This window comes from Dermacentor variabilis, chromosome 3 (assembly GCF_050947875.1).
Source record: "Dermacentor variabilis isolate Ectoservices chromosome 3, ASM5094787v1, whole genome shotgun sequence".
In the NCBI taxonomy this organism is placed as follows: domain Eukaryota; kingdom Metazoa; phylum Arthropoda; class Arachnida; order Ixodida; family Ixodidae; genus Dermacentor; species Dermacentor variabilis.
The window spans coordinates 161,088,894-161,160,982 of NC_134570.1; the positions used below are offsets into that span (position 1 = coordinate 161,088,894).

At 45.1% G+C, this 72,089-nt stretch overlaps 2 protein-coding genes and 1 pseudogene across 3 annotated transcripts; 2 read left to right on the top strand and 1 right to left on the bottom strand.

Moving 5' to 3' along the window:
* Positions 1-3,501: 3,501 nt before the first annotated feature.
* Positions 3,502-10,421, bottom strand: LOC142574292 (uncharacterized). Of its 2 annotated transcripts, none has more exons than XM_075683411.1 (5): positions 10,212-10,421; positions 8,281-8,423; positions 7,257-7,325; positions 6,125-6,205; positions 3,502-4,246 (listed from the first exon to the last, which is right to left on the bottom strand). In XM_075683411.1, the coding sequence occupies exons 2-5, from the start codon at positions 8,327-8,329 to the stop codon at positions 4,134-4,136; spliced, it is 312 nt and encodes a 103-aa protein (XP_075539526.1). In that variant the 5' UTR covers positions 8,330-8,423; positions 10,212-10,421; the 3' UTR covers positions 3,502-4,133. The 2 variants fall into 2 exon arrangements, with proteins under 2 accessions (XP_075539526.1, XP_075539527.1); XM_075683412.1 differs by having other exon boundaries at positions 4,203-4,246; positions 8,277-8,423.
* An 11,562-nt stretch (positions 10,422-21,983) lies between these two features.
* Positions 21,984-22,538, top strand: LOC142574293 (uncharacterized; annotated as a pseudogene).
* Positions 22,539-23,986: 1,448 nt separating this feature from the next.
* Positions 23,987-25,312, top strand: LOC142574861 (uncharacterized). The gene is made up of 2 exons (XM_075683862.1): positions 23,987-24,273; positions 24,910-25,312. The coding sequence occupies exons 1-2, from the start codon at positions 23,987-23,989 to the stop codon at positions 25,310-25,312; spliced, it is 690 nt and encodes a 229-aa protein (XP_075539977.1).
* The last annotated feature ends 46,777 nt before the right edge of the window (positions 25,313-72,089 follow it).

Sequence of the window (72,089 nt, forward strand, 5' to 3'; positions counted from 1 at the left end):
GGGAGTAGCTGCTTGTCCCATATTTCACTCTCTTTTCGAGAGTAGATCGACCCTCTTTGAGAGAGAGTAGGTCAACTCCTCCTGACAGAGTTTTGTTACTCCACCGCAAGGGATTGCTAGTACTCTTCCGCAGTGCGATAATACTCTTCCCACAGGGAGTGCTAGTACTCTTCCGCAGAGTGCTAATACTCTCCCCGCAGGGTTAATAGTACACCGCCAGACCGAGTACTTCTACTCCCCGAAACAGAGTGCTTGTACTCCTTCAGAACAGAGTGCTAGTACTCTTCCCAATACCCTCTTAGCCAAGTCCTGGTCACGCAAGCAGGCAGGAAATCGGATCAAATTAGGGCCGCTGATATACTGTTCCCTAGGCGGCTCCTCAGAGACACTGGCCCGATTCCAAGCGGCCTTCAGAATAGGCGTGAGCAAAGTTATGCAGGATTTTAAAGTCATTTTTTCCTGGCTATTTGCTGCCTACCGTGAGGCGTGACTGCTCTGAAGCGGCCTATGCGTATGCGTCACGAACGCCACTGACGAGAGAAAAAAGGGAATTAACACTTAATCTGCAAATATCTTCGCAAATTTCACAATCAGGGGTCACACAATCTAATTAGAATACAATTGTCAAGGGAATCACACATATTTATCGAGAATCACAATGCTCTATACATCATGTGAATTCGAGCCCGCGTACACTCGCATTTATACAATTCAAAACACACATCATAACCATTACACCACAACGCCGCCACGCCCAATCGTGTTCTTTTAGAGGTTATATATATACCAAACGTATTTGATGAATCGGCTGTGGTGGGTGGGGTTTCTCTGCAGTGTGCTGTGCTGTTGTGTACTGGAATACGTGTGCGTTTGCATCATTTCCATTCCTTGCTACGACTAACGAAGGAAGACAACGTAGACGACAACGTGAGAACTATTCACGGCTTGTCGTCACCGCAGGAAAATAACAAATGTGCCGTTCAGCTCATGATCGAGTGCTTCTCCAGTCCATGTTCTCCAAAATACGCGGATACAAAGTATTGCGCCAACCATTCACGTATGTGAATTTAATTCGCGCGTATACTGGTGAGCAACTGCGACGCCAGTACCAGGCATTTCGACGTGCCTCACGCTGCCGTGTAGGCGTTCTTTTCAAGTGCATTAGTTTAGAGTTTGGTTCAGTCCGCTGTGAGCTGTTGTCCTGCATTAGCAGCGGATCGTTAGCGTTTTGAAGCGCATGCATTCCAACATTTGGAGACTGCTTATGCCGATAGCCGCGTCAAATGCATTGGCACGCATGTTTAAATGACTAATGTGTCCACTTGTTACGCGTGCACTGCTCGTATCCTGTGGCAGTGCTCGTTCTAAAAGCTTCGAAGACCATCTACACTCATGCGTGTGTTCAATTTATATATGCACAGGATGGACTTGCCGGCTAGTTGGTTGAGCATTTTAGAAGAAACAGCGCAACACAAGGACGACGCAAAAACATGCCACACCACGAAGCGCTGGTGTGGTTGATGCTTTTTTTCGTCCTTGTGTTTGCGCTGTTTCTTCTTCCACGATACACGCACACCACAGGTACGCGAAAGTTTAGGAGCCTAAGTGGTTAACTCTGTGTTCCCCGTTTTCTCTCGGTGTCAATGGCACAGTGCGTTGCCCGGAATTGTGCACGCTTACCCCCATATGCAGAAATGCATCATAACTTGAAGCCCATGCTTGACTTGATCTAAACGACGCAAGTCGTGAACGCACCAAAAGAAAGGCAGTGAGCGTCTTGGGGGACGTTCGCACCAGGCGTCGTTTATATCAAGTCAAGCATGAGCTTTGTATTAAGATACATTTCTGAATACGGGGGCAAGACATCTGCTTCTTCCAGAAAATGTCGAAGAAACGCCCGCCAAAACCAGGCACATTCGTAAACTTAACTAGGCAGTACGAAGCTCCATAGAAAAAAAGAAGAGTGGTATTAAAAGCTTTCAGTATTTTTCTTTACTCCAAAATAGTTGCGCTCTCGTGGCTTCACTGTACAGAGATAGTGCAGCGTTAGCTAGAAAGCATGAGTTTCCTAACTCCATGCCAAAATAAGCTTGTAAAATTATTTAGGTGCTAGAATCCAGGGTTTGTAGCGATCCTTGAAAATCCTTTATTTCTAAAATGCCATTTTCAAGGCATTGAAAACCCTTGAATTTTTAGAAGTACTGGAAAGTCCTTAAACTTGTTCACTTGGCTAGACTTAGCAGACATTGCCAAGCACTTTCTTTCCCTTCTGTGAAACTCTTTCGCATGTCACAGAAAATTGTCTCTGGAGGTAATAGAAAGAAAGCGACATCCTTAAAGTTGAAATTACAAAGGAGCTGCAGATACCAGTTTTATGCACATGGAACCGGCGACAAATGTGCTTGGAGGAGCAGAAGCAGGAAGCTCAACAGTTGAGGCATTCGAAGGGAAGCCGTGAAGAGTAAATTGAGAGCGACAGACACAATAAAAAGAAATTAGAAATGACTGTTGCTTATTTGATGGTGAAAAAAGCTGAGGCAACAGATGACATCACATACACTGTCAAACCAAACAGTATTCAAAAACTGCAAATGTTGCAGGTCCAAGTAGTTAATTGTGCTATTGCAGAAAAACTGAGCGCTTTCTTGAAATGCTTCCTCGTGTGCGTTTAGTGGTGGGCGGTGAAAGGCAAATTAGCAGTCTTTCAAATGTTTGAAATCACTGAAATGCGATTTGTTTTGTTTTCTTTTGTTTGCTTTAAAGTTAACGGTGTTCTTGAACAAGTTATTGCCTGTCCAAACTACTACACACATTGCACGAGGTCCTTGAAGTTACTGTGTCGGGGCCTCGAAAGTCCTTGAAAACCATTGAATTTTTTTCTTCGATATTACTACGAACCCAGTAGAACAACTGTCATGGAGTAAAAACCTTGGCTGAACAGGGGCTTATACGCAGAGCACAGGAAGACTAGAAATGCAGTAGTAGGCATGGAGGGCCCTGAAAAAAATGTGCCACATCCGCTCGTCTGCCTTATATTTCTGCACCGACTGTCGCATTTTTAATAGAAGTGCACTTTCTGCTCTACTCCAATAGACGCAACATTACGAACTCCAGTGTGGGGCAGTCCTTCAGCCAGTGCAGAACTTTTTCTGTACATCCGAGTCAACTCTGTCATTTTTCCAGCATTGTAGTACAAGATTTGTTAAACTGGTTTAGCAGAATATGAGCAGTATACTCTTAAATTAGCTGTTTATTTGTATGCACAAGTTCAGGTCCTCAGTTTGGTTGCATGACAAATTGCCATACCTCAATAGATACAAGAAACGATTTTATTACAGTTTAATAAAATCCAAACAGTAATAATCACAACAATATAATGACATACATTTCTTTTGGTACGTATACAGCCCATGTCTTGGCAGTGTATAAATTCAACTATACACCGCAAGTACTGTGTCCTGACCATTATTATTCATTATTCATATTAGCAGTGTCTGTGTGATTTTCATCACACTTCTGTCCTATGCCATCCTTACCAGAGTTGGCGGCACATAGATACCCAAATTTCGATAGTGTTGCTTTCTCAGGTGGTTGCTTTTGATTTGCTCAATATCAGTTGGCACTTCAGCTGCATCAAACTTCTTTTTTACCTCTTCAACAACAACATCAACAACAATCTTATGACACCTGTGTTGTCCTTCTAGTTGCCTACAAAGACCAGTCAATCTAGCAACAACACTGACAGTCTCTACTATCTTGTAATGGGGGAGAGGTGTGTCCCACCATGTGTTCCACATTGTTGTCACTATGTGGGCTGGCTGGGGAGGCAACAACTGTAATATGTTTGCATTTGCATATATTAAAGTGATGCTTGTACTGTGTTATAACACCTAACTTAGTCTTGCACTTGCTGCACAATAACACTGGCTCACAGTCGTGGTGAAAAGCTTTTGTATGTTGAGCAAATGAGTTGTATCCACTACAAAAAAAGTCAGTGATAGCACACATGTTGCTCTACCAGGCCTGGTGTGGTTCCTTCTGACACTGCTGCTGATGCTGACGCGCTGCTGCTTGCCTCGTACACTGTTGCAGCTGCATTAGACGTGGCAGTCTCTGTATCTATTGCTGCCGTGTCATCTGTCATGGTAACTTCCAAGTGGTACCGGGCTCACTTCTGCAACAGAGATGTTGTTTGCCCCTTGCGGGCTCTCATGATCAGGGCCAATAATTTCGTAGGCATTGTCTCCTGCATCGAAGAACCAATAAGAACAGCATGAATTAAGAAACATAGCTCTAAAAAGTACGGACATCGACTTAACCGCAAGCTTTGCACATAAGTGACCGGGCTTAATGAATAATACTTGCAGGAGGAGTTACAATTGTTTGTGTATATTACAGAAAAGCCTCATCAGAAGATATTCAAGAGGCACGGGAAACATGTCTCTCGAAACCAAAAATTTTGAGACACTGAGGAGCCAGACTAGATCACTTTATTATGCATCATCACTAAAGTATGTTTTGATATATCTGAAGGAATAAATGCTCAGGGTGGCTTAAAAGGCCCCTAAACCACTTCTCGACATTTTTTGAACATTTCAAGTAAACACGCGTATCGAAATCAGAATGCCGCCACGATCGAAAAAGCCAAATGCCAGAGTGCGTAGCACTGCCGGAGCACCACAATATGAAGAAAATGACCCCGTGCGCCTCTCTGGACCTATCCTGCACCCCCAGTTTGTCCTGACGTCACCAGGCTGTCTCTGATGATGTCACCAGTTTCCGGTGCTGTCGATTGGTCGAACGAAAGTGTACGACTGCCGGCAAGGCCTGCAAGCAAATACACACACTCCTTCTTCCTCGTCGCGTTGCGCGCGGTGCCATTGTGGGCAGCCAATGGGGGCAAAGAACAGAAACGCCAACAGAAGGGTCTCCCTATGAGGCTCTTCAACACGAGTCACCATACAGTTCCGTTGTATTAGCGCCACTCCTCGCAGGACGACGGGCCAGCGCGGCAGCAACAGAGCTCGTTGGTGTTGGCCTGTCCCGTACCATTTGCAGGTGTACTAGGCAAGGAAAAGACGACACTGTCCATATGGCGTGTACCATGTGAATGTGTCTGGGTTGTGTCCCTTCGAAGTAGTGAATACTTAAAAAGTCATCCTTAATAACAAAGGTGTCTCTTGTATACAGTATTGTTAACGTGGCAAACATCGGAAAACCAACCAAACCATTTTCAGATGTCTCTTACGACCAAGTGCATCTTGTAATGAGATTCTACTGTACTGAATATTTTTCAACTATGGATCATCTGCATGTACATATAGTCACAAAGACATGTTGTGTGGAATGGCGAATCGGGAAACAGTTCGTACTCTTACTTTTTGTCCCTAACATAAGCAGCTGATAACAATATGATAAAAAAGCAGGCAATGAGGCTAGAATGGAACATAATCCTTCAGCTCTAAACAGTTTTTTGGGCCCACATCATTCCCTCATATGACATAAGGAAACAACTTGATTGCAGTAATGGCTGCATGTGATCTGAGTTGATTGAAACGAACTATACGTAAGGTTGTCCTGTATGTAATTTTATCAGAGTGCTTTTTAGATGTCCTGCTGGTGATCCTGGCTGCGCGATGCTTCTCATGGTTTTTGGCACGATTGCTTTTTTTCCACTCCACTTTTTTTTCAGATTTTCTCCCCTTTCCCTTCCCCCTTGTGTAAAATAGCACACTTGAAGTATCAAATCTGTTGAACTAACGTGTGTATCAAACCTGTTAACAAGTGTGCTTCTCTGTGGTCTGTGTTGTATTTTTGCGCTGCACAATTCAATTCAAGATGAAAGATGGAACATCCCCGCCTATAGTTTGTGTGTGTGTGTGTGTGTGTGTGTGTGTATATGTCTCTCCCATGTTTCGAAATATATGTACATTCAGGAGTGCCTGCATGCCCTTCTCTCCTGCTCGAGTGACGAAAAGGAGAGCCTGTTTATGTACCATAGTAAAAAATTCAAAGGTTCTCGCTGTGCCCATTACATCCCTTATCATATGGATCTGTCACAATACAGAGTAGCAGTGGTCCATAATACTAGCCCATCCCAACATAATTATAAATTAACACGTACCGACATGCTGCGAAACAGCTGTTGCAAAGCCGCTGGTGAAGGCAATTTCCGCAGCACTGCAGTGGTACAGCCGAGTTCCACCTGTATAGTGACAAATCCATATGCGTGTTAGCAACTCAGTAGTTGCTGATGGTTTCATAAGCTTTACACTACACAATAAAGTAATCTAGACAACTTTGTTGGAACAAATGCACATAATTAGGACACCACTTAAACACTAACACGATTAATTGCCCCAGTCTCTCACTCACTAAGGGATAATACTACTGAAACATCGGTGGAGAGCTCAGATTAACACAGCCCATAAAGGACAAGCGTTCTTTGAGGAAAACAGCTATAACCGCGGTTAGTTTTCTTGATCATTTTATGTGGTAGCTTTGATTTAAATGTCATGCAGTACTATAAAATACGAAGTGCCGCATTTCTAGCAGCAGAAGGCTTCGTCAGGCTCATGGTACAACAGATTTTTGCACAGTTTGTCAGTGAGCCGACACATACGAAGAAAACCGAATTCACACATACATATACAGTGTCAAGTGCACTTCTCCTTCTGAAAACGCAGCCACCAGTTCCAATGTTGCTGAAAGGAAAGGTTATATAAAGTGCGAGACTGCATGGAACTGCCACTTATGACTGTAAATGTATGGTCTGCTGATTGCAGAGGTAGTCACATGCTATTTCTAGTCTCTTTTAGAAGCATTACTAAAGAATAAATTAAAATCTATTCATAAGTCACGAATTTCATGCATCCACAGTTTGGCTGAATAACCTGTGAGAAAAAGACATGTTTACCTGGAATAGCAACCTTTTTTCCTGCTGCGAAACTTTCCTTCGAATTAATGAAATAACTTTACAGCGTCATAATGCGTTTCTCGCAACTACTTGCCGGCAGTGGCGAGTTAGTGTTTATATCCGACTCATTGGGCGACAATACTGCCAAACACAAATGCTTCACGAACACGAGAACAGTCCCTCGCAGAGAATAGCAACCATATATGCCTCTGTGAGACATGATCGCACCTTTGTGGTCAAAATGTACATTAGAACGACATCACCATCTCATTAAAAAAAAGCCTCCGTACAAGGCAGCCGCCAACTGCATAATGTGAAATTGCAACTGATGTCCACTTACTGGTGGCCTGTGTTTGAGTCACTTTTGGCAGTTGACTGGGTGCTGAGAAATGCACGTCCTGGGTTGTCCCTGCAAAACATACAGGGTTATGTCAAATGTTGAAAATATATGTGCCGGCATTTCATCAGTCGCAAAACAAACGAGTAAACTAATAAGCAACTGTAATGTAAACAGAGTACACATCATAAGATAGGCTGTCAACTGTTAATGCATTACGCAAAAAACCTGATGCATAGGAAAGACTATATGTATACACACGAAACTGACACACAATTCGCTCTAGGTTTTTCCGTGCAGTATATTCGAATTATTATGTCTCTTGGTTAGAGCAAAATTAGTGTAAATTACGAACTAAATTATCTACCCTGGAAACTTTTCTTCAATATGCACCTGCGCGCTTCGAACGAGTAGTGTTGTAAAATTTACGTACATGGCATTTAACATAGTTGCTGAACACGGATTCCCTTTGCCCTGTGTCGTGTACAGTGAGCTACATATATCTGCCCTCCCCCTTTTTTTGTACTAGCCATACTGCGTGCCACTGCACCTATACGCACGTCAATAAACCTCACGACACAGAAATAAAAAAAGCGCCAATCACCCATGCCTGCATGTTGTAGTGGGCCTAACCTAACCAAGCATGGGCTGTTGCTTTTTATAGTAAACACAGGCACCGTGCTCATTGCAAGTATGTATCATGTCGCTAAGCAAATATGCAATTTCATTGTACCACTATTTTTTTATCACATGGATATATCTGTTGAGAGTCAAGACAAAAAGCACTCACTTCTCAGAACTAATCAGCTTTCTTAAAACACATTTTTAACTTTTCAATGACACTTGCTGCTATGTGTTTGTCTCCAGAGAACATACTTGATTTGACTTTCCAATCAGAGACATTACATAAATATACCATGTTAAGATGACTGCCTGGAGCACGTGAGAATTTTCATCTTCGTGTAACATACTGTATCTTGATTTTGTTGACATTTGGTCAAATGGTACACCCAATATACCCACATACTAGTTTTCTTGTCCAAATAACATGCCAATGTATTTTGATTTTTTGGCATTGGCTCCTCTGCACTACGTGAAGTCGCGCTGCACTGGCTCTTTCACATCCTCGTGTCCCTGCAGCTGCCTTCTTGCGTTATATAAAGCGGGTGCCTGAAAAATATCGTATGGAAAAGTCAACACAAGGGCATGGTGCAAAACAAGATCAAGACAGTCAAGGCCATGGCAATAAAAAAGTCTTAGCTCTTAGTCTTCCTAGTGAAATGCATGCAAAACATCCATATGACTGCAACAGTCAACTGCTAAACTAACTTCAATTTTTAGATTTAAGCAAAAAAACAAATAAATCACAGTTCATCCTTGTTTTTCATGAATGTTAGAATACTCCTGCTAATGAATAGAATATTGGTCATTTTCAGACGTCATAGGTCTGTCATGAGTCTGGTGTATCGCAAACACCACTTGTGACACATCCTAAGCACGTGCCCAGTGTGCCATGCTATAGCAAAATGCACACATTACGCTTGTAACCCACAGAGGAAGGCTGATTTAGCTGTTCATATGACATAACTCTGACACGCCAACTCATATTAGCAAATGCACAGGCATGTTCAAAACAATAAGCGTATGCAAAGCGCCCCTGCAATTGTTTTTCCACACAGCAGCCGTTATATTCGATGCCGATGCGTAACTAGCTGCTCGACAATTCACCGAGTTCGTAGACATAAGCATCCTTTCAGTTTCGCACCGTGCACGAAAACCGCAACAGGAGACAAAACCAGACCTATAATCACACCATTTCAACATGAGCAAAAACAGTTCAGTCTTTGGGATAAACACAGTGAGATAGATTTAGTGCACGACGGCGACGAGCGACGGCTTCGAGCGACAAAACGGGCCGTCGCTTGAACAGGTGGCTCGGTTCTGGAAATCTAGAAACCGTCGCTCGTCACCCAGAAGTGCTATGAGCGACTAGCCAATAGCGCGAAGCCGGAACTGGATGTACATACATCGCTCAAATACTACCGATTGTCGCGCGGAACGAACAAATGATTCAATTTTTATACGTGCAAGGATAAGGACGTACTGCAAGACCTCCGGAAATATTTTATGCTACTTTTTATAGTAAAATCCATCAACGTAAATTACTAAAGCACGCGTCACACGTGACTGCAGCCCTCATGCCGGCAACACCGGGGAGGCGTCGCTCAAAATCGTCGCTCGCACGGAGTACGATTTGTAGGCGACGAGCGAACGCGACAGCCATCTCCGTCGCGTCGCTTGTAGCTGCCGCGCGCAAGATCGCTTATATGGGGTTTATACTTTTTTCAGCATAAAACATGGATTCCTCATGCGTTTTAAGTAACTTCAAGATAACGCGCCCAACTGACCTCTTGCAGCATGCAGCTGAATGCCTGCGGCAAAGTTTCTAACTAGCACTGGTGCTGCACGTAACTTCAGTGGTCGCAGATTCCCCCTGCGCGAGACACCGTCAAGCGCGCGGTTTATTTATAAAAAAAAGCATGCTGCCAGCAAAATGACGTTTTCTGTTATGTGATTCCTTAGTTCAACAGCGTTCCGTACACAGTAGACTGTCAAACTGAATAAATTCAAACACACAAAACGCACGCTAATCACGCTCCGCATAGGCTCGGGATCACGGGCTGGTGAACTAACCATTTTAAGCGTCCTCTCGCCTGGCGTCTTATTGAACATACCATAGTTCTGGCAGCGTTTGCGGTTTTTAAAGCTCTTACGGACAACGGCAAAGGGATAAAATCACATGCAGTTATCGCGACGACTGGCTTTTTCGATCGACATCGAGAGACACAGCGCGTATGCCTAGTCCTTTGTCAATCGCGTCGGCTAAGCGCAGCGACGACTTCCTGGCGATAGCATGACATATACGGAGAATGTGCACCTAAGTTAGAATTCACTTACCGTGGAGGATTTGTTGTTATATCCAAGGCATGACGAACGACTGTCGTGTTTTCGTGGCGACGCGAGATGGCTGAAACACGATCTCCCTCGGCTGGCCTTTGCTCGCTGGACGGTTCACCTTTCTCCGGTGCTGTGTTGTTCCGCGATCTTGAGCGCGCGCGCGCGCGGTGGAGCCACTCCGAGTGAAAAAGTAGAGCGCTCGCTACGCGTTCCTTTGAACTGCGGCGGCCTGTTCGCTTAGAAGCAAAACGATGTGTTTTTTGCTCAGCGTGCATGAATGATACATTGCCAGGTTCGGGGCCAGCCACCTGCAGTTGAAGCAGAAGATTGCGCTACATTTTGTTTTCTATCGCCGCAAGAGTCTCTCTTTTCTATTGTCGCAAGAGTCTTTTCACTCTTTCTCTCTGAAGGGGAGAGTGAAAAGCACATTTCACTCTCTCCTTGCTGACAGAGTGAACAATGCACTTCACTCCCCTCGACATTTTGCGAGAGTAAAACGACGCTTTGAAGAGTGAACCGGCAGCCTCACTCCTGCGATACCCTTCCTAGTTTTTAGAGTGTAGCTATGAGCTCGTGGTTTTCATGCCACCGCGGTGCTCGTGCTGTGATCAGCCCAGGTGGGTCATCCAACTTTCGTGATGCCGTCTTAATCGTTGCATCGTCATTTAAGGATCATCTCCTGACCATGGCCATGCAGTTGTAAACAAACCTTCAACGCCGCCCCAATTACCATGTTGTTTGGTAGCTTGGCCATTGATATGTAATGGCGATTTTGAAGACATCATTCTGATTGCATTATCTTCATTCCAGGCTCAGCATCCAGCTCTCGCAATGCCGTCCTTGCCATTCCGTCTATCTCAAGCAGCCGTCACCTATTTGTTGTCATGCCTTCACAGTGAGGCCGTCATGACGTCGTCATCGTCGGCATTCTAGCTTCGTTCTTCGACTCTTCTCATGCCATCTTTGTGACGCCATCGTTGTCGTACAGTCTTCGTAGTTAAGTCGTCATCACACCATTGTCGACATCCCCCTCTCCTCGTACCATTGTCATGCCATTAGCCTCATTGCGCGGCCGCCCTGCAGTCATCACGCCTTCGTTTCTATACTAGCGTCATGCTGACATCGTGATCGTTCTTTCCTCGTCAATATAACTTCGTCCTTCCAGCTTGGTCATTACATTGTCATCAAAAACCGTTGCCATGCATTGTCCTCATGAAACTGTCGTCGTGCTGTAAATTTACCGTAGTTCTCATTTCAGAAACCTAATCCCACTGTAACTATCCCGCCTTTGCTCTCTCGCTCTCTCCCTAATCCGACTGTCAGATAGCAGTCGTTATCGTAACACCTTTGATGTGGGAATTGGAAAAATAGTCAATCTAAAACATGTCAAGCGATATCGCTGACAATGCACACATACATTCCAACTAAACTAAATACGAACAAATATAGCACCAAATGCAAGAATCATTGGCATGATGCCATTCTTTCAGTGGAATAAAATCTGTCCTGCGTTGTAAATCTGGAATACTTTATAATCCAGACTACTAAATACCTCATGAGGGTTGTGACGTTAAATATACACGTTGTATTTATTCCTCATTTTTTTTACTTTAACACACAATAATGCTTAAACAGCAGTGAAAGTACTGAGATCACAGTACTTAATACGTTATATTGCTCCAGAGATCCGTTTCTCTGCCGATCGCAGCATCCGACATAACAATTTTTGACAGAAAATGTGAGACAGAAGGCACATAACACTCAGGGGGTGCTATTCACTTTGATTGTTTGGGAAGGAAACCCATAATGTACATATGGCCCTGTGTGTCGTTACCTTTGAACAACAAAAAGGAAGGGAGTTTGCGTTTTGCAAAATTGCATGGAGGTTTTTACTTTGCTATTAAAATTAGAAACCTTCACACCTGATACTAAATGCATTCTCCACAGCTTTAGGTTATACAGGTGCACTACTTTACACAGAACACACTCTTTACCTCATCACTGCCCAGGTGGTGATTCAGATTCTTCAATGGTGTTTCATTGTATGGCATGGCACATCGCGCTTCACTTATTTGCAGAATATTGCAATCCAATTGCGTCATATGAGATAAATCCATTACAGAGCTTTAACTTGCCCTAAATGTATTACAGCTGTGTACTGGTATACTGGCAGCAGCTTGCAGTGCTTGTGCAAAAAGAATTGTAACTGCCATATTATATGTAACTGCTACTGCACAGGCATCGGCAACAGCAATGGTTAGGGTACACTTGTTTCTTCTGCTTTGGGGTATGCATCGTCCACCAGAAAATAGTTTTTTCGTCTTCACCTTCTACCACATTCGAATGTGAAACGCGGTGTAATTTGTAGGCTATACTCTTGCATAAACTTCATGAGCATTTCTTCTTGTCTGTGCCACAGATCATTGTTGCTACGACTAAAAGCAGGGTGCCTGTTTTCAGCACCCGTAGGGAAGGGTCTGTGAATCTTTAAAGAACAGTAAGGATAATGAATAATCGAATATTTTTTTAGTAATTTTCAACAAATTTAGCACTCTGCTTTCCACTGTGGTGTTTTTCAAACTCAAATGTTGGCACAAGGTTTGACTGCAGGATGTCATTTTGTGTGAAAGAGTGCACCTGTACGCATAACACCTCATCGTCAACATTCTGCTGCATGTCATTAGTTTTCGTATGCATTGGTCACTATCTCACAAACCAGCTGCTCCTCTGTTAGTTGGAATGTAGCATTGATGTAAAGCACATTTGATGTTCTAACAAAAAGAATTGTGCCCTCTTATCCCCTTATTCTCCTCACTTGATGCCTTGTGTTAAAATAGCATGATTGACACCATGAGAGTCAGTGGGGTGTATAATTGGGTCTATGTGGTGTGGGGGGTGTACATGAGCAACTTTGCCATATGACTTGAATCAGTATTGTGGAATGCTGTTTTTTTTTCACTCACTGTTACCAAGTTTCACTTTAGTTGTGGCAACAAGTATAATGTAGTTCGCTAGCGCTCCTGCCAACACATAGAATGTGCAGGCATCTGCGTTGAAAAAAGACCAGCTAATGGTATGCCAGGAGCTAAGGTTCATTTAGACCATTAAATTTTGAGCTTACACCTGTGGAAATAACTGGTGAATGAAGGCACACCCAGGAGAACTGCCCATAACATTTTCTTTCTTCGTAATAATGTTGAAGCTTTGAACAGCATTTGAACTTACTTGTTTAAAAATGACCCATTTCCTTGTTCAAGTAAGACAAAGGTTCCACTGGAAGACAGGATCTTGAAGCCATCAACAGCAGCAGGAATATAAACAGAGCTGGAGGTTTTGCAATCTTGTACCTGATAATCATATTGTCCATCCCATTTTTTTCACAGGCTGTTCTTTACTACTTTATGGTCATACGCAGTTTAATTTTAATGACCATATTTTTTAATATTTGGTTAATATATCTTTTCTTCATCGGTTTTCAACAAAATATGTATTCATAATTTGCCTTCATTTACCATTTACAGTGATAACCCGATGCATCTTGATAGAAAATTTATTTTTCTTAATTCTTCGTTTCCTTTTTTTCAAATGTGCAAACTGTTTATCTTAATACATATTTTGTCTTCTGGGAAGATTAGGTCTACTGGATTAATGACTGCTTACATTTGTACATCATTTCCTGTTTTGGTCACGCCTACTCTTAGCAAGAACTGACAGCAGTGCTCATTCCTGCTTCATCACATTCACCACTGCTAAGCACACCCTTCCTTCCTTTATTTTAACACTTTGACTTCTGTTGACCTATTGTATGCACCAGCTTCTCCCCCAATGAGGCTAGGGGCTAGTGAGCTATGCCTCATCCAAAAGAAGCCAAGGAAAACATTTGCTACCCTGATGACAAGCACCCATGTCGAAATGTTGGCTACAGCGAAATCCCTTGTTCCAACAATGGTGGTCTACTTACAGGTTTTTCTAACACAAAAATTACTGCTTTGTCGTGTTGTGTGATTATACTCTTTCGCCGCTTTCTTTGGGATGGATATTCATGAATACTATTTGTGTCTCCTAACAGCAGCAAGTTAATCCTTGCAAGCATTTGGGGTCAAGGTCAACTTCCACCAGGAAAGTGCAAGACGAGTGATTGAAGAAAATAAAGTTGCTTCTGTGATCTAAGAACTTGAGGACTGAAATGTTGCACCTTTTTGTATATATACTATGCAATGCATTCATATCACAAAGTGCAAAGTGTTTTATCTCTGCAGCCTTGTCAGTATGTTGGCAAGACAATTTTCTCAATAGTTACCTGTTGCTGCGGCCATGAGATGCCTTCATGACATTTGCATTAAAGGAGATGTACTATCGTGGACAAAAGTACCCTGGAAGTGCAAACATCGACCAAATTGCATTTCTGTTCAAGACTGCTGAAAACAGTGGGTCACATCTGCACATTCCGAACGCAGGTGTTAGCACGGCTGATCCCAGCAAATAGTGCACCATAAAATTCGGTCGACTCTCGCACGTCCTGGGTAATTTTGTCCCCGATGGCACATTCTCCGACCAATGGATATGCTCTGCAAGACGAAATACGGGAAGCACCTCTACTTTAAGTGATATAGCACAGATTCAGCATACGGAGTCTTTCGTTTTCTGAAGACGGTAAGCACCTGTATTTGAACGGTTATAGTACAGATTCAGCATACAGTGTGTTACGTTTTCTGAATACGAGAAGCACCGTACTTTAATGGTTATAGTACAGATTCAGAATACAGTCTTGCGTTTTCTAGGTACAGAAGCACTCGTATCTTATATTACGGTCTCTCTTTTACAGTTGTCCGTTCTACGGAAATGACCGCTCTTAATTAACGGAAAAGTGTTCGGTCACAAATTACCAGCAGATTTACTGTAAAGTAAGTCAAATTTTTTTTACCATGTATGTGCCGCCAGAATTGCTCGGGGGACGCGCGTATAACATTAGGTGCGGACTCTCCGAAATACCGTTGTTTGTCAGTTCGTACTTGTGTTTTTAGCTGTAATGTAATATCCGCTATTTTCTGCGCACTATAGGAATAGTTTGTAGATTTTTGTTTTTTTCTTTAGCCTCTTGAGTTGTCTTTGTAACCGCACTGAGTCCTGAGAGATCCAGGCGTTTTTGCGCTTCGACTTCTTTACAATACGGGGAAAATATTTATCGATGCATTCTTTTACGTTTATGTTGAATTGATGCCAAAGACTGTTTATATCTCCAGAATAGGATGAGAAAATATCTAAATTAAAGGAAAGCATGTCAATGATAGAGACATCATCTGCTCGTGAAAAGTTAGGAAAACTAGACGTTGGTATATTACGTTTAATTGCTGCGCCAGTCAATTCTAGCAATACTGCAGAATGGTCCGAGATACCAGGCATTACCTCACAGGAAGTTTCGGCTGTAATTGAACCACTTACCAAAAACAAGTCGAGTATGGACTTTAAGTTACCCTGAATCCTGGTGTAATTTTGAACTATATACTTGCAGTAAGTCGAACGCGAAGGCCATATCTATCAGTATTTCACAGTGATTATCATTTCGGTTTCGGGCTGTGAATGTTGACCAATCCACCTCGGGCACGTTGAAATCGCCTGATAGGATTATTTTGTCCCCAAGACTGACTTCTGTGTCTAGATACTTCCTTAAGTTTTTGAGGATGCCAACATCAGAACCAGGAGGCCTGTAAATAGCGCCTATAACATGCCTCGTGTTACCACAATACACTTTGCAGAAGACAGCCCCGACACCAGGCATATCAGGCATTCTTTTCATGCCTAAGGATTTGTTAAAAAGAATAGCCACCCCACTACCCTTACTCTCGCGGTCTTTTCTATGTACGCTCTATCCAGTGGGCACAAATTCACTGTCATAAATACACTCGTTTAACCAAGTTTCAGTGAGGATGGCTATATCCATGCTATGGGTCAACAACAATGCATCCAGCTCAGCAACTTTGTCAACGACACTTCTTCAGTTTACATTAAGTACTTTCAGCGACTGTGCGTCATGCTTCTGCCGTCAATTAGCCTTTTTGCTTAACTTACAGCGTGAACCAGTAGTTTCGTTCCACCCGACATGACGACATTCACGCTGAGTTTATCAAAAATTAGTTTAACTTTGGATCTGTTTTTTCTTTCATCAGCTGATGTGCCCCACAATTTTTTCCTTATTTCTCTTATCCTGCAGCGAAAGCCTTCCGAAATTGACACCATACTTCCCTTACGTTTGTTACAGCTCTTTAATACAGCTATCTTCTCTCGGTAGTCCAGAAACATTAGAATAACTGGACTGCATTTATTTTTGGCCTTCTGCCCGATTCGATGACATTTTTCGGTTCCCGCGACTTTAACCTGTAGTGTGTCTTTGAAAATTTCATCTTTCAATTTTTTTTAATAGGCCATCTGCAGTTTCGCCACGTGGCTTTTCTATGCCATATATAACCAGGTTGTTTCGGCGGCTTCTATCTTCTAGCTTATCTACCTTGCTCATCAGGGATACAATCTCTTTGTTTAATCCTGTAACTGTTGCTTCTACTTCGTGCACTTTGGCGGTTAGCGCCGTGAGGTTTTATAATTGTTTATCAACTTTGTCTATGTGCTCCGTTAGAGTAGAGATCTTCTCTTCTATTGCATTTTGAGTTGTCTGTATTTCTTCAAAGCAGGAATGTGTTTTGCCTTGGCCCTCTAAGATTTTAGCCAACATTTCGCTATCCCCGGGACCAGGGTACGCCTCAACATATCCGCAAACAAGCAAATCAACCAGCAGTGAATAAATACATGTTAGCAAAGATTTTACACCCAGTGGGCAGTGCAGCAGCAGCAAGTAACGATTATCGCTTCTGTAACAATATCCAGGTAGGTAACTACTAACCTGTATCAAGAAGCAGAAATAATTTCTAGGCATGTTTCCCTTGTTGCTGCCGCAGTGCCCACTGAAGATCCAGGTTTCCGGCGATGCTTTTGTAGCCTTCGGAAGGGTCACGTGATGAGTCGTTGCTCCAGTCAATCGCCACGCTGTCTCAGTGTGTGACTGGATGAACGGTGCACTTTCGGAGACCCGGCAGCTGTCGATGATCGTTGATGCAGGGTGCCTCACGATAACCCTATCGACACGTGCGGCGTCTTGTGTTCCGTTGTGGACAGTCGGATGATTCCCGAAGAACAGCCGTGACCTGTATCATGAAGCAGAAAGAATTTCTAGGCATATTGCCTTTGCTGCTGCCGCAATGCCCACAACCGTATTGATGCCGAATGGACTCGAAGACAGTGTTTCGACTGACCGCATCAAGCTGGCCATACATCAAGCTGGCCATGTCGTACCTGCTGACGACGACAAACCACATCCACAGACTAGACGCGTTCACTTGGCCGAAACAAACACTACATTCTCGCCTAGAGATTGCTCTTTCCCATTCCGGCTCTCTCGCTAGAGAGGGGGGGCTATGGCGAGCCATCGGCGTTTAATCGACGATAAGGAAGTGTCGCCTGAGGATGCAGGTCCATGCACCACGCGCTCGAACAAGAAACGATCGGACCAGTTGCGCTCAGTAATTTTCGTTTATGTTCGACCGACGAGTCATAAAGAATATTGTAGATCATAAACCAAACGTCTTCCCCCAGATCGAATCTTCGGGATGAAGTCTTGAAACTGTGGGCTGCTGAACGGTGGTCCATTGTCGGTGCTCAGTCACTTTGGGAAACTGTGCGTAGCAAAAAATATCCGCCAAGGCAGAGATAATTTTGGTCGCCTATGTAGACTGTATAGCCCTGATTCCAATGAAAAGGAGACGAAATCAACGACAACTAAGTTTTCGCCACCGTTGTGGTAGCAAAGATCTGCGCCACTGTCTTCTCATGGTAAAATTAGCGTTTAATGACTCTGAAACGGCATTCGTGTATTTTTAGGTTTCTACCGCTAGTATATAATTGGCAGCGTCCTCCCAGCGGTGTCTCTGTGCATGAGTGCCATTGGCTGCTTTTGAGCAGACGCTCTTACGACGCTAGCTCGAAGGTCCCCTCCAGTTACGGCCCTACCATGAGGGTGACACTTAGGCACAATGGCGACTGACATGATTGGTTACGTTGTCATGGCAACAGACACAGCAGGTGCGCGGCCCCTCCTTACCCTAGCGCTCCTTGGTTTTACTATGACGACCTGCACCGCTCCCTCTCCACCCTTCCCCATGCCCCGCACGCCTTTACTTCTGCTTTATTTTTGCCTGACCGCGGTGCGTATTTTGGGGGGTGGCGTGGGCTATCCCAGGCATTGTTTGTGAACTGTCGCGTTGTGCGCCGTGGGTTCTTTATGCGTTAACATGCACGTAGTCTTTACCATACTTTAAGTATGCCAGCATATGCCAGAACATATATCAATTCCACTTCCAACACAACAGATCTTTAGCCTCGTGTTATTGGCTTCCGTATCAGCAAATATTTTCGCATAACTTCGTATGATAAATGCTCAGAAAATAAACAAAAGTGAAAAATGCATGACACGTACAGGATTGCTAAATAATACAAAAGTTAGAGTGAAATAACAAAAAAAATACGAAACTTAAGAAAACGCGAAGGCCGTTTTATATACACACATATAAAATATTTTGATATAACGCCCTAAAGGCCAAAGTGCAGAAGAGCTTATATGCGCACTGAGAGCTTCTGATATACTCACTAAGAATGGCAAAAAACTGGACGATGTGGATGACGTGGTCATGACAACTTAAGAAAGGGAAAATTCACTGCTAATGGCCAAAACAGTGATACACAAAATACCTAAAAATATTATAAAATGCTAAGATTGTCTTATTGACAGCCGTACAAACTAAAAAAGAAACAAGAACTTACTCACAAACCTGCACAAAAGTGTATGAAAGGCGTGACATGTTCATTACTACTGAAAAAAATTAAGTTGTAATGGCAGAACGAAAATAACATTCTACTAGAAACGGAAATACACATTATCACATTATTTTGCTCTTGGTGAAAACATGAGTAAAGCCGGAACCGCATGGCGCGTTTTTCGCGAGCGAAAAACGTGACGCGCGGCAAACGACTGCGTTGCCGCCGACGCGCGAGCACGCGTACGAAAAGACGGAGCGGCGCTTTCGCGCCGCGTTTTCCGGGTTGCCAGATAACCTAGCTCCCAACAACATGAATTGTCTTTTTTACTGCATATACTATATGCCCATAAACTTACAGAATATTACGATAAAAACAGTCCTCGGGTAATTAGACAGCGACATCTTTTTCCGAAGTGTATTTACGAAGCTTAATTTCAAGCTGCAAGGTTGTGTGCGAAACTGCGACTATGTACCTTCCGCATGCTGAGAGGGCACTGCTTGTTTACAACTTCGCCTGGAAAAAGGAGTGTTGGCCGCTTACTACCGAGCAGAAGAGACGATTGCTGCTAATAAAGGGGATGCTGATACTGGAGCAAGAACAAATGCGGGTCAGGAGGTCTATGTGGGTGCGGCCTGCATGGTTGAGAAGAAAGCAAGAGAGCAAGAGAGCGAGTACCATACACTGATATTATTTCAAATTGTCTTGCGATCATTAGCGATAAGAAATGAGGCCCTGAAGCCTATGTCTTTGTTAAATGCAGTTTCAGGTTATGAGGGAACAGGATCCGGAGCTCTTCTTCAAATATTATCGAGTGACCCCCGAAATCTTTGATCTAATTCATGGCCGTGTGCGGGAAAGGCTCACAAAGACGCACGTCGTTCAGGAGCCAATCTCATCTGGCGAGCGTCTGGCTATGATATTAACCCTTTACTGCACCTTGTTGCATATATGCAACAAACCGATAAACGGCTATAAAAACAAAAGCTAAGTGTAGTTGGTTCTTCCTATACACGCTGTTGCATTTCTGCAACAATAGCTTGAAAAACACGCCTTGTTTTGCTGCCCTATGTGCTCATTCTGCTCATCTTCTGACAAAAAAATATGGTGGACGCTGTTTGCACCAGCACGCAGTTATGCAGGCAAGTTTTGTCAGTTATAAATGCCTTCATCAACGGAATAAATTGTGGAAAAAGATGTTAAGCTGTGTAACACATCCTTCTAATAGTGTGGATGCCAAAAAAAAAACATTATTTTCTCGCAATAGTTTGTTTCTCCTGACGGAAAGTTTCTACGTTGCCAATTTGCAACAACGTGCTCACTGCGTTTGTTTCTTGTTCTCAAAGTAGAAATGAATCCTAAACGCTTTCATGGCCGAGGATTTCCGGCAGATAGCGAAGACAGCGAAATTTTCGGGAGTGACGACGACCCCGAGTGTGTGTCTGTTTTGATTCATCTTGTGTGCAGTGTGTTGCATGGTGGAATGCCCGAATTTTTTCATCAGGGTGTGGGCGCACGCACGCTGCCGTTTCGCATCGTTATTGCTTCACCGTTATGTCTGCGCTCCGTTGTTCTAATTTTAGGTTACAACGCGAAGACATCGTGCATAGTGTTTCCGTCTTGTTTCAATATGCAGAGGCACCCTGTTTTCTATATCTGCATTTCGCTTTCTTTTACCAGTAATTTTATTCCCTGTATATTGCTGTCTGTTTGGGCTGCACATGTTCAACCTGATCTCAAAAAGCTAAATGACGGCACAAGCGAGTCGAGTGCATGCTCCGACGAGGATGAAGGTACAGCAAATGACACAACACCTGACCAGCGCCCTACACAAGCTAAGAAAAGCATAATTTGGAAGAAGGCGAATTTAATGAGAGATCCTCAGACAGCTCAGTTCTCCGGGAAAAGTGAACTCCCAGAGTACATTTCACAACTAGACACCATTCCAATACTTCAAGTTTCTCTTCCCGAGCTCGCTGATTTCGCTAAGTGCAGATCAGAGCAATTTGTATGCGCTCCAGAAACACGCGAGTCAGTCCATTTGTACCACCGTAGAAGAGATGGAAGTGTTTATTGGCACGTGCATGTGGATGTTGGCGACTCAAATGAGGAACTCAAGGTGGTACTGGAGTGCAGATACCAGGGTTAGCCAAGTGGCTGACAACGTGCCTGTGGGTCGGTTTGAAAAACTAAAGCATAACATACGCTTCATTGACAATAGTACCCTCGGTCCAAAGGACGCTCCAGGAAGGGATCGGCTTGCGAAAGTGCGTCCTCTAGTTAATAACATCAATGTACAGTTGTCGCTTGCGCCTCTTGAAGAGCAGCTATCTATTGAAGAACAGTTCATGCCCTTCAAAGGCAGAAGCTCCCTTAAGCAGTACTGTCCCAAGATGCCCAAAAAATTGGGTTACAATGTTTTCAAACTCTCCGGTGTGAGCGGCTTATCCTACAAATTGGGGGTGTATACCGGACAGGAGAACTCGGCGCAAAGACTTTCAGGAGTGCCTGACTGTGGAGCGAGTGGAAATGTTCGCTTGAGTAGAACGATTCCAGGAGGCGTACATCACAAAGTGTACTTCGACAACTATCTCAACTGCCCAGGTTTGCAGCGGTACCTAGAAAAAGACTCTGTACACTGCATTGGTACCTTGCGGACAAACCGGGTGCCTGGTGTGAGCCTGCCTAGCGAGCAGGAAACGAAAAAAAGTTAGAGGATATTTTGAAGAGAGGGTTGCACTTGTGGATGGAATTGAGCTGCCATGTACAAGGTGGCAAGATACCCGAGCAGTGAATTTGCTCGCCCCTTCGTTGGAAAACAGCCTGCTACAAGTGCATCAAGGTATAATCGTAAAGAAAGAGCGGACTGAGCTACCATGCCCTGCAGTTATCACCATCTACAACAAGCACATGGGAGGCGTAGACCTTTTGGACTCCCTCATCTCCATTTACCGTCCCTACCTGAGGTCGAAGAGGTATTTTCTTGCTTTTCTGCACATCCTTGACTTGACGGCTGTAAATGCTTGGTTGCTTTACAAGAGCAATGTCATGAACAAACGGGATCAGTACGCAGAAAGGCTACTTCCGTTGGCTGAGTTCAATATGGACCTGGCTGCATCACTCTGGAGGGCTGGGAAGACGGCGCTGACAAAGAGAGGAAGGCCTACCAATGAGTCAGTCGAATAAGCCTCTGAGGAGAAGAAAAAAAAAGGGGATCGTCAGCTCCAACTCAGGCTGTCAGGCAAGATTAGGAATTATTTCTCAACTATGGAGCTTTGTCTCAGTGCTCATTATTTTCATTTCTTTCCTCAGCTTGGTCACTGGGTTCTTTGGAGCAAGAAGCGGCAGCGCTGCAAGGTTGCTGGCTACACAGGAATCTGCATGAGCTACTGCTTTAAGTGAGGAGTGCATATCGGTTCCACAAACAAGAGCAATTGCTTTTTTGTATAGCACACTACAAAATGAGTGCACCGTTTCACACTACTTACTGATTACTCAAGGTATAGAACAAAACGTTTTTAGCAAGAAAGTGAAATAGCTTTTTATTGTACCATGTGCTCCCCCTTGCTGATTGTCATGTATATAAATGTTAGTTTGAGTCGCAATAAGCCAGGCTTCCCTCAACGTTTTCTTTATGTGCTCGTTGTTGCAAATATGCAATTTACCCTTTTTATGCCAGTAGAAACTGTGAAAGTCCGCTAAAGATATTTTTTGTTGGTACACCTATTTTTATGGTTCCTTGCAACAACATGAATAATTTTATGGCAAACGAAAAAATTGTGCAGGAAAGGGTTAAGGTAACTAACTGTACTGTTCACTTTGTATGTGTGCTTGATTATTTGACACACACATTTCTCACAGGCAAGTTGTCCAGCCAAATGCAGATGTATGTAATATGCAGATATAACTCAGATATGCGCAACACCTTGGTTGTCTGATATCTATTGATGGTCTTTCGTTCTTAAAAATGAATTAACACCATCCTGCTGATACTGAACCTGATTAAAAATACGGCTCAAGAATTGCATTTAAGATAATGCTTAAATTACCTATAAAACAGGCGCTGCATGGTTTTGGGTGTTATTGTTGTTCTGAAAAGACACCTGTGGAAGAATGGACGTTTGTTTATACTTTCTGCATACAATGCTTGGCACGCGTCAGGTATCTATGTTCAGGTAATGCCATTGTTAACATCGCCAAGGACTTCGGTGTCGGGCTGGAGACAGCACGAGAAGCGATCCACTTGACTCTCCAAGTGCTGTGGGATGATCTCGCTCTTCAGTATATGAAGGTGCGTCATTTAGAGTGAATACATGCTTTTGTGCAATGAGAGTCCACCTCTTGCAACACCCGGGCTATTTTTCTAAAATTCTGTGATGTTATCTAGACTTACTTAAAGCCAGTGGTGGCTTTTACCTGAGGCACCACTTTTGTCAAAACTGTGTATTAACTATTTCATGTAATGGGCATCACTGCTGTGGCTTGTATCCTTGCAGCCTCCAAATGAGCAAATGTGGCGGAACATTGCTGATGGCTTCTGGAAGCGGTGGCAGTTTTCGAACTGGCTCGGATCTGTGGATGGCAAGCACGTGCAGATTGTGGCACCAGCAAACTGGCAGCCTATACTACAATTATAAGGTAAATGATTCATAAGTAATGAATATTCGAATGTTTTTATTTAGATGCGATAATTGGGGTGTTGAACCTTGTACATATAGGTGTATGATTGCACGCGCTCAACCACTGACAGATTCAATTACTTGGACTTGAAATGTTTTTAGGCCTTGGAATTTTCTGCGTCTCAACGCTGCCTCCTATCCAATTTCTTCTTTACTTTTTCCTGTGGCCATGTCTATTGCTCAAAAGTGCCTTTTTGTGCTTATTTGTTACAGGGCACATTTTCAGTCGTGCTTATGGCTGTAGCAGACAGCGGATATCTGTTTCGTCTCCTCGACGTTGGGGCTCCTGGCCGCATAAGTGATGGTGTCGTCTTCAAACGCTCTCCAATCGGCCGACAACTGCATGCTGGTCTGCTGCAGCTGCCTTCACATTCACAGCTGCCTCGCTCCCACAAAACACTCCCGTTTGCCTTTATAGAGGACGAGGCTTTTCAGCTGCGAGAAGACATTATGAGACCATTCCCTGGATATAGGGAAGACCCTGCTGAGCGAATATTCAATTACCGACCGAGCCGTGCACGGTGTGTCTATTTTCCATATCCTCTTGAAAGGAAAAGTACATCATTTTCAACTAGTGTTTATTTTGACACCGTAATTATGCTCTCATGCAAAGACGTTCCTTGGTATGAGTGTAACAAAATTAAAACTTTGGTAAATTAGATAAATGGGCTAGTTATGTATTCATCCACACCAAACAAAAGGGGAGCAGTGGGTAAAAAACTTCTCCAGGAAAATAGATCACACAGATGGAATGTTTGTGTTTTCTGCTCTCTCCTTGTGCTTTTCCACTCTTGTTCAGCATGAGTACACAGAATAGCTAAGCGGTAGCTTGAGAAGGGAAGTATTACTGCAAAAGCTGAGACAGAAAAAAGTTGTGGTTTCAACATTGTGCACACCCCTCAATACTTGGTACAACGAATTACCTGCTATTTTTCTTTGTTTCTAATTAACGGTTAAAGACACTGTTTCCGGCTTTGTTATTGCAGCCACAAACTTCTACTCAGATTCTGAGCTAGTTTTTCTCCCTGCTGCGCAACTTCAAATTTATTGACTTTGTTGTATACTTAGCTCATCTAAAATTATTTGCACATGAAAGCCGAATTTTGTCGTTTGTACGAATCGCCTTGCTGTGAAGGCATTTTGCTTTATTTTTGCAGGAGATGTGTAGAGAATGCCTTTGGCATTCCGCGTGCACGGTTCATAATCTTTCGTGGCCCCATCAACCTCAGTCCTGAAAATGCCAAACGGGCTGTGAAGGCAGCGTGCGTGTTGCACATTTTTTTGTGCATGGAGTCCAATGGACGTTCTTCATATAGCCCAGTTGGATTTGTCGACCATGAAGATGTATATGGCAATATGATTGACGGCGCGTGGAGAGCAACAACCGACACAGATTCGGCAACATTTGGCCTGCAGCCAACGCAAGCACGGAAGTGTGCTCACTCGGCATTGCAGGTGCGCAAGCAGCATGCAGCGTACTTTGCGCATGAAGGAAAAGTTCCCTGGTTGTGGAAATTACTGGAAATTGATGAACCCGCTGATGAAGAAGTGCAAGAATAGTGCCTCACTATTGTTGAACTATTCTTCTGGAAAAAGATGTCATGAGTCAGAAGAAAAACTGTATTGTAATAAATGGTTCTTTAATTTATTTTTCACTGTTTGCCTAGCTTCCTTTTTCAAAGGAGACTGACAAGTTCCCGTTCTTCACTGACAGCTTTACTGATTGTCTACATAACGAGCTGCAACTTGCAGTAGTTCCAACTCAAATTGTCCTCGCAGATGTTGGGGGACTCGTCTGTGCTTGTCCCCTATAAAAAAGCCCGAATAGTTCAGAAGCGTCGGCTGGTTTGGAAGCCAATTCTTCCAGGATTCCTATTTCTTTTTCAAAGACCTTATCATGGCCCCGTTTCCTTTTCTGTGGACAAGATGATGCGCTGATAGCAGGTGACGGCGCTGATGTGGGGCTGGAGCATCCACTCCCATCTTCGTGCCTAGGGGTGGTAGGAAAGTTGCTGGCAACCAGATTGGCTTCAATGTCTATGATGCTAGTTCTTTCAGTCTGAAGATATGCGGTGCTTGTTTCGTCGAATGAGACGATGTCTTGAATATCCACGAGGTTCCCGCTTGTCCTGCATGGATAATACACATTGCAAATTCACACTATATTTCAACATTTGTGTAAAGCTACCATGACTTGTGGCCTGGACATTTTGCAACTTGTAATAAGCTGATTATGAATAAAATGAAACATGCACATAAATGAACTGCAAGCTATTCCCAACACTTCGACACAATTATAAGCTGGATTAATTTAACTGTACACAGTTGATTTGAAAAGTATACCTTATGCACATATGACTTTGAGTAATGTGCCCAATTTATTTATTTAAAATACCTTATAGGCCCCTTGACAGGGCATTGAGTAAGGGGTTAATAAAAGTGCAAAGTAAGTCGACGGAGTACATACGGCTCAAATTTGCAACTTAACTCAAATTGATAATAAATTGGTATGAAAGCAATATAAGGTTGGGCAGGAAAGAGGACAACATGAAAAAAAATATATTGGCTGGCATTATACATATGGCAAAACTGCACACAATAACTATACAGTGTACCAATCACAATGACGACAGCAAAAAGAAAAACTACAACCAAAGATTGCCTGATAAGGCGGTATAAAATGTTAGCAGGAACGGAGAGAGTGTTTTTAATAATTTTAGAGTTCATATTGTCAATGCCAGCGGAAGTGGATAATTTAAGCTTATTAATTAGAAGTATTATGCCCTCGGCAGGTATTTCCATCGGTTCCATATATGGGAAGTCAGGATCGGGTACATATGGAACGTCAAAATGGTCTTCCCGGGTGAAAACAGATGAAAGGAATGTGCTAAATGCTGAGGTTGAAGGGAAGGTAAATCTCTAGAAAATTATTTTTGTTTAGCAGATCCTACTGTGGAACAATAAGTTATCATAAAATCGATGCCCTAGAAATTGGAAAGAAATACTCACTCAGGATATTCCATTGTGTCAAGGAGAAACAGTAGTTGATTGTAATGGGGCCACCGCACACTGACAACACTGTCCACGCAGGCGCCACTTTTCGTTGTTGTCACTTCCTTGCGTTTTTTCATGAAGTGTCGCGTAGGGATTTCCACCGCTTCATTACTTGCGTCACTGTAAAGCAGTAACAAAGTGTTAGTGTGAGCAAGATATATGCGCTCGCAGGAAGGTGATGCAACTAATGAAATGTGCTGCATAAATTTATTTTCTGCAGGAAAGAAAAAACAAAGTCGAGAAGCCTGCATCAGTCCACGCGAGCTTTCTTCTGCTCGTATTTTCTTACGGGCATATTCATCGAAATCAGATGTCAAGAAACAACAGCTTGTGATCAAATTTTTTCTCTCGCAAATAAACAAAGAAAGCGCGTCGGCACGCTCTCTGCCTGCGAGATAAGTACGAAAACGGCGGGCAAACATGCCAAGTTCACACGGTTGTCGAGGCGAATGTACATAGAACAAGCAGGACACCCACACCACGTGTGCACAGATTTGGTACATACCGTCTACGCTTAGGGCATCTGCTATTGCTCGCCAAGCCTGGTCTCGTTTCATATTATTCTTGTAGTTCCTGTCGCGTACGTCCCACAGGACGCGACGCTTCTCAACTTCGGTTATGGGGGCCTCGTTGAAGCTTGCCTTGTCCATGTCACGATACGCGAACGAAATCACGATAGCACGTGTTTTGTTCGACGCACGCGCTAGTTCTGCGGAGAAAAAAAGAAATGCTCCAAGGAGGTTCCGTCGAGATGCGCAGAGACGAGGGCCATCTGGTGGCAAAAAAAAATGCCATGTGACCAAATGCCACGTGACTTACCTGAACTCTGATTGGTGGACGCGCCGCGCGACGCGTTTTTTTTTTTCTACTCCGAGAAGCAGCACGCGGCGGCGCGATTTCGTGATGGATCATGCTGGCCACCAGGGTTGCCAGATTTGGCTACTTCTTGAGGCTGTTGGCGGGGAAAAAATGCCTTGGCTACTTGGCTACTTTTGAAATAGTTTGATTATTGTAAACATTGGACAGAAAGTAGTGTAGCTCATATTATGCAGCATCATTAACAAATATTTAGGCCAACCCACCATGACAACACTTCAAATCTTTTCAAGCTGGTCCATTATCATCGTCAATCTGACTCGGGCGTTTTCATTTCATGCAAAGGATTTCGCACTGGTGACGTGACAGCGTGCTCCATCTTCGCATTGACGTTTCGCGTCAGGCCTTCCGCACATTGGGCTTCGATTTTGGAGTTCTGGCAGCCCGCTGGCAGCCAGACGGCAGCCAGCTAGTGCCAGTCCTAATGGGAAGTCAACGTGAGGTGGGATCCTAAGACAACCCGAAGCTGCCCAATGTTTGCCAAAATTGAACACTTGGACAGCTGGTCGCGGGATAAACGTAAACATGCTACCAGCATATCAGCGGCCGGTCTTGCCGGCGCGCTCTCGACGTAGTCGGTCCATTTCTGTGTTCCCAGCTTGAAAATAGACAGCTGTATTCAGAAATACGATCACTTTTGCGAGATTTCGCGCGACTGGGCATCTCACTTTGCAGAGCGTAACAAAAGGCCTGCGACCCGTCCGATGCCAAGACGCAAAATCGCACGTAAATAATCGCGAAAGCGATCGCTCGAGGATGCCTCGAGCTTTGACATTCTTCGAGAAATGTGTGCCAAGATTAACTCAAACATTTACGCCTGAACTGGAGCTGTGATTCTGAATTGTGATAATATTCTAGTCATATTACATGCTGATCAAAGTGCTCTTAGCTGTAGCCATTTATACACGCTTCATGATATTTTTTGTATGTTCCTACATTTACTATAAACAGCTTTAAGTGTTGGCTGTGATGATGTTTCCAGAGTTGCATAATAAATGAAACTGCAACGTTTTTCCATAACGTCGCTACTTTTTTGGCTACATTTCTCTATGTGGCCAAGGTTGGCTACTTTTCTGGCTAAATTCCGAGATAATTTGTCTACTTTCCACATTTTGGACCAGGCAACCCTGGGCCACGCGTCAAAATGACGCGTGCGTCCCACCATCTGCGCGTCAATCGCGCCTGAAATCGCGCCATGCGGTTCCGCCTTAATGGTGTCAAGGGGGGAGCAGAAGGTAGTCCGCTTTTGCAGTCTGTACATAGAAAATATTTGCAGAAAGGCCTATTCCTCAATCAAAGACCAGATGAAATTAGCGAGTAACACGACTTTCCTTTCACCACAAATGCAATGCTTAGTAGTAAAACTACGCCACTTATGGTACTAAGTCATACGTACTGGGCACTCTTTTGTGTAGTAAACACGAACTGCAAAAATCTGCATATAGTACACTTGCGATAATCATGCTTTGCAGAAAGAAAAAGTGTATCATGTCTACACATGATGGTTGTTCGCGCGATTTTCCCATCGGCGATTACTGAGATAATACACAAACACGAACAGTACTGTTTCAGCTGTTAGTACGTTTGTAGAACGCGCCACACAGAAACAGCACTGCAAGCGGAACGGAAAGCGGGGCAAGTTACCGAAGTTGCAGAATGAGACGTGGCACAGGAAAACACTTCATAGACGAAGTGACTATGAGGAGGAACATTTATGTGTGAGCTTTCTGTGCCGGTAAGAAGGAAGTGTAGCACGACGAAGGCGCAACGACGTCCGCAGGCTCATGGAGGACCAACATGGACAGGGCAGTGTTCGTGTACATGCGCCTTCTGACGTCCTTGGGTCCGCGCGCTCACTTGTTGTCTATAGGCACCCGGAACAACCTTGCAGGGCTTGTTTTTTGAAGTATTCGTGCACCACTGCACGATGCACGAGCAGTGGGAGTCGTGAAATGGGTGAACCATCGCGCAGCACAAGCACACAGCTATCGAGGACCACGAATCTGACGAAACTGGCCCACTCCGCTGAACGCACAGCAGCGCACGCCTCTCGATAACAGCAGATAACGAAACATGAAACGTCATGCAGCGGTCTAAGAAAGAGTCGAAGATGAGGGAGTTACGAGAGAGGGCAAGGGGACAGGTGGTTGACAAGACGGGCGAAAGGGCATTGGCTTTCTGGATCGGCGCGCGCGGGAGCTCCGATCTAGGCGGTCGTACAATGGAAGCGGATTTGCTCTCCCACACTCCTGATGGATGGCGTCAATTACTTCTGCCATCGGAGTGGCTGAGTTTCCGACGCCGGGCGTCCCGGGGTTTCCTCTATGTTACCATTCAAACCTGGCCAATAAAGTGCGAGACGTGCGCGTGCCCTCACCGCTTCTGCTCCCACGTGCGCTGCATGCGGATAAGAAAGAATGTCAGCGCTAATCTTGTAGTGATGACGAGTCGATGGCTGCGTACAACCATGTCATGTTCCGGGTGTACTTCATCCCGGAAATCCCAGTAGCTGCGTAACTGCAGAATGACGTCAACTTCCTGTCGGGCCACTTCTGCTTGTATTTCAGCGAAGCTGTCTATGGCTCCGTTCCGAAAAAATCGCGGCGGTGAATAGTATAGGCCTTGCGGCAAAACCAACTCTCTTGCGAATGCTTTATAGCTTTCAATCTAAAAAAATTAAATTATGGGGTTTTACGTGCCAAAACCACTGTCTGATTCTGAGGCACGCCGTAGTGGAGGACTGCGGAAATTTTGACCACCTGGGGTTCTTTAACGTGCACCTAAACCTAAGTACACGGGTGTTTTCGCATTTCGCCCCCATTGAAATGCGGCCGCCGTGGCCGGGATAGCTTTCAATCTAATGTAGGCATTTTGGAAAAACTTATACTGAAATTTGACGCGAAGGCGACTCTATCATAGTCTGTAGTTACTTGTCAAAATTAGTTCGCATTGAAGTTGTAAACGATACAGAATTCCCGCCTGTTGTTAATACATGGGCTTCTACGGAGGGAGTGTGGTGGCAGAAAAAAAGATGATACTCTTGTTTTATGAAAACACTCGGGAAACAAATTATATTAATTTAGCCGCGAAGACAGCGCCAGCATTACGCCGAGTTTCATTAGGTTTTCTTCATTACGCAGTTCGCAGTGAAGCAGTAAACATTGTGGAATTTCCGTCTGCTGTCAATACATGGGCTTCTACGGAAGGGAAACGGACAGCCCACTGTTTGTCCGCTAGAGTAAAGCTCTAGTCTTTCAAAGATTCATTCAGCAAATCAACTAGGAAACATGCTCAATTTCAAATTACAAAAAACCGTATTACGTTTTGTGCAATTTCTTGGACTGTGCCCCAATCAACGCATATCGTCGCTCGCGTCGAGGCTCTGTTAACGGTCGCCTGCGTACAAACGACGTTCCGTCGCAGCTCTGTCGACAACACCCGTGGCTTTAGAGCGACGGCGTAAAAGCGCTTCGGCGGTAGCTCTGCGCATGTACGACGAAGTGCGCGACGCAGTGCGCGCCTGATAAGGCGACAAAGGAGAATTTTTGTACACTTTCGCTCCACCGCTGACTATGGGAAGGCCACGCGTGATAAAAGAAATAGCAAATAATGAGAAAGATACAAGACAAGAAATGGTTGCTTTTATTTATATTTCACATAAATGAGATATACATCATTAGATCTATAATTACGAACCAACAAAACTCTATACCAATATAATTTATGCCACCATAGCAGCTTCGCTGGTTTACCAAGATCACAGGAAGAAATGGCTCCTCAATCTTTATTGGCGAAATTGCTGCATGGTCGGGTCTTCGGTTTCTTTCAAGGCTTGGTTCAGGCGCTTGTCCGAAAGCGGAAGATTCGCCATTGCATTGTTGCAGAAGTCTTCTTCTGATTCACTCAAAATTGTAAAACTCAGAAAACGGGATAACAAGTCTCCAAAAAAATGGTCGTTTCCTGGCGTGTATTTCACTACTAGGCAATATCTGTGCAGGTTGAGGCGCTTGAAGTGAAGTCGAAGCGGCGGCTGACACAATGGTTTCTGAAAAATTGTCTCTAGTGGTTTGTGATCAGACTGCACTGTGACCTCCGGCTGCCAGAAGAAGTAGTCCTGGAATTTCTCTCAACCATGTATGACCGCTAGTATTTCTATTCTATTTGTGCGCATGTCTGTAGTGTTTTCGAGAGAGACCACGATGCGTATGCTAGTGGGTGGCCGTTTTGAATAATCACAGCGCCGATTCCGTTTTGACAGGCGTTCATGGATAGCGTGATCGGCTAGTCTTCCTGGTTGTACGCCAGAACTGGAACTTTTCCTAGTGTCTCAAGAAAAGCTTTGAAAATAGTCTGGTGCTGGTCTTCGCAGACCTTTGCTGCGTCCTTTTTTAAATGTTTGTAGAACGCAGCTGTGATCTCCGACAAATGTGGAATGAAACTGGAGACAAAGGTAACAGTACCTATGAACATTTGCAGCTCTTTCCATTTGCTTGGCGCTTGAACTTAAAGAATGTCTGCTAGCCGCTCCGGATCCAGGCGTCAAAATATGTCCGAGCTATTTCACACGTTTCTGCAAAGTACGACATTTCTTGCGGTTTAGCTTCATGTTGTGTACCTCGCATCGGTGTAGCACGTTGACTAGGTTAATGTCGCGCTCTTTCTTTGTCCTGGCCCACACGAGGATGTCGTTCATTACTCTAGCAACGGCCTTCAAGGCCTTCCATTACTTCGTACAAGGCACGCTGGAAAAATTCTGGCGCGGATGTTATACCGGATGGCATGCGCAGAAAGCTACGCCGGCCTTACAGAGAAGCTGAAAGGTTTTGCAGACAAAATGAGTGAAGAACTGTACGTCATGGTATTCAACCCTCCGAATTCGAATATCGCATCGAAATTGAGCGAAAGAAAGCGCAAGCAGATTTTATTTCGACGAAAAGTGCAGCAGCAGACTCGGGGCAGCTCGTGCGCCTCGTTTCCGCCTATGATTGGTCGGGCGCCTCGTCACATCAACAATGGTGTTCGTCCGGACTGACTGCTGCCGCTACACATGAAGCACGGTGCAATGTAGTTTGGTGCTGTTTTGCTGAGACGGTAATGGAAAATTTCGAGAGCTTGCGTTTCTCTGAGGAGTTCGGGGTTAAGTCCAAACCCATAAGAGCGATCTTGCGCGCGATGGCGACAGGCGACGGCTTCGGGCGACAAAACGGGCCGTCGCTAGAACAGATCGCACGGTGTTGTCACTCGATCGCTCGTTTCTAGAAATCTAGAACTCGTCGCTCGTCGCCAGGCAGTGGTATGAGCGACCAGCCAAACGCGCGAAGCCGGAACTGGATGTACGTAACTCATGTACTACTGATGATCGCACGGAGCGAGCAAACTATTGAATTTTACACATGCAAGAATAAGAACCTAGTGCAAGAACTTCAGAAATATTTTACTCTCCTTTTTTCAGTAAAATACATCAACTGAAATTATTAAAGCACGCGTCACGCTAGTTTCGGCGCGTGTATTGCTGCCGTCATACCGGGAAGTCGTCGCTCAAAGCCGTCGCTCACGTGGAGTTCGGCTTGTAGGCGAAGAGTGAACGCGACAGCCATCGCCTTGCTTGTCGCTGTCGCGTACAAGATCGCTTGTATGGGGTTTATGCTTTACTCCCTACATGTACGAGCCGATTGCGAAGAGCCGACCTTTCCAAGAAGCAAAAGATGCTGGTGCAAGCAGTGCTTTCGACGCGAAGGAAGGTGAAGTGTTAGCATCTCTTCGTGTTGTAAATGTGCTTTGGTGAGTATGTTTCTTGCTAAGCTGGCACTCATCGATCCAGTGAGTTAAAATCCGGGCAAACAAGTGTAGTGTTATGTTCCTGCATGCCTTCTCGTAGAACGTAAGCGGTGGTGCGAGCTTCGGGATTTGTGCGCTGCCCCAGAGCTGTCAGCAATCTACACAGACGGTTTAAACGGGCAAAAGTTTTTCGGCTGTTCTAGCACGTGTAGTGTAGAACCTTCATCAACGCGCCACCCGCACGCTACTCGTAACCGGCAAATTCCGTCGACTACGTGAGATGGTCGGTTTCTCTATGTGCGCTACAGCTGGGGAAGCGCAGCGTCCTGGTGTGAGCCGGCTATCCAACACATGCAAACTTTACACTTGCACTGCGTTATGGTAGTTGCATGCAGGCTGTTTCATAACACATGTGCGAGTAGAAAATTCGCGACGCTTGGCGAAGAAACCTGCGTCAAGGGTGGGAGATAAATATGCACCTTCCGTTCAGCGTGCTAACACGAAGGAGAACCCAAAGCAGGCATTATTGATAAACTCTGGTAGTAATTGTTGTCATGGAAGTAGTTATAGCACATCACTGTTGTTCTTGAGCGCCTGAAGTTCTTTCGCTTCACAGCAGTCTCCCACTTAGCTGAAAGCTTCTTGTCTTGTCTTGTCTTGTGGGAACTAATGAAAGGCAAAATCGTCGTGGCCACTGGTTCTCGTGCAACCGTAGGCTGCACAGAATGCTGGCATTGTTGGCCCAACATTTCAATTGATGGTGCGCATGTTAACTACCACTCTACATAGACGCAAAGAAATGAATGCAGGGTCGAGGGAAGCAGCTTATGATGGCACGCACGCAGAAACGAAACATGGTCTGGCACAGTCACGGAGACTGCGAAGGAGCGGAACACCGGTGTTGACGTCACTAAGCCGCAGTTTCCAGTCTCCGCTCGCATTCTCAGCATCAACAGCAGCGCGCGGCTTTCGACGGCGGCGCAGCGACAGCGCAATCTTAACCGACGATTACCTCGCTCCTAAGTGAAAAATCTCCCCCCTTCCCAAATTCGACCTGCACGGAATATTTGGTTCCCGCATCCGTATATGAGCGCCTTCTTAAATTCGACATCTTCAGCTTCCCGTTAAGGGGCAGTCATTGTACAAGTTTTTGCGCAGCCTTATCTGCCAGAAGCCCGAAGCAGCGCTTAGTGTTGAGAAGTACGGTGCTCCCGCTAGAGAGAGTGCAACGTCTTGAAAGCTTGTCATAGGGTAGTAGTCCCTTAGTAACAATTTGTTCAGTTGCGTGGCGTTGAGACAGATGCGTACTTTCTCAACCTTTCTCACCACGACCATGTAGATGGCCCAGTCTATTGACTCCGTCACTTTCTGAACTACTTGCTCGGATTTTATGCGATCTACTTCGTTCTAAAACGTTTCCATAAGTTTTAGTGGAATCCCTCTTGCCGGACTAGTCACTCTCTGGGAACCTAGCTTAAGCTTCATATCGTAGACGATACCTTTCAGCCTTCCGAGAACGTCGACAACATTGCGTTTTGCGTCTTCATAGAGCTCTCGCTGCTCCATTGAGGAAATTCTGCACAACAAACCCAACTGCTCAGCGACTGAGCCACGCGAAGTCAGTGGGACGTCAGTGGGAAGTCAGTGGGACGAAATAAATGTGTTGCCAAGGAAGCATCATGTACGCTAACAAGAACATAGATGCATCATGTACTTCCTTTCTGATGACCAAACAACCTTTTCATGAAACAGCCACATATCTCTCGCACTTTCGTTGTTATCACTCGCAGTTTGCTCCATGCTATCACCGAGAAATTTGCACCTTTGTCGAACTTATAAAGAACGGGCGTCCCTTCTATATATATATATATATATATATATATATATATATATATATATATATATATATATATATATATATATATATATATATATATATGATGATCGGGTAATAAATGAAATAACGAAACGAAGAATTAATGGAAAATAAAGTGGATGAAAAAACAACTTGCCGCAGGTGGGAACCGAAGGTTATGGGTTCGGTTCCCACCTGCGGCAAGTTGTTTTTTCATCCACTTTATTTTCCATTAATTCTTCGTTTCTTTATTTCATTTATTAGGCACAAGTAATTTCCCCTATGTTGTCCTTGGTGTCAATGTTTGTTGGCTTCTTATGATGTGACTAATAAAATCGGGACCCTCGGTTAACCCCCTTTCTTCTCGTTTATTACATAACGAGGGTCTCGAATCCGGCTACATTGATGCCTTCAGGTAGCATATGTGGGTTTATTGACCAGTTGCCTTCACCCAAAAAGATCACGTTCACGTGACGCCTGCGGCAAAAAGGACGTCCCACGTCCGCCGCCAAGGTCTGTCTGTGGTGGCGCTGGCTAACACTCCCAGGGTTCTACTAGGACACATAAATACCCAAGAAAGTGGATGGGAAAACAGCGCCGCGGTAGCTCAATTGGTAGAGCATCGCACGCGAAATGCGAAGGTTATGGGTTCTGGTTCCCACCTGCGGCAAGTTGTTTTTTCATCCACTTTATTTTCCATTAATTCTTCGTTTCTTTATTTCATTTATTAAGCACAAGTAATTTCCCCTATGTTGTCCTTGGTGTCAATGTTTGTTGGCTTCTTATGATATGACTAATAAAATCGGGACCCTCGGTTAACCCCCTTTCTTCTCGTTTATATATATATATATATATATATATATATATATATATATATATATATATATATATATATATATATATATATATATATATATAGTGATGACCAGCGCTCTCCTTTCTTGCCTTTGCGAGATGAAGCTTCTATCCAGAAGTCTTCATCCTTGGCGCTTACCACTCTGATGCTTTGTTTGGGTTTGTGCTGCATTTTGCTGTTCGTTCCGCATGCTAAAGCGAAATGAGTTCTTTTGCCGCACTTCTTGCATGGTTTCTTGCACACGGCGTTAAAATTTCTCGACAGCGTAGTTTCAGCTTGGCTTTTCTGGAGCACTCGGATTTCTTTGAACTGTTCTTTCCCTTGCTTTTGAACACGGCAAATTTCTACTTTTTTAGAGAAAACAGCGTTTTCTGAAATAAGCGTTCTTTGAAGGTTTTTGTCCTTTATGCCGAGGATAATTGTGCTCCCCACCATGCGCTCTTTCATTTCGCCGAATTCCCAACTCTTCGCCAGTATTCTTGGTTCGGTTAACAATTCGTTAAAGTCATCCTCTTCCTGGTGGTCCGTGACGCAAAACAGAACTCGCGGTACGCTAGGTTTAACGACGGTTTGTAGGATGTTTCGAACCTCTGCTTAAGGACTCCTATGTCTCACTTTTCCTCCCTTTCTTCGAAGACCGAGGTGTTGCAAGTCCTGCACCCATCCTCTCAAATAACCATAAGAAAAGTTGCGGCTTGTCCCTCTTTTGGCTGTTGCCTGAAGTAGGTAGCCGTGGCGTACAAGTCGCATTCTTGCCTGCATGTTCACCAGTTCTGCCAAGCGTCGCCTGTGGTGTCCAGAGGGCTCCGTTGTGGCAGTAGCCTGGTGACCGGGGTACCTTGCTGAGGGGCAGGCACTTGTTCTGTGTTCGGTATGCATAAAGTACGTAGCAGCTGGTAGCCGCCCGGGATGCGCATACGGGAAACATATCCCGTATGCGCCGGAAGGTGAGAGCTGCGCGCCTACTGGGGCTCGCCACAGGCCACTTCCACCAGCATGGCAGTCCAAAGTGCATATTTCCGAAAACGCTAGTAGGATCAGCTAAGACTTGACGCAGCATACGTTACTCGGAGCGCGAACTTGCCCGAAATAATTCGACGCCACGCGGAGTGACTGAGTACCTGTCATGCAGAATGAGAAGCGGGCATATATTTGCAGGTGTGCGTCCATAAGCCTTCAAAGCGTGCTTCAAACCATAAGCACTTTCCTGCTGCCGCGCGGGCGGCTTAGCTCTGACGCCTGATTCTTCGTGGGATATAATTTTCTTATACCAGTTATGCACGTTGGAAAAGCGCGTGGCTAACACACAATTGTCTCGAGTCTTATTGCAATAAAGAGTAGGCTAAGGGGGAACTCAACTAAATCACCTAACTTGCTGCGATTCATCAGTTAAGGAAGAAAAAGAAACGAAAACGGTAAATTATTATAGTGTCAACGCACGGCTTTTTTGTAATGCGGCGAAGGATTCAGTGTATTGCAGTGAAGCGAGTGAGGATTTGCGCGCATACGCAGTGTAAGCAAGACTTTATTATAAAAGCGCCAAACTGCACTGGGCCACGGTCTAGATATTATTATTATCTCAGGTGCTCACCTGAGGCCTCGAGCTGAAGCATACAGTGCTTTACAGTGAAGCAAAGTGAGAATTTGTGCGCGCACGAAGTGTAAGCAACATGTGAATATAAAAACTGAAAAGACAACAGAGCGCATTGAGGCCTCCGTCTGCCGGTCACATTTTTCTTTTTGCTTCCTATACACTTTCACCGCAGAACCTAAAAGTACTGTGGAGAAGCTTTTTAAAGCACATTCACCATCATGAAATGCGCATGAAGCCTTGCTTACAGTGTCTATGTGCACAAATTCTCACATGCTTCACTGCAGTACAGTGAGTCATTTGCCGCATTACAAAGGTACCATGCGTTGAAGTGATCATAAATTACCGTTTTCCTTTGTATGTTTTTTTATAACTGAAGAACCGCAGCAATTTCTGTGTTTTAGCTTCCGCCTTGTACTACGCTTCATTCCAATAAGAGCCGAGAAAATGTCGTGTTGGACACGCGCTGTTCCTTCACGCATAGCGGCGTGTATAAGGAAATCCTATTCGACGAAGAATTCGGCGTCAGAGCTAAGCCGCATGCGCGGCAGCAGGAAAGCAGGAAAGCAGGAACCGCTGCTGCTGCCGCGCGGCAGCGGCAGCAGGTTTGAAGCACGCTTTGAAGGCTTATGGCGCATATATTTGCAAACCTGCAAATACATGTGCACTTCTCATTCTGCGTGGCATCTTTCAGTCACTCTGTGCGGCGTCAAATTAATTTGGAAGGTGCGGCGCTCCTCGTGACCTATGCGGCATTAAAACTTCCCTGATCGCACTAGCGTTCTCGGAAATATGCACTTTGAACTGCAACAAAAACTTACCGTGTCGTCGTTATCGCTGTAGCCTCAGCACATGGCTTCATGATAATGCCACCGCCGTCTGCTTGCTTTTCGATGTAACGCGTGTACACTTTCCCCATGAATGCTTTTTTCCAGCGTCGTTGAAAACGGAGTAAGGCGGCATTCGGCAGCGAGACGTGGTGCTGTCAAAGTCGAAGACCTGAACACCACCCTTGCGCAACATTGCAGAGGCGTTTCTTGAAGCAGTTCAAGTTGCTTCACGTGCATCGGGTACAGCACAATGCAAGCGATGCTTGGCTTTTATCCCCGAGTGGGCGTCAGTGCCCACCGCCTCATCGGGTTCACCACGGCGGCAGCCCAGCGTCGGAGCATGAACAAACATAAATATCGGAGGCAATGTCGGAGGCCGCGTCCTTGGGTGCCGCCATACTATCGGAAGTGGCCTGTGGCGGAAGCCAATAGGCGCGCAGCTCCGTATTCGCGCCCGGGATGGCCTACTGTACTCTTGCCTCGGTGCTGCCGGTCATGCCTGCCACAGCCCCCATGCACAACACACGAGACGGGCGCAGGTCTGGAAAAGACGCTTTATTTCAGCAAACCCAAGAGTATATAAGTGCCTTGTAAGGGGGTTTACAGCGCTATGCTTGTGCGTGTGCGTGACTGTGCACAACTTCATCCCTTAATAAGTGAAAAGTTAGACGTCCACCCAATCGTAGCAACTGCTGCAAACGAAACCCGCACGTGTTCCTCGAAAGAAATCCCTCGCATTTGAAGAACAATTCGTCCTGGTCCGGAACACGAACCCGGGGGGCAGCCTTTCAGGGGCAGTGGCTCTACCATCTGAGCTAACCAGGCGGCTAGCAAATGGCAGCACGAAGTTGGGTTCACCAACAACTCGAAACAAATTCAAATGTTTGACGTAATAGTTTGACGTGACTGCGAGGCTTTTTCTTTCGAGGTACCAGTGTGGGTTTCCTTTGTAGCAATTTGCTACGTTTGCTTGGATGTCTCATTTTCAATTAATAGTTAGTTCTCTCTACCTTGCGGGCCTCCGCAGAACTATTACGGCAACGTCATCCGTACGCCACAGTCCTGTTTCGAATGCTCGTCTATGCATCTCCGGAATTCATGACACTCCTTTCGTGTACCAAATGAAGTTATGGTCGCCAAACTGCCACCTATTGTTTGCTCGCCAATTTGCACCTGTCACCTTCGGCAGACATGGAACTCCTCAACCAATGAAGGCACTCTCCCCGAGACGTCGCCTATAGACTTCTCGCCAGTTCGCACGTGTGCACGTTAAGAAGACATGGTACTGCCGTTTTCGAGAACTGAAGTTTCTCTCCCCAAAATGCCATCTATGGCCTTATCACTAATTTTCGCATTGCATCCTCGAAAGGGATGCCAATCCTTTCTGCAGCAAACGAAGTTGCTCCGCGCAAGATGCCACATATACGGCGGTATCGTCAATTTGAGCGTGTACATTTTCGGACGGCATTGCCCTACATTCTCCAGCGCATCAAGTCGCTCCCCCCGAAAATGGTCCCTTTCATCTTCTGACATTTTGTATTTGAACGTTTCGGGCAGACATGCCCCTTCTTTCTTCAGCAAATGGACTAGTTCTTCCCAAAACGCCGCCAAGGGCCTATTCGCCTACTTCAGTCTATGCAACTTTCGGAATACATGGCACTACTTTCTTTATTCGTATTGAAGACGCTCTGGTGGGTTCTTCGGAGATATCCGCAGGTGCATAGCTCCTTGAATATTTGTGCACGAGAAAATGAAAAACAATTATTCTTCCTCCGATAGATCCTCTTACTAAACGACAGAAGGATTGTGATTAATAACCAGATCAGTACGGTCGCCTTGGCTAGACTCTACTAGCATCGTATCTTTCCTACCGTTAGTAAAGTCCTGCGTATTGCCTCAATTGCGCGAGAGAGTTACAGAATATAATGAACAGAAAGACTTGTCTTGCCTGTGCGCAATTACTAAATTTATTAAGAGGTGGAAATGGACATACCATAGACTCGTTTTCTAAACCGAAGTAGAGCAATAATGATCGAAGTGCGCTTGAAAAGAAGGAAATTCATGCCTTGACTAATGTACGGGAATAATTGTTTATTGAGGCAATTATAGGTATTGCTCAGTTCGAGCACCGCAAGGAAAATGAAGTGGTGATTGAGCAGTAAATGCGAGAGGAATACGTTTCCATAGCGCGCCACCTCTATGAGGTCCAGGATCCATGATTTAAAGCGCGATCACCACAATGGAAAGTGTTCTTCAGAATCTCAGTCTACTCACAACCTTCACGGAGTGACGTGCAACTGACAGTTTTCGGGTGCAGAGCACCATCAGCGTCACTGTATATATTGTAAACACGAAATAACTAAAGCATAATAGCTAAGCGCGGAGTAGCTAATGGGGCAGAACAAGAAAAAATAAGTTGGGCGAAAGCAGACGTTCTGGCGGATGTTCGGCTGTCTCTTTTCATTACAATGGCGCAGTCCACAAAAGGCCAGGCTGAAGGCACTTCACCCTTAAGCCCCCTACTTCGGAGCCCTTGCATCCTCCTGCTTCTCGTCGTTCTGAGTCTAGCGAGACAATCCTGCCCACGCTTGCTTTGTCATAGACGCCATACCTGGCACTAACCCCACCTCCAAGCAACCAAAGCATGCCATTCACACTGGCTTGCGTATGTATCCCGCTGCGGTGAACAGCGCGATCACCGCACATGCGAGTGGACGCCACCCGTTGTTCATTGGCTGGTTTAGCACCAAGAAGCATGGATCATATAAGTCGAGCCATCTCAACACTGTCACGGTGGCTTGAACTTGCCATCCAGCTTCTTTATTCGACTTGGCAGTACCGAAGTTTTGCGCATTCCACGATGGTGCTGCCAGTGGCTGCTGATTGCCAACTCCTTGGGTGAAATTCATGGTTCCTCAGCAACACATTTGTATACTGAGGGAAGGCTTTGTGCAGCCGCCGAAGCTCTAAACTGGTAAAAAGATAATAAGTACCGGTCATAGATTCAGTAATCAGAAGCGCTGATAATGTTTTTCGGGCGCATAGCGGGGTCATACCACAGCGAATTCTTGTGGATGTACGCGAGAAGGCAAGGCACACCTGAATATTTCGCCATCTACAGTTATGAGAATCTAAAGCTTCTCAGCACATGGACGCGGACGTGACCTACTCCAGAGGCTCGGTAGTACGCCCTAGCTGAACTGCTGGATTCCGCGCATGCCGTCCTTTGAACAGTCCAGTCGGAAGACAAGAAATCAGGTTTTCGTAGTAAAGCAACATGGCCAGTGGCGTACCAACTATTTGTATGGTGGTGGGGGAGTGACTCCGCAAGGAATGTGACCTCATTCTCTGTGGGTATATATATATATATATATATATATATATATATATATATATATATATATATATATATATATATTGTAATCGGTGCACTGAACAGTTCCGAGGGTAACGTCTCTTCGTAACCGAGGAGGCACGTGACGCAGAGCAGGAACACCTTGTTGCCCGAACGGCTCACACTCGTGCTAAGCACTGGCGATCCGGCTGGCCCACTGGTTGCACAGCCGGCATGGAAGAGACGATGTGGCTGGCCTTGTTCTCGTGCTCTTCTTCTTCATTACAATTAACCCCGGTGCAGAAGCGGAGCCACCCTGGCGAATTATGACGTGGGGATGAGCAGGTCATAGAAGTGTTTCAGGCGGCGAACGTGAACAACATCCCGTCCACAGCGGCGCTTGTCGGATGTCGATGTAAGCGGCTCTATGACATAGTTGACCGGAGAAGTGCGTTCGACGATGCGCTATGGTCCATCATACTGCGAGAGAAGTATTGTCGAAAATCCAGGCGTGGTAGGAGGCACCGACAGCAAGACAAGGGTTCCGGGAGCGAAGTTCGGATTCGTAGCGTCGCCATTACGATTGGCTTTTTGTCGTTGTTGGTCAGCGGAGGTGAACTTTCGGGCTAATTGACGGCATTCCTCGGCGTATCGGGCGACGGCTGAAACGGGAGCACATTCTGAGGTGTCTGGTGTATAAGGCAAAACCGTATCGATGGTATGGGAAGGATCGCGACCGTAGAGAAGAAAGTATGGAGAAAATCTGGTGGTACTTTGTGTAGCCGTATTATATGCGTACGTGACAAATGGGAGGATTATGTCCCAATTTGTATGCTCCGATGAAACGTACATGGCGAGCACATTACTAGGGTGCGATTGAAACGCTCTGTAAGCCCGTTAGTTTGAGGATGGTACGCCGTGGTGGTCTGGTGAACTATGCGGCATTGAGCAAGCAGAGCTTCAACCACCTGCGACAGAGACATACGGCCTCTATCACTCAGCAGCTCCTGAGGTGTGCCATGACGAAGAATGAAACGATGGAGCTGAAAGGATGCAAGGTCACTGGCGGTTGCTGCAGGTAGAGCAGCGGTTTCTGCATAGCATGTAAGGGGATGAACTGCGACAATAATTAATCGTTTTCCAGCGGGTGTGAGCGGTAGCGGCCCGTACAGGTCAATTCCCACACGGTCAAAGGCATCAGCAGGGCACGGAAGCGGCTATAATACACCGTGGGCCGGATAAGGCGGAGATATGCGGCGTTGGCATTGCGGGCACGAGCGGACAAACTTTTGGACAAAAAGTAAACATTCCTCGCCAGTAGTAACGTTGCCGCAGGCGCTGATACGTCTTCAAAACGCCTGCGTGTGCACATTGTGGGTCGGTATGGAAAGACGCGCACATGTCGGAGCGCAAAGTCTTAGGGATAACCAGGAGCCAATTGCGACCATCGGGCTGGTATATGCGACGATACAAGGGTTATCCCGGACAGCAAAATGGATAGCCTGGCGACGCAGGGAACAAGAGATGGGAGATGCAGGCGAGCCAGAACTGATATCCAAAAGAGAGGTCACCCAAGGATCCTTGCGCTGTTCTGATGCGAAGGTGTCGATGTTGACCGAGTATACCGCCTTATTGGTGGAGATAGAGGCCGTGTCGGCTGGCAGCGGAGAGCGGAACAGAGCGTCAGTGTCACTGTGCTTGCGACCTGAGCGGTATATGACGTGTATGTCGTATTCTTGAATGCGCAGAGCCCAGCGGGCAAGGCGTCCAGACGGGTCTTTTAAAGAGGATACAAAACAAAGTGCGTGATGGTCAGTAACCAGATTGAAAGTCCTGCCGTATAAATAGGGCGAAACTTCCCGAGTGCCCAAACGATGGCCAGGCATTCTTTTTCTGTGACGCTGTAATTTCGTTCCGCTTTGGTCAGCGCATGACTGGCGTAAGCAACGACGTACTCGGAGTAGCCAGACTTGCGCTGCGCAAGAACAGCGCCAAGGCCAATACCACCGGCGTTGGTATGCACTTCAGCTGGGGTGGTGGAGAAGTAGTGTCGCAGTATAGGCGGAGACGTCAGGAGACGGCGTAAGGTCACGAACGTGGTGTCGCATGCAGGAGACCAGGAGGATAGGTCGTTGGCGCCACTTAAGAGTTGTGTCAGAGATGAGATTATCGACGCCAAATTGCGAACAAAGCGTCTGAAGTATGAAGAGAGGCAGATGAAGGCGCGGAGTTCATTGAGTGTCTTAGGTTTCGGAAATTCTGCCACAGCGCGAAGTGTTGATGGGTCGGGGCAAATGCCGTCTTGTGATACGACGTGACCTAGGATCATGAGCTTGCGCGCGGCGAACTGGCACTTTTTCGGGTTCATTTGCAGGCCTGCGTTGGACAAGGGCGTCAACACTTGCCTAAGGCGTAGAAGATACGTGCTGAAATCAGAGGCGAACAAAACGATGTCGTCGAGGTAGCACAAACACGTGCTCCATTTTACGTCGCCCAAGATATTGTCCATCATTCGTTCAAACGTAGCAGGCGCATTGTATGGGCCAAATGGCATCACATTAAATTCGTATAAACCATCTGGCGTAATGAATGCAGTTTTAGGGGGATCAACTGCCGACATCGGGACCTGCCAGCAGCCCGAGCGTAAATCCAACGAAGAGAAGAATTTAGCGCCTTGCAAGATGTCCAGAGCGTCGTCAATGCGCGGTAGAGGGTAGACGTCTTTGCGCGTTACCTTATTAAGACGGCGATAATCGACGCAGTACCGAATGGAACCATCTTTTTTTTTGGGACGAGAACCACCGGTGATGCCCACGGGCTATTGGAAGGTCGAACGACGGCGCTCTGAAGCATGTCGTCAACGTACCCACTGATCACCTGACGCTCACTGGCGGATACGCGGTACGGGCGCTGCCGCTATGGTGCGTTGGAGCCAGTGTGGATGTGGTGGCTGACGGTTGACGAGCGACCCAGAGTAGGCTGCAGCAGCGCACAGCAGACCACGAGGCCCCCAGGTTCCATGCGAGACCCGATGATGGTGAGAGAGGAGGAGCCGGCGGGAACGCTCCTCAGCGAACGCCAGAGCTGCAGCTCGCACCGCGGAGATCGTCACGCACCAGGCCAGGCAGTCGTCGCTACTAGCTGTGGAACACGCATCGCCCGCCTTCCCCACGACCATGATCCTTGCCGGAACGCAGCCGGATCTCCAGATTACGGGTGCCAATGTGGGAACGGTGCGGTCCCTCATCCGCGCTAGTGGACCCGAGTCCTGGTATGCCGCGCCCAAGAGCGCCCCAACCGAGCCTCGAACCACCGCACGCACTCACGAGTCATCTTGTCCTGCGACAATGCGACAACATGACGCACTCCCCGCAAGCACAGGAAAACCACAGCCGAGCTTTCAACCAGACCCAGCAGCGGCCGAAAAGCCGACGCATCTTGCAACCATTCGCCAGACTTCGCATTACTGCCGCAACGTCGACGTGTGACGATCAACCCGCACAACGGCATGCGCCACCATCAGAGGACGTGGTGCGAATCAGACGTGAACTGGACGCGATGGCGCCCGCAGCTTTCTGTTCGCGTGCATGCCGAGAATATCGGCGGCCTATGTGCTGCTGTGGGCACAGACGCTGAGCAGACTGCCATAAATAGAAGCTCATGAATAGTGGCAACAAACCACCACGAAGCATAAATCTGCAACCAGGCGTGCACCGGCGGCTCGCAGAGCGTGACGGAGGATCACGTTTAAGAGAGCAACTCAAACGTTTATTCTGTACAATGCTCAGAGAGAAGATAGGAACTTCAAATAAATCACTGCCTACCTTGGCAAGCCAAGTAGAGACTCGAAGCTTGTAACACGAGATGGCATTTTCTACCGCCGAGACAAGGAGAACAAACAGAGACAGGCGCGATACCTGCTGTACAACCTACCTCTATTCGATCGAAGGTAATAGTTGCCGTCCATGCCTTCCACAAAAAGATTAGATCGGCTTGCTAGCCACGCTCCGTAAAGTGCAAAAACAATTTTGGTGACCGCGAATGCAGTGCAATATTCACTCCTACACTGCGAATCCGCTTTTTTCATTCACGTGTGCTACCCTCTACCACACTCCACTGTTTTTAGGCCCGCTGGGGCATTCGACGGTTGATTTCTGTACCTGCAGGTGTGTTAGGAGTGCGTCGATTATTTGTGCGTCGATTATTAATTACCAATGGCTTCTCTAGAGCAGCATGTGATTCCTGGAATCCACGTAGTAGGCACCGACTAATGGATAAGCAGGCCCAAGTGTGTTGTTGTGCTTGAAGTGCGGCCGACAAAGGCACGCCGAGTTCCACCTGCCGACACGGCTGCAGTGGCGTTTGTTGTCGCTGATTCAGGCACTTATACCACACTTTTTGTATTCCTTTTACACATTATTTAGATATTTTGCATATTCAAGAAGTCTTTGAGGGCAGCCTTCGACGTCGGGTTTCGCAAAGTAGTACATTCGTATAAACCGACATTTACAGCCACGGATCGTTAGCTTCAAATATTGTGAAAAAGGCGCATCCATGATATTGTTACGGAAGGATGAAGGAAAAAAGAGGAAGAAGAAGATCGGAGACGCTGCCCGCTGCGTGTTGTTGGCGGCCAGCCATCTTAACTGTTCTAAGTCATCCTGTATACATATTGTAAATATAGTTTTCCTATACTCGCAACATCCCCGTAACATATTGGTGAGAGGTGCGGAGTACCACGGCTGGAAACGGAGCTCCGCAGTGGACGTCGCATCACTGTCCGCACCATGAATGATGGAGAGCACGCGGGATCAACGTCGTTGCCGCCTCCAACGTCACCGTCGCGAGCTACGTCACTGTCACCTTCGGTTGTTGTGCAACCCAAGGATCCTGGAACTTTCTGCGGGACCGATGGCGCCGACTTTGAAGAGTGGGCAGCCATGTACGAGCGCGTGAGTGGAATCGGCAGATGGAACCTTACGCTTATGTAGCTAACCTGTTGTTCTACCTAAGAGGTACGGCAAAGGTGTCGTACGAAAACCACGAAGAGGAGCTAACCACCTGGGACCAATGCAAAGAGAAATTGATAGAGTTATTTGGCAAAGCAGCCGGCCGCAAAAATTGCCGCAAAGCAGGAGCTGGCCTCCCGTGCCCAATCCCCCACGGAGTCCTATGTCTCGTACATCCAGGACGTGCTGGCACTTTGTCGTAAAGCCGATCACGACATGCCAGAAGCTTACAAGGTGGGGCACGTGCTTAAGGGCATTGCTGACGCCGCGTTTAATCTGCTGATGTGCAAGAGCTGTTCTACGGTTGACGCAATCATTAAAGAGTGCCGACGATTGGAGCAGGCGAAAAGCCGACGCATCTTGCAACCATTCGCCAGACTTCGCACTACTGCCGCAACGTTGACGTGTGACGATCAACCCGCACAACAGCATGCGTCACCATCAGAGGATGTGGTGCGAACCGTTAGACGTGTACTGGACGCGACGGGGCCCGCAGCTTTCTGTTCGCGTACCCCTGATGCTGCCACATTTCCGTTCCCCTGGAACAAGCCATCGTTCGCCAGGAACTTGAAAACATTGGTGCACAGTCTGTGTGTGCTGTCGCCAATCCCAGAGCTAACGAACACCGTTCTACTATTTTCGCTTCACCCCGACGCTTCTCTCCACGTTATCGCAACCCGACTGAGTGGAGAACTGCGGACGACCGGCCGATATGTCGCACCTATCACCGCATCGGTCATGTCGCCAGATAATCTCGCAACTCGTGGTGCTCAACACCTCGCACGCCGACCAACCTGAGCAGTTTTGATGCAAATACCCGCAATTTTTCACCCACCGCCGAGTATAACAGCGCCGACTACTGTGCTCGGAACACGTGGTACAGCCGCTCACCATCGCCGCGCGGACACCAGTCTCGTTCACCGCAAACGCGTCTGCCGTCTTCCCGTGCACCGCAGCCACGTCGCCTTTCATGCCATGCGGCTTTTGGCCGCAACCCTTCGGAAAACTAGAAAATGCAGCCCTCGGAGGTGGTGCTGCATTGTCGACTGCTGCAGCAAATCCTCTGCCTGTGCCCACAAGGGGAAGCTTAATTGACGTTAAAATAGACGGCGTACCTGCCCAAGCACTCGTCAACACTGGGGCCTCCTACTACTAATCAGTCTCACTTTTCTTAATAAATTGTGGCATTGTGACTGCTGTTTACTTTGCTCGTGCTTACACCTTTTTCTAATTACTTTTGTTTCAGTGCAGCTGGATTTTGAAAAATATGTTTTTATTGCCGTTATTTAGTTTGCGTTCTTTTACATCCACGTTTATCCTCTACGTATACAATTGGAACTTGCAATTAATATTTTCACGTCGTGGTGACGTTGAAGAACACAGTAGCAATACTGTGAAAGACAAAACTAACTTTTGTTGGGCGAACCTGTGCCCACAAAAAACAGGCTACACCTACAGCACAACGATGGCGGCGAACATGGTCGGCGATCGTCGAAAATCTGATCAGTGGGTCAAGCGCGTCGGCTTTTATACATCAGTTGTCGAGTGTTCCAGAGTAATCACTGGGACCCGCATGCCTTCGTCAAAGCTCTACATTGTTCGCGTCGAGCACACATGCAATCAGGTTACACAACGTTCGGTCACAGACAGCGGATGGAACCATCGATATCATTCCAAAAACTTCCGAAATATGCAGGTGCGTCCTGCGCTGAGCGATAATATTTGTTTGACGGTAAAAAAGATAAACGAGTTCACGTGTCAATATTTTCATGCATCCCATCTGCTTGGCTCGGTTTCAGTCATATTTGTAAGAAAGATTAGTTAATTCTGCAATTAAAATATAACCTTTATATGACATTGTGAGTCTCACATGTGTGCCTTACGAAGTGCTTAATAAGCTCACTTTTTTCATGTAACCATTGCAGGGTTTGTGAGATTTCACAATTATGAAAATAGAGATCTACAATTCTGTGAGCCATGCTTTCCTTTTCATGAGTGCTAGAGCTATATAAAATAAGATACCTCATGAGTGCTGCAAATATATTTTAGAATTACGTGTTTGCATATTAACACAACATTTCAGACAACTCACCAGCTGCTTGCAGATAACGGTGGTAAATGTCCCTCAGCAGATGTACCATCGAGGCCAAATCAAAGGCGAGGAGCGGAACGGGTGACTGAAGCATAAATAAAGGTAGAGTGCACGCCGTTGGCTAATCATTGTGCAGGTGCGTAGGCACTTTGTTATCGCGCAGTCGGTATCACTTCTGACTCTGCTGCGATAAGCGTCATCTGTATTTTGTCCAAAAGTTGTTTTCTCATACCGCCATGGCAGTGCCATTCCCACCTGTTAGTACAGTGTTATGGTGGCCAGCACCATCGGCGCATCTGTAGCATGATATAGCTGGCGTCAGCACGCTCAGTCCCTAACGTGCGTTCAAACGGGCAGCGTAAAACCGTTATTTCAATAGCACAAAAATTTTATCACAGTGGAGGAACAACAACAGTGCTAGCCACCTTAACAGTAATCGCAGGAAGGAATGGTACTGCAGTGGCAGGGTAAGAAAAGAAGCTTCAAACAAAATGCAAGTGAACTAATCGCAGAAAGGAGAGCAGCATGACACTAAGCGTAGAGACCGCATGCGCGTGCATGTGTCCAATGATTGCTGGTTGACGCCGCACGCTGTGCTTTGAGTTATGCTTCAGCGACACGGTCTCCTGTTACCAATTCATTTGCACGTACTTGCAGGTATGCAGCTCAGTATAGTGTGAACAGGAAAGATCCATTAGATGTTGTATGGACTTCCTGCATTCATAAAATGAAGATCTATTAGAGGCCACGTAGTATGTCCAGCTGCAATATCCTTTCAACAAAACATCAATATGATCTGGATGGGACTCAGATTATCCATGGTACACATTTTTAATGTTTTCTGGAGAAATACAGAAATCTATAGAATGTTTGCAGCCCCTAAAATATTATGTTCTATGGATATCTATGGGACATAAGTGCTTATCTGGGCCATTGCCGGTAAGAAGAACGAAGAAGAGGAGAAAGTGGCACAGGATGTGCATGACAAATGTTTCAAAGAGCTGAGTATGCTTGGAAGGACAAGGAAGGTATGCTTGCAGTCGTAGCCTAATGGCTTGCTCACTGAGATACTGTGCTCAGTTCCGGAGTTTGGATTGCATTATCGGTCCCACATTAGATTTCTGTTTATTGAAATGGGGCACTTTCGACGCGCATGTGTGTACAAATTGTTATTCGGCAAATTTGCCTGCGTAACATGCAGTGTGTCTTGTGTTAAGTAGGTGAAGGCTCACCTCAGAATAAAATTTTGAACACTCTTGCGTTTTTTTCGTAAGCCATCTGCGAAGTGACGCAAGATCTTTTCAAAGTGATATTTCGTTTGTTCAACTATATGTGGAATATAGTAACGAAACCGGTCTCCTGGAAGTTATAGACGGTTCTTCATCTTTCCTCCTACATTGCAAAAAAATAAATGACTAGATTCACTTGGCACAAAGTTTACTGGTGTCTCTGTCAGATAATATATGCCCCGTATTCCTATACATTATATCAACACTTTACTTTGCCCGATCTGTGGAAAAGACTTCGTTTTCGTCAGCTATACTAGCTGATCCAGACATCGTTGACATGCACTTTGTTTGAAATAATCGATTAGCTAAGCGAGGTGCAATATTAGTAGAGTACCCATTTTTTCAAGCCTACCTTTTGTTGCCAAGATGCTGGCTAAATTCTCAAAGGCAATGGTAATATATCATGGAGGACAAGATGCATTATTACTATTAATTTGGAATTACGCCGTATTGCTCAAGCACATGAGAGCCTTCTGCTTCATTTGGCATCAGCTATTATCTATTTACCTAGAGGAAATGAAATGGTAAATAAGCGACCCTTTGACGTGTTATATCATGTCAGATTTGCATGCACTAACTTCTATGTACTATATTGAAATATAGAAAAACACCTTCAAGGTGTTTGAATTTTGCTTTTTTACTCATGTATGCTGTTGTACTCATGTAAATGGGAAAATATCTGGTCAAAAGGTTGATGCAGACTTTGAATGCATTCGACTCCACAGTACTGAATGCTTAGTTTGTATTAAAGAGAGCAAACTACCGATATATGTGTAATAGACTTTTTTCCTGCAAGTGCCCTGCCTTCTACTGAACCTGCAGGCTTTAGTAGTAGTCTTGATGCACTTTGTGATGATGACACGACCCCCTATGACATGGGCCCCAGACTACCGGAGATCTGCCCGTTAAACCTTGCAGTCATAGATGATTAACTTTACCTTTTATTCTCTGATCATTTTATTCTCTAAAGCCTAATTTCCGTCTATTAGTAAGCAAATAAACAGGCAAAACATTGCTGATCCACTACTATCGTGACTCTTTACTCAATGACACTAGGGGAAGGAAATCGAGATCAAAGCTTATTGACAAATAGTGTTTATCCGCTCTTCAACACCATGCTCTCAACGCTTTAAATGCTTCTGTGCCTGCTTCCTTGCATTGTGGAACTTCTTCCGAGCCTCAAGTTGTCCATATCATCATAGGGATAGCTTGATAGATACAAGTAGTGTATTAAAGAGACTACATTACCTGTACTGTAAGTAGACACCAGATAATACATTGAAGCTTGACAGTACGTTCGTATTTCTCACCTCTGGTGAGGGAAGAAATTGTCATCTGGCATCAAGTTCTGCTGGAGCCCAAGCTGTTGTTGCTCTTTTGTGCAGCTTGTGTCATAAGAGAAGCTTATCTTATTGCCAAGTAGAAAAGCACTAAGGCATCTTGACCATCCTAGAAGCCAAGGCCTTTGGTCAATCATATATGAATAAGCACCTTGCTCGAAGCTCTTATAACTCCAAGGAACAGTTCAAATACCAGTGAGGGCAGCCGCATGTTTACAACGCATCTTTCTGAGCCATAGTGGCTCGGACAGTGTGTTTAAGTTCCACACCAGCGACATACGATAATGATGCCAGCGAGATACAGTGTGGCTGTTCTTCGATACTTAATAAAAGTGGTTTCATGTGATTTAGGTTATATGTAGTGCAGTATCTCAAATACTACGCGGAGAGTAGTCGAAGTTAAAGCCATTGTTTGTACACAGCACTTCAGTTTCCATCTAGCTTTAGCAAATCATTGGAGCACTTAAATAACACATTTATTATTGGTACTCTGATTGAGCAGTTACAGTTCAGTGTTTATGTTTCCGATGCAATAGTGCTTCAGTTTAAGAGAAATGGATCGATCATAAAAGAAATGCAATTTAGATACCTATTGATGCTTCCCCTCCAGGTTTTGCAGGAGCCATTCGTCTGTAGTACTCCACTTATCCTGTTTTTGTCAACACCGTGGTAGACTTAGCAAGAAGCGCGAGTATTGTGCAGATGACTTTTCAAGATGTTATGAACCACTTCCACATAATTCACCAATTAGCTGAAGCCGGCTTCTAACAAAGTGTTCAGGCTCTGCACTCTGATACTGGGAAGTCTTTTTCTACGATATTGTGATAAATGGAGCTATTTTAAATATTCTGTTGTACTTTCACATTGATAACATGGTATTTTCACATTACAATTGAGGCCCACAGGCATAAATGGGACTGTGTGCTGTTCAGTATGTGTGTTGGGCTTGTTTTACAGATTAACAGGCGATGATGCCTCTCAGGCAGGTGAGCATCCCGTTGTTGCTAATCTACCATTCTAACGGTGTATCATCATGGCAGTGCTGAGTTAATGTCATATGACAAAGTGCCTGTTAAATCCAGGTAGACATCTTCTAAAGAGCAATGAAGAATAAGCCATTTTATTGAAGAGTCAGACTGGATGCATGCATGTGCCACAATGTTTCATTTCCTAGGGCTAACTCACTGTCAGTGAAAACCATTGTAGTGACTTCCTGCACCATTTATTGATAGTCGATTTCACTTTGAGATGCAAGTGTCTGGAAATCTCGCTCAAATGGCGCATTTCAGCATGGAGAAGGTGTTCAGGTGTTCATTTATCAGCACCACATGAATAATCTATTCAGTTGTCACCGTTGAAAACGTTTTCATAACGCCAGACTAACCTCAGACAAATTCCCTATATTTTTTCCTGGTACCCGCATCGTGCCTACCATATAAGCAAAACCTATTGGTATTTAAACAAATTATTTTTGCATTTATCTTGCACATAACTGCCTCTCTCGATTTTTGTACCTATACTGCCTTTTCAGCACCTAAAAATTTCCCTCGTCCTTGTTTTCTGGTGCTTCATTTTGTTTATGTAATTCTTAGTACGTTTAACTAGTTATTTCACAAAGTTCAGTGTTTTTGTCATCTAATCAATCAAGGTGGTTTTCGATCTTGTTACTCAATTGAATTACTGCTCATTACTTTAAGTGATCAACTTAGAACAGCCATTGACACAGGTAAATTGGCTGGCATCTTGTTTAATAATTTTTCTAAACCCTTCGATTCTATAAATCATGACATACTTTTTGCTAAACTAAGCGGTGGTGGCGTATGTCGTCCAATACTTTCCTTAATTCGCAGTTATTTACATGATCGAAAACATGTCGTCTCTATTTCCGATACTCATTCCCCTACCAAACTAACATAGGGGTTCCACAAGGCTCAATACTAGGACCAATTTTATTTCTCGTGTACATCAATGACCTTCCAGAACACATTAACCATTATAGTTGCATTTGATATGCTGACGACAGAACAAGTTATTGTTATAACACGTGTTTGAAGCCGCTAATATCTTACCTGAATGCTGACGCGGCAAAAGTTGTTAATGGGTGCAGAGATAATACGCTGAATATTAGTGCTACTAAATCGAAATTTGTAATTTTTCCTTCCCCGCAAAGAAGTGTACAGAAGAAGCCATGCATTAACATTACCCCAACTTCGCTTCAGGCGCTTCACCATAAAACATTTCTTCGGGTAGAACTTGACAATCATTTGAAATTTACAACATTTATCTTTATTAACCCGTAAAGCGGCGTATGGTATCAGAATACTAATCAAAGCCCGCCCCTATTTTCCTGTACGTATATTAATTTGACTCTACTCCGCATTTCTTCACAGCCACATCTCTAACGGCATTTCATCTGGGGGCAATACCTACGTAACTCCACTTCACGCCCCAGCAGCACACACAAAACCAAGCTTTGGGAATAATCACTTACAGCCATTTTTCATCTAGTGCCTTGCCATTACTCCGCACCGATAACATTTTGTCAGTAGTGGATTTAAATAAATGTTCTCTTGGTGTCCTGACGTACAAATTTTGTCGAGCAGAATTACCAATTTCGTTGATAACAAACGACGAAACCCCACATTTCAATGACGCTCGATTTTCACACCATTATAACTAGCTGCTACCGAAACCAACAAAACTACGGCAAACATACTGCGAACTTTTTAGCAACATCAATATGGAATTCACTACCGCCCTCGGTTAAATCACCGCCTCCCATTCATTATTTAAGATGTAACGTCGTCACCACCTGTTGGAAAAGTGATTGTTTTGTTTATCTTACGCTTCTCTATGTGGAATATTATTCCCAGGATCTACCTTTAGTGTTTATACTTTATTTTTATTAGCATGACTTGAGTTTTCTTGTGTTAATACTTTTACTTTTTATAGGATTGCTACTGCTGTTAATCTGATTAAGTGTACTTTTTCTATGTATTTATTGTTGGAGGTCCCTCCCCAGCCACCACCGCTGTTATCCCCGACTCTACCAAATTCAAGTCTGCTGTTTAAAATGCCTTTCTTGAACAACTTGCGTATGTATCTTTTTCTCTCCCACTCCTCTATGTGATGTCATCTGGCGTTGATAGTACTTGAAAAAATAAATTTTATTTCGTCCAATGATTTAGTTTTCTCAAATAAAATGCCTAGCGTTTTCGGAATACCGCTAATGTTTGCTGTGTTGTTCTTTGACCAATGTGCTTCACGGCTATTTCTATAATATATCCATCCCTTCTCCTCCTTCCCCACACTGCTTACAGATATGTTACTGTCATCCACGCGATAGACAGTTAGTGCGGCCTGCAGGCTTGAAGGAATCTCTCTCTTGCTCCACTATTCCAGTTAAGTCTGCCTGACCCTTAGCTTGCTGTCTAGAACAAGAACAATTTTTCTCGGAGAATGGACAAGCACTTGCATCTCTTGCAGATGTCCAAGTATATTTTCTCATTCCTACAATGACACCGAGCATGCGCATTTGTCCTAGTTTCCACATTTCTAAAACATGCCATTAGGAAGATAGACTAACTAATAAAATGTAGCTAATCTTTCAGAAAGCACTTGTAGTTAAAGGAACATAGCAAGACCAATTATGGGTGGTCCATTTTGTTAACATGTAAGAAGCACTGTGCACACAGCTCTCAAGCGTAAAAGGGGTGTGTGTCAGCCATGATGCCTCAGTGGCTCTCATGCCCAATCACGCAAAAAAGGCACGCCACGTCTAAAATTATTTTTGGAATTTAGGTTTCTTATAGTTATACATCTATTTTGAAATATCAAAACTAGACTGCATTACAAGCCGATGACACTTCCGGAAGTGTTCTGCGGAGCACTAAAACGTAAGAAATATATTACATCGAAATGGGAACACAAAGGCAACATAGGCACCCACCTCCTGCAATGCAAAAGAGCGTGATACTGTACTCAGTAATCCAAGTTAGGACCCAACGTGTGCATAGAAAAAAAAAAAACTTCTGTGAATTACAATCACTGGCCAAAAAATAGGCGGAACTACCGGACAGTGCTCAAAATTACATGAAGATGTAATTAATATTATGGAAAATTCCGCAGTGGACTAGTTGGCTTGACATAATTAACAGTGTTGCGCAGCGCGACGAAGGGACCGCACTTAAGCGAGAAAACAACACGCGACACCTGAGCGTATTATGTTGTATGGTGGCGCGTCCTCTATGTGAATTCGTTCGCTGGCGTGGCTGGGTACATGGTCACTGCTACCACTGACCCTATAGACGTCCATGATGCCGATCATGCGAAGAGCGTCCTTCGACAGTGGTTACTCTAAGCAGCACTCTTTGTTATTTCACAGACGAGCCTGCAAAGTGAAGTTTGCAGAAACGCGAAGTAGAAAGGCGAAGCACACTGTTTGTCGATGGTGATAATAATTCCCTCCAACTTCTTGAGGGTCCTGGATAGAATGCACGTTTGGGGCAGGTTAATCACAAATAATTGTCAATAAATTGAGATCTTTGTAACACCAAAAAATAGTCGGCATTATATGAAAGTCGCTGAAAAACACGCCGCCGGCAAGAAAACAATCTTTCCGCAAGGCAGCGGAAAAATATAGCTAGATCGATTGGGAACACCGATAAATTGGCAGCACTGCCGGCCGCTGATTCTACTGATAAGGTGGCCTGGTCTACGCGCAATATGAGCACTACCAATATACGTCCTATATTCTTAACAAAACGGGACTTATGGCTGCGAAGCGATACTGAGAACGTGGGATAACTCCTTAGAAAATCATAACATGAACTCCAACTCCACCAGCTTAAGTATTAATGCAGTAATTACTTCGTACTTACACAAATGTAAAACGACACCTTTATTTTCACTAGTGCACCAAGTTCATTACCGCAAGGCCTCAAAATAATGATTAAACTTGAACAAAAAATAAATTCGTTCAGTCTTCTTTATTCGTAAGGCTTCACACATATAAAAAATGATTCAAAAATAATAGACTACTTTACCTCACATAGCTATCACTTAACGCAATTATATTTTATTGTTGTCACGGAAACCCCTAGGAAAAATAACGTGTATCAATGAGCAACCTACCATAACGAAAGAAAACCAGGCTGGCAAATTGTTTCTGTTATTTCTTGATTTTTTTCTTCGTCAATGCAAACGACGCTGGCAAAATTCAGCTTTTTTCACAAACGCATAGCATCCTTTCTGCCAGCCAAATCGCAAGTTCTTCTTTTCGTATGCACAAGACAAAGAAACCATTTTTCAGTGGGGCCAGCTAATCAAAAATTTGCAAATTTTTCTTTTTTTTGTGGGGGGAGGGTAGTATCCATTTCTTTTTTGCGACACTAGAAACGAACCGTCTAAAAACGCTTGGTTCTTTCGCGGCCCGTCTCGAAATGCAATAAAGCGAATGGCGGTCAAATTCAGAAAAAAAACTGTAACTTAAGCGTAATGGAGTGATTATTTATCATTTCGAGCAAGGTTTTTGTTCTGTTGTTGCACCAGGCCGTGTTTCACGATCGTAAAACTATGGCTATATTGCTTCAGTTATTACCGTGGAGCGTGACGAGTTTCGGGCATGGCGCTCTGCCAATTTCCGATATACCTAAATGCTTCTCATTTAAGTTTATTGTTCAAGTTAAGCCTAGTTGGCATGGTGTCATATTCGTTTGAAAGTTACGATATTTGTTTTTATATTGCAACTCCACTCTTCAATAGCTGTCCGAGACTGCCGGCGCTTGCAACGACAGAAAACAGCAGAATAATTTTTTTTTATTTCGTTTATTCAACATTCCGTACATGATGAACCTTCGTGAGCAAAAATATAACCATAACCCCCAGCCCTTGCAGATTGAGCACCGCACTACAGGGGTACGTTGCGTAATCTGTCACCCTTCTTGTTTGTGGACAAAATGTGGCTCCATTCGCCCACTTTTTCTTTTTTTCTGTTCTTGGTTCGATTAAACGTGAAGATTAATCCGGATTTCGTTCCAGGAAGGCGCGTTGCTCTGAAACACTGAAACGTTTGCACTGATCTTGAGGGCATCACCCACGATGAGGCACTACAATTTTTGATCATAGTTACTCGGCAGCTGCTGTCAATGCGGTTCTCAATGGCAAATACAGGTGGGGAAGTCGCTGTGCTTGAGGGTGACGCCATTAAGGATATGCGGATGACGTCATGCTTATAAAGAAGCAGCAGTTTGACCTTCAAAACCCAATCACGTTTTCCCAAAATTAGGCATCCCTGATTCGTTGGATAACCTTGCAAATATCATTTACGAGTTATTTGGCTTGTATATTGGGATGGTCAAGATACGTGGCGTGTGAACCACACTACGGAGAGCCCTAAACATGTTATTAATGACATTTCTAACTGCGTACTAAGACGGCCTCTAATAACTGTGCTACATCGCTTTTATTACATGCCAGTTAGGAAACTGACCAATTTACAGCCACGACCTCACCCACCGCTGCAGCGGATTGACGGATGCATTAAGCTTACCCGCAGCAACAGGTGTCTACAGCCTAGGTCAATGTTGGCTGGTCTACATTGCCGCACGCCCCCGGTTGCGCACGTGTTTAAATTCGGTGTTCATCTTTTCCGCTTACATTTTGTGATTATAGTTGTCGTGTCCCCTTGCTCAGTGCGGAGAGACGAATGGAATGTTTTTTTAGTAAAAATGACCACCCTGCCTTGTTCTTACATTTGTCTCTCTCTATTGAAACCCAGTGAAAGGTGGGATGCATTCACTGTGGTATTCTCCGCGTTGGAGAGAACTGATTAGGAGTGGTGGAATAAGAAATGCTTCTGCGCAACTTCAAGTACTTCCGGCCACCATCTGAGGCCACCATAGCAAAAACTGCCAGACCACTACTTTTAATAGCGTAATTTCTTCTTCTTCACCATTTCTTGAACAGGAGGACGCCGAAGACAGCTTGCATTTTCGAAGAGCTGGTAGATGGCTGAAGCATCCCTAGTTGACCCGCTGTTTGTGAAATAAGATTTCTCTTGTCCTTTCAGCCCTTTATATTATTTACTACTTTAGCCTGAAAGATTGCTTGCTTCACTTGTAATAAATCAATTGTTCTGAAGAGTCGCATAGATCATCTGAGAGGTCCTCTTATTTAGCCGCACGTAGGCCTTTAGCGGGAATACCATGTGGGCAATGCTGATGGTCAGGTCAAAACATTGAAGGTCAAGCTTACATTTTAAATGGAGCTTTATTAAATTCAAGAGCACGTGCAACAGTCATCCGCAAGCGCCAATATTCGGCACTGGGGCAAGGTGTGGAGCGCTGGGAAGTGCCTATACTTCTTTCGATATGTTCGTGCTATTTTTGCGGGAGTCTATCTTTAGAAGGTGTCACTCTCTTGCCTCAGTTTATTACCCGCACAGTGAATTCATGCATGCCTCGCTGATACGTGCCTCCTCGGCGCTGCCCTGCTCGGCACGCTCAGCAATCTCGGGATCAGCCCTGGCCTCGGCATCACTGGAGCTGCTAGCCGGCATAGCACTGCTCTCTGGGGAAAAAAATGCAGATGACGGACTGTATAAACACCTTCAAGAACTAAGAAATACCAATATAACTATTCATGTAGCAATTGCGCGAATGATAAAACCACAAAAGAAATATCTTCGGTTCAGCTTTTACCGGGACTGACCTGCATATTTGTATTTAATTTCAAGTGCGTAGACGTGGGATCTTATAGTAAAGCAATCGCTCCGAAACAAATGGGACCGCAGGTTCATCCCAAGCACTAGTTCACTAAATTTGTTCAGTTGGAGCATGGGATGGAGAACGGCAGATCTCTCTGCCAGCTGACTGCGTTCGGCAACGAACACACAGTACGCTGGTAATGGTGGTGATAGCTAGTTTGTGGGTCAATGCACACAAGAACATAGCGGCATTAGAAACAATAAAAAAATCTAGAAGTGAAGAAAGGTGTTTCAAATGTAACAAAAAATTCACGTACATTTCAAGGTCTCATTTAAGTTTCACTATATACCAATGCTTCCGAAAATCTCAACGTACACTCAAGTCTGATGAAGCGCAGAGTACATTCCGAAGGCAATGTGATTCCGTATTCAGTGTTAAGTTGGACATCAAAAGCAAGGCAACTCACCGGCCACAATAAGACCGAAGATTGCCAAGCCCACCAGGATCACTTTCAGCTGCATGCTTTCTTTTTTGGTAATGCTGTTCATCAAAAGAAATAACCAGTAATTTATCAGGGTGGCTTAACTTCTGAGCTCATATTCTATAATGCCGATGTGTCTACCACTCACACTACTTTCGATCATAGCGCTACTTTAGTCCAGCTTCGCGCGTACTTAAAAGCAATGACGAAAGTCGGAAGGAAATATGCGTTGTATACTAGCATAGGTGAAAGAAAATCAGGTACTATGCTTTTTCAAAAAGCGCTGAGATACCTACGCAGCTAACGTCACACCTCATGTGCACCATCCGGCATCAAACTGTGCAGTAGAATTTGGCTTGATCATATGTGCTTTTTTTTCTTAATTGTCCTCAGTAGTTGACCTGTTGCCAATGCTTGTATTTTCAATTTATGTTAGCATGCAAGCAGCTTCTTGCAGTAAAAACTTCATTTTAGTATAAGCGCATGCCCTTTATAGGTCAAGAAGCTCTAAAAACGCATAGTCGTTTGTGCATGTGTCAATTTCAGTGGTAACAAATTTAGACGAAAAACCGGCGGTGGGCAAGTAAAACTTGTAACGTCTTACACGATGAAGTCCTCTGTTGTCTTACACCATTAGCTTACATGGTGTAATTTAATGACTTTCTTCAAATAAAGTTTGCCAAAAGAGTTAGGTGGATAAATAAAGGCCAAACTGAGTTTTCCTTTCTTCTCACCTGTATGAGCGTTGCAAAAATCTGAAAGTGGCAAAGCACAATATCCCATTAATGGCAGCACTTTTGTTTGCATAAGGCATCTGTATTTCTCACCTAAATGCGCAAAACGCGTATAGAGTAAGCGTAATCCATGAAAATAGGAATTATTTTCCCGGAGATATTTCAACAATAGTTGGGAAATACCAGGCAGAAAACTGAAAGTGGGATTCATTACAGACCACTTATGGTTTCATTTGTAGTTTCTAATACAGATCTCATCATATTTGAGTTATATGTGTACATTTCATTTGCTTTACTGCACGGGTGTGGTACTACTGCAGCGGGAAATTTTCATCGGCCTGTCTCCCCTGACCACTGATCACTTTTAGTGCAGATCAGTCCTTTTGGCCATGCTTACGAAAGAATGCGGGCCACGCGCCAAAGTTATTCTTCCTCGTCTTGCGTTGCTCTAAAACAACATAACCGTCTCCTCAGCTTTTCTCTTTGCCTATTTTGTCCCCGCTGCGCTCGCGTTCACTCTTTAATCCTTCGCTGTGTTCGCACGCCTGGTTACGCAAACCCTCGCCGCATTAGCCGGTGCCTAATGGCTGCGCTCTAAAATTAATTTTGGAAGCACCGGAAGGGTCGCGAGTTGGTTTGCATTCACATTTCGAAATGTCCCAAGCAATGCAAAAGTCGCAGGAAGACGACCGAGAAAGGAGAGGTTGTCTGTCCATTTTTAATTGGCCTTTGTCGGCGTATTTTGGGATGCGTGCAACCCTCTAATTCACGATAAGTTTAGGCATATTTCAGTTGTAATTCGAAATAATCAGCTTACGATTATCTCCTGATTGCCAATGTTAAAAGTTGACGTCTAGTGCTATTTGGCACGCAGGACGACAAAGGAGACGAAGATTTGTCGTGCGTGTACTCTTTCGTGTACCTCACGGTCATCATCATCAGCCTGGCTACGCCCACTGCAGGGCAAAGCCCTCTCCCATACTTCTCCAACTACCCCTGTCATGTGCAAATTGTTGCTATGTTGTCCCTGCAAACTTCTTATCTCATTCGTCTATTTCTTTCCCCCGCCCTCTGCTACGCTTCCCTTCTCTTGGAATCCACTCCGTAACCTTTAATGACCACCAGTTATCTTCCCTCCTCATTACATGCCCTGCTCATGTCCATAGTTTTTTCTTGATTTCAACTAAGATTTCATTACCTCGCGTTTTTCCCTCACCCAGTCTGCTCTCTTCTTATCCCACCTTAACGTTACACCCATCAATCTTCTTTCCATAGCTCGTTCCGTCGTCCTCAATTTAAGTACAATCGTAAGCCTCCGGGTTTCTGCTCCGTAGGTGAGCACTGGTAAGACACAGCTCTTATACACTTTTCTCTTGAAATATAATGGCAACCGGCCGTTCATTATATGGGAATGCCTGCCAACGCACCCCAGCCCATTCTTATTCTTCTGATTATTTCAGTCTCATGATCCGGATCCGCGATCACTACCTGCCCTAAGTAGATGTATTCCCTTTCCACTTCCATTGCCTCGCCACCTATCGTAAAGTGCTGCTCTCTTCCGAGACTGTTAAACATTACTTTAGTTTTCTGCAGATTAATTTTGAACCAAACGTTCTGCTTCGCCTCTCTGATTCTTCTCTGGTACATCTGATTCTTCCCTATTCCTGGACTAAGAGCATGCTCAATTCTATCCACAATATACTTCCTTATGCCAGCTATGTTAAGCTTGTTGAATAACTTGGGAAGTTCTGCCTGTTCTATTGTAGCTGCAAGGTTAGATGCTTTCATACATTGGCGTCTCTTAATCAGATCCTTCGTCCCCTGCCATAGCTTACCGGTATTCTGTCTAACGAAGTTACCTCCGAATTCTCTTTCATACTCCTTAATGATGCCCATAGGATTGTCGTTCATTGCTTCAATACTAACGTCTTCTTCCTGAGTTAAAGCCGAATACCTGTTCTGTAGCTTGATTCGGAATTCCTCTATTATCCCTCTTACCACTAAGTAATTGATTGGCTTCTTATGTGCCAAGTTCTCCCGTTGCCTCTTGAAGTCTAGGCTAATTCGTGGTCTTACCATCGTATGGTCACCTCAGCGCACCTTGCCGAGCACGTGCACATCTTGTATGATGTCAGGATTAGCGCAGAGTATGAAGTCTATTTCACTTCTACTCAGGCCATTAGGGCTCATCCATGTCCACTTTCGGTTATCCCGCTAGCGGAAGACCGCATTAATTATCCGCAAATTAGCCCGTTCTGCAAACTCAACCAATAGCTCTCCCCTGCTGTTCCTGGAACCTGCGCCACTGACTTGTCTCCAGCCTGCTTCTTGCCTACACTGGTAAGGAAGTCGCCCATCCGTGTAGTTTATAGTGTATACCGTAATTAATTGTACCTTAATCGGCTTCACCCCAGTTATTACTAAAAAATCGCGGGTTCGACTCCCACCGAAGGTCGTGGGTTCGAGTGTCTGATTAACTCCATAAGAATTACCTGCCTTAATGAACTGTTTTTATAGCACCAAAGGTAATATATTCAAATATCGACCATCAAGATGTCAATTAAAATCCAACTTCTATTTATGGCCGGTTCGTCCATATGTCCATGTTGGTTTGGGGGCTCGAGTGCTTTAGGTAACTTCGCCTAGACTGGTATCACAGGTCGTGGGTCCGACTCCCCTCAAAGGCCGTGGGTTCTACTTTCGAACTTCACGATCTCAATTGAAATCCAACTTTCAGATATGACTGGTTCGCCCACACCTCCAAGTCAGCTCAACTACCCCCAGAGCTCGTGCGTTCGAGTGCCTTTATTAACTCTATCTTAATCACCTGTACCTGATTTGAGTTTGACATAACACCGCAGGTCGTTGGTTCCACTCCTACCAAAGGGCGAGGGCATGGCTCCCTATGAATTTTAGTGCCCTAAAATTTGGTACCATAATGGCGACCATCAAATTCTTCTGCCCATCAGCTATGTAAGCCTTTCGCCTTCATCCTCTTTAGAGAGAGAAAGAGAAATAGAACACACGAAACGCAGGGAAGTTAACCAGACGCAAGTCCGATTTGGTACCTTGCACTGGGGGAAGGGGTGACGAAGACAGAGAGAGAAAGGATATAGAGAGTGCACAGTTTCGCACACATCTTCTTTAGTGTAAGGCGAAAGCCTGCTCTCTCACGACACTTTCATTAAATTATTTAACATTCTCATTCGAATACGTTATTACTTCCTATTTCTTTTTTTCTCCCACCGAAGGTCATGGGCTCGTGTGGCGTCATTTACTTGAGCCTAATTACCTGTGTAATTATTACCTTCTCCTTAAATAACACCAGAAATCGTGGGCTCGACGATCAATAATGGCACCATGAATTTTGGTGCCATTGAAATTAGGTGCCACCGAAGTCATGGCTTCGAGTGCCTTAATTAACTTTGCCTTAATTAAAACCACATGTCCTGGGTTCCACTCCCACCAATGGTCGTGGATGGCAACATCAATTTGATGACTGAATTTTGGTGGCATAATGCCGGACGGTCAATTATTCGATAACTCGAGACATCGCATTTACCTATGGGGCACTCAAGTCTTTCGCCTCAAGAATGAACGAAATCTATGTCCACAGTAACAAATCCTGTATTGTTTTGAGAGGTGCAAAAAAAGGGTTGTTTCAAGACATTTATTAGAAATAAAATCTTGTCAAGAAATGTTACCGAAGTGGTCATATCGCTTCTGTATGCGTGTGCTGTTGGAATGTTCACAAAATTGTAAAATAATGCATCTGCCGTATCATACAAATCAAATCATTGCGTTGGACTACTGCATGCGGTTTCCTGTACTTGCATAAGAAATTAAAATGCGTTGATGACTAGTTTACAGAACTTTACTAATCAACTTTGCAGTTGTTGTCTATTGCATTCTTTTGCACACTTTGGGAACGCATAAATATTAACGTATCCCCAAAATTTGTTTGAATTGAATATCACTTCAAAATTCACCGCCTCAACTTCTTATGCCGTAACATGACGCGTAATAATTGAAGACTTAGTTACCGAGAGTCTGTTATTTATACTAATATGCATCTTGATTTCCCGTGCAAATAAAGGGGACCTTTTAGACTTGTTCATCTTCAAAATCTAGAGTTGTGCTATATGCAATGGGCGATATACAAAAGTTATCAACCATAATATACGCCTTTGGAAATTTAGCGAAATGAATTTTCTCACTTACGGAAAGCCTGCCGCTCAGTAGTTTCCAGAAGGTCGTCTGTAGAAGTCCTGAGTGAATCGCAGATAGAACTCGCATTTTTATACCTGTACTAAGTGCTGCACGTGCGGAGCAAAATTCCCGTGACCGCTTTTCCAAAGGATACAGCTTGTCAGCATTTGATCTGTTAAACCAAATAAAGCTTATCTTTGAAGTTTGGATTTGTTCTCCACTGGAACACACGAAGTACTGGCCGTGATTTAGATACGCGAACGAATTGTACTGTGTCCATTGAGCAGCCCTAGGACCTAACCGTGGTATGTACGTCTAATAGCGCAAATGTATCTGTCCGTATGCGGACATAGCAAGCCTTGATAAGAAGACTTGATTGTCACTTCAAATTGGGTCGTGTCACACAACTCGAAGCTTAATCTAGTGGCCTTAGGTGAGTCTGTATATTACTCCAAAAACAATTATGTTTGCGTTTGTAAGATCTTGGTGAGGTCAGCGCTTGTCTGTGGTATTTCTTTGCTCGTGTCCTCGTTTATTCGCGCTGTTTAACCTCAGTTCAAAATATGATCGCGTCATACGTTTTGAGAATTTTGTGACTGAACATTTACCAACTTTCTCATCACGGACGTAGCAGCTGTTGGCCTCACGTCCCCGCTGATAAAGTCACTCATTTGTCGTATGACCAAAACACGCAAATAGCTCATCCAAACCAGGCTTTTGATATGCGACAGCTGACACTAAGCTGTAGTGTTTCATTCACGTGATCTGTCGGCTGAGTTATTGGTCACTCATGCAGCGATATGTTTAGCTAGTCATTTCGGATTATCAGTGTCTTAAGTCGTCACAAACGGTAGAATGTTACATTCGTGTTACATTTTTGTACTTATGCGGCATCTAGAAGCCGACGCAGCACTCATGGCAGCACCAGACAAGGAACAATTACTAGAACTAGTGATGCCAAGGATACTGTCCCCACAAAGGTATTTCAGAAATACGAAGAAAGGTTACAAAAAAATAACAAAAACAAATGATTCGAATGAAGAGTTAGAGCTACAGTTCCCCTCAATACATGCTGCAATATTCATCGAAAATGGATAGTGTCCCCACAAGAGGGTAGCATTGACCGGCGCAGTTTTTCTGCGTTTACACACAGTAAAAAATAACAATTGTGTCAACAAAGAACAAAACATGTTATTTGAAATATTGGATATGTATAGAACATACAGAAGCAGGCTAGTAACGATAAGTTCTTGTTATAGAACAACCTAAGATACAATGATACGTGGTTACGAATAGCTCATTCTGCAAGCGTTTGTACTGTGTCTAGTTCAATGCATACTTAAGAAACTTCACCTACTTTCTGGAGCTGGTTTTCTCTCGGAAAGCAAACGACGGCCACAATACAGCCAGATAGCAGAGTGGCAGCATCAAAAGATTGCCTATAGTATTGTTGAGAAGGCTAATGGCCTTTCAAGAGAGTGGAATCATAATCCATGAGCTGTGTAATCACTAGCACCAATTCTGGCTCATTTCTGACCATAAGAACTGCCTAGCTTTTCACACTCCGCTATCATGAATTACAATACCATTATCAGCGGCTTCACATTATTTTTTAATTGGGCTGTTGAATGGCATCGGACAGGCTAGGCGGCACACCCGATCTTAGGATCGCGGCAGCCATCGCTTTAAAATTCGGTCCCTTTTTTCGCTATAAAGGGAGTGCATCTCGGAGGTATTCAAGCTCCTTAAAGAACGGAAGAGTATCTCCATTTAATAGGGCCACATTGCCGTTTTTAAAAGGGCATAGTCTCGATATTGTTGCCAAAGAATCATTTCACGTTCTTGCCACTAGCCGCGACCACGTGACCGGGGCCTTAATAGGCCTTGACTCGATACCATTGCTCGCCCGAGTAGTAGGCCGTTTAGTTTCATGCAGGTTGCTGCTGTGCACTTAGTTGCTTCCCTGAGCTATTAGAGGGAACATGCGAGCGCGTGGTTCATGCTCCGCCTAACACCATTTCGCAAGAAGTTGCAAAGAACAAGCGCATGCGCGGTACGGCGCAGTCGCCTGCTGCCGAACGAAGGCTTCGCTTCGGCTGCACGCGGTGCGTGGCCATTTCACTATACGAGCGAACGTCCTGAGCTGCCGTTGCGGTGGACACAATTTAGTGTAAAAAAGTTGGGATTGATTTGCTCCCACCTGTTCGCTAAGAGAATGCAAATAATCGATCTTTTGGAGCATTATTGGTGACACCAAGGCTAGTTTCTTGGTGCAAGGTTCGCGTTGGGGCGCTGTCACGTGGCACAAGGACACATATTCGTGTCTTGGATTGAGCGTGGCGTGTAACTCGGTGAAATGAGCACGACTCGCAATGGAGTTTGGTCTCGGCAATGTGTTGCACGGCATGCTTCTGTCTAATTGGTGCAAGATACTAAACGCCGTGTAACACTACCATTGCCGAATCACCCAGCTGAATAACACAACAGGAAATTTCAGCCTGTCGTACTTTGAGACGTTCTGTTGTTCGCCGTTCCGTTCTCTGACGCCTGTTGTGTGACGACCGGCAGTCGGACGTTCAATATTTAATTAAAAAATGACAGGGACCTTATTAGTGCAACGTAAACTTGTTAGTGCAAAAATGAAAGAATTTCTTAGCTGGGGATTCGAACTTGCCACCTAAACATCCCGAACCCGGTATCTTACCACCGCACTACGCCGAACGTGGCTGTGCGCGAGCATTTTGGCTATCTCAACAGCAGGGGCGTAGCCAGGGGGAGGGGGAGGGGGGGGGCTTATGGGACTACAGCCCCCCCCCCCCCGAAATCTTTTCGTGCTGTGATGCACCACCGACCAATACAACAACTGGCGACGGAAATTATTCTGTATTTTCTCTACAATGTATTTTTACGCTCGAAAAGACATTTCGGCGCGAAGATTGTGAAGTTAGGCTGAATTTCGTGGCAACGCCGATGCACCTTGAGTCACATGACGCAAAGAACCCCATCCGAGCACAAAATTTCAAGGGAGCTTTGATGGCGAGCGGGCTCGTCGCGGCATCTCGCAGAGGCCGGGGAATGTGCGGAGCGCATGGATTTCAGTTCGGAATCTTCATGGGCATAAAGATAACAAAGTTTGGATCCGAAAGGTGCATTGACATTTCCAAAGTCGTGCTTTGCATTTGCAATTCCGTATTTTTGTGGGTTTAATGTTCTTATAAACATTTGACGCCAAAGCTGCATTGACTTTCCTAAAGTCGTAGATCGGACCATATAACGAAACAAGCCAAATCAACACACTATCAGACAAGTTGACAGAGCACGCAGCGAGGTCCGATGAGACTAAGAGTCGTGAAAGTTCACTTGTGCCGTCATGTCAAAGAAAAGAAGATCAACATTTTTTTCACATGCGCGCCAAAGCGTCCATGCAAAGGCACTGAAACCAGCAAAGGTAACTGCGTTCTTATTTATTTTTTTCTACTTTGATTTTTATTCGCGAGGACACATTGAGCCTCTTCAATTTTCTTGTTTTCGCTACCCGTGGGCTGCCAGAGCCAGCCAGAGGGCATGGTTTTTCACGTGTTTCCCTGACAACCACGAAGCGCACTGCGGTGCGTGTTCATTTTTGTCTGGCCGAGTGGATTTTGGCCTCAGAGAGTTTTTGACGCTTTCCGGCCAGCAGACGTCTACGGAAAGTATTTTATCTCGCCAGTGTATTATAAAGAGCAGCATGCATATGGTTCCTTGTTGACCAAGCGTGTCACGTTTTCTTCAATTTCCTTAGGTAGCTACATTAGGTGCCCCAAGTAGGCATTCGATTGTAGCCAACATGCTTTCCTTTGCGTTTCTTTATTTCACTGCCCCCCCCCCCCCCGCACACACAAATAGACATTGTTGCGGCGCAGTGAATTGTCGCATGCTTAAGGTTCGATTTTGTTACTACTTCTGCGAAAAGTAATAGGCCATGGCACTCTTCCTTTGCCGGATACTCTTATTATGTTATTGAGATTGCAATTATATGGACACTCAAGGCGCATTCCTGTCGTCGCTGTCATGTTCCGTACGAACTCCAAGTGCGATAACATCGTCAGCGCGCGCCGCATGCTGTATGTGCGAGTGAAAGCGTAGAGGGGGGAGGGGGGAGCCGACGATGGTGGGTCAGTCTTATGCGCGCAAAGGAGAAAAGCCAGAACTAACCGCGCCGCCTTCCGTCGCGCGCGATGCATTGGGGGAGCGGAGGGAGTGGGGGTGCGGGGGCGTACCTTAGGTTTCTGTTATCTGTGAATCTGTGATTGCGTAACATGTTTATTTGCCTTGTTTTACGCATTATACACGGTGTTTTAGCTAACTTTAACCAGAGTTTAAAAATATGCCGATGCACTCTAAGACGACGTGACCAAAGGCATGTTGCTCACTTTTGTGTGCAGTTTGTCACGCTATCTTTGTATTTTGTTTAATTAGATAATTAGTCAAAATTAATTAAGTAACTTCCGAAGCAACGAAGCTAGGAAAAATTTCCAATTAGAAAGTTGCAGCGCGGTTTGCAAAACGACCGAATAAACAGTTTCTCTCTATCTATCTATTAAACGCGCCGTGGTTGCTCAGTGGCTATGGTGTTGGGCTGCTGAGCACGAGGTCGCGGGATCGAATCCCGGCCACGGCGGCCGCATTTCGATGGGGGCGAAATGCGAAAACACCCGTGTGCTTAGGTTTAGGTGCACGTTGAAGAACCCCAGGTGGTCAAAATTTTCGGAGTCCTCCACTACGACGTGCCTGATAATCAGAAAGTGGTTTTGGCACGTGAAACCCCAAATATTATTATCTATCTATTAAGTATTAGGCCCAAACAATGAAACGTTCCGTTCCTTCGAGCGCTTCCTAACCTTACGTGAGGCCTCCTTACAGCGAAGGAGGCCTCAGCGAAGGAGGATGGAGGAAGCAAGCGTACTCTGAAAGCTCCCTTCACCCGTCCTCACGTGAGGAGCGGTTGCCGCATGCCTGGGTTCGAGATTATCTTTTAAAAGCTTTACGCGAACACCATTATTCAATAAAAACATGTTGTATCGTCGCACAATCTTTAAATTGAAGAGCTAATATAGAGAAACGTGGATGCTTTCTTCTAGTTTTGTTTACTAAACTTAAAAAAGTAGCGCATTACAGTGCAAAACTTTATGTGCTCCAGCAACGCTGGCACGCCGGCGTCGTACAACGCCTAGCAACGCCTAGCAACGCTTCCATGCCACACGCGTGACTGAAACGAACATGCCCGGCAAGACGTACCGTGCTCGCGCTTCTCCGCAGGTGGGCGACAGCGCGCATGCGCAAGCAAACCTCATGTGCTTAGGCAGTGAGGTGAAGCGCTCGTTCAGGGCCAGGAGGGGCGTAAGGACGCATGAAGGTAGCTTTGGAGCTACCTTATGCTGAGGAAACACCAAGGAAGCCTTCACCGAGGGCCCCTCAGTAAGGAACCTTTCAGAGTGACATAAGGTAGCCTCACCGCAATGAAGGCTTCCTTACTGAGGTGAGGAAGATTTCATTGTTCGGCCCTTAGTGTTTCTCAGGTCACTGCGGATGCCCGCAAAATACAAAAAACACAACGTGACCTGCCCGCTTGCGCGTCATGATTGCACTGCTCCCAAGCGTTCCGCGCACAAACAGCCATAGGTGCGCTGCCGCTTGAAAAGCGACACGGCAGCGACGAAAGCGTTCGCTGTTCGTTTTAAGCTAGCAACCGTTATCTCCTGCGCTGCATAAAGTGACCGACGGGATGGTGATGGTAGTTCCAGACAGCGATAAAACAGACTATAGTGCATCGGCTGTTAAAGCGCGAGCAATTCCGTGATGCCTTTTTCCAACGAGGAAAAAGCAGACATGATCCTTGCCCTAGGAACTGCATGCGGACAGAAACGGCAGGATGCAAGAATATTTCGAAGCTGGCACCCAGGTACGCGACCGAGCCCGATGACAATATTCAACACCTAAGAGTCGCTGAAGCAAACCGGCAGCTTCAAAAGAAAGAGGCAGATAGTTTCAGTCATAAATTATGAGGTTCGCTTCGAGGTTTTGTCTTTCATGGTGGCTAATCCACACGCTAGCACGCGCAGCGTGAGCGCATAGTTTGGTGTGTCCCACTGAACTGCCTGGATGATATTGAAAACAGCTGGACTGCAGCCTTATCACCTGCAGTTGCAGCACTGCCTAGAGTCAAGGGATCTTCAAAAGAGATTCGATTTTGCGAATTAGATTTTGATTCAGGAGGAGCAGGATTCTGACTTCCTCACCAAGGTATCCGGACTGACGAGGAGCACTTTTCCCGAAATTGCCAAGTAAATGTCCACAACGCATACTATTGGAGTGAGCAAAATCCCCGCTGGCTGGGAAGATCCCGCCACCAATATCAGTGGTCTTTTAACGTTTGGTGCGGAATATATGGCCGCACAGTCATTGGCCCAGTGTTTTTTAACAACACTCTGACCGGCAAGAGGTATGTGAGTTGTTCAAAGGGCCGGTTTAAGACTTCTGCTACAACATGCCACTAGCCCGGCTTGACGCATATTGGTATGAACACGACGGGGCCTCAGCCCACAGCTGCAGTCAAGCACGAGCATGGCTTGATATTACCTTTTCAGGGCTACGGATAGGGAGAAATGGGCCTGTCCTGTGGCCGGCAAGGTCACCCGACCTCAACCCTCTTGGCTTTTTCTTGTGTGGTTATATTAAGGATCACGTATACACGACGGAAACGACCACTCCAGATACGTTACAGCATAATATAACTGAAGTCTGCCACAGCATTTCACCGACGGTGCTCAAGGCAGAGACAGCAAACGTTCTCTGAAAATCCCAGTCTTGTATCGCTGCAGAAGGTGACTTCTTCGAGCGCTTGCTGTGAAAGTGCTTGAAAAATAAACGTAAATTCAGTGAAAGACTGCGTCTGGTCATTCAGGATACTCTTATTCTACCATTTTCAGCCCTCTGAAAACAGTTTTTTTTTTATTTAGGGATGTTCAATTTGCTTACAGCTATCGCGAAATGACGGACCTGTTGCTTCGAGCAGCACAAGCGATAACCGCTGTGTCTGCTTACCGCTACGACAAACTTTCGCGAGGGGAGCACATCGCCGGTGTAAATGGCACTGCTAACGCCTACGTGGTTGCCCTGTCGTCTTTCAAGCGGCAGCGCGCCTATGGCTGTTTGTGCGCGGAACGTGGAGGAGCAGTGCAATCACGACGCTGAACGGGCATGCCACTTGGTGTTTTCTATTTCCGCGGGCATCATCAGTAAGCTTAAATATACTAATACTTAT

What these genes read in the sequence shown, in the direction of transcription:
- LOC142574292 (XM_075683411.1), bottom strand. Translation starts at nt 8,329, where the DNA reads ATGCCAAAAAATCAAAATACATTGGCATGTTATTTGGACAAGAAAACT. An exon ending in TTATTTGGACAAGAAAACTA is followed by an intron (nt 7,326 to 8,280) that starts GTATGTGGGTAT and finishes TATGTTTTGCAG; the next exon opens with GGACAACCCAGGACGTGCAT. An exon ending in GACTCAAACACAGGCCACCA is followed by an intron (nt 6,206 to 7,256) that starts GTAAGTGGACAT and finishes GTCACTATACAG; the next exon opens with GTGGAACTCGGCTGTACCAC.
- LOC142574861 (XM_075683862.1), top strand. Translation starts at nt 23,987, where the DNA reads ATGGCTGTAGCAGACAGCGGATATCTGTTTCGTCTCCTCGACGTTGGG. An exon ending in TACCGACCGAGCCGTGCACG is followed by an intron (nt 24,274 to 24,909) that starts GTGTGTCTATTT and finishes TTATTTTTGCAG; the next exon opens with GAGATGTGTAGAGAATGCCT.